General features: G+C 34.5%; 8 protein-coding genes, 2 long non-coding RNA genes, 1 other non-coding gene and 1 pseudogene across 19 annotated transcripts; 3 read left to right on the forward strand and 9 right to left on the reverse strand.

Annotated features, from left to right (window-relative positions):
* The first annotated feature begins 996 nt into the window (after nucleotides 1-996).
* LOC111473993 (pathogenesis-related genes transcriptional activator PTI6-like) lies at nucleotides 997-7,930 on the forward strand. 8 transcript variants are annotated; one of them, XM_023119265.1, is made up of 5 exons: nucleotides 1,085-1,173; nucleotides 4,097-4,147; nucleotides 4,425-4,555; nucleotides 4,753-4,879; nucleotides 6,911-7,930. In XM_023119265.1, exon 5 carries the CDS (start codon nucleotides 6,943-6,945, stop codon nucleotides 7,735-7,737), a length of 795 nt encoding a protein of 264 aa, XP_022975033.1. In that variant the 5' UTR covers nucleotides 1,085-1,173; nucleotides 4,097-4,147; nucleotides 4,425-4,555; nucleotides 4,753-4,879; nucleotides 6,911-6,942; the 3' UTR covers nucleotides 7,738-7,930. The 8 variants fall into 8 exon arrangements, with proteins under 8 accessions (XP_022975032.1, XP_022975036.1, XP_022975033.1 ...); XM_023119266.1 differs by having other exon boundaries at nucleotides 1,129-1,178; XM_023119264.1 differs by lacking the exon at nucleotides 4,097-4,147 and having other exon boundaries at nucleotides 997-1,173.
* A 5,542-nt stretch (nucleotides 7,931-13,472) lies between these two features.
* On the reverse strand, nucleotides 13,473-14,116 carry LOC111473988 (arabinogalactan peptide 16-like). The gene is made up of 2 exons (XM_023119258.1): nucleotides 13,918-14,116; nucleotides 13,473-13,769 (listed from the first exon to the last, which is right to left on the reverse strand). Exons 1-2 carry the CDS (start codon nucleotides 14,054-14,056, stop codon nucleotides 13,660-13,662), a joined length of 249 nt encoding a protein of 82 aa, XP_022975026.1. The 5' UTR covers nucleotides 14,057-14,116; the 3' UTR covers nucleotides 13,473-13,659.
* Nucleotides 14,117-15,158: 1,042 nt separating this feature from the next.
* LOC111473984 (light-sensor Protein kinase-like) lies at nucleotides 15,159-19,245 on the forward strand. The gene is made up of 2 exons (XM_023119254.1): nucleotides 15,159-17,479; nucleotides 18,570-19,245. Exons 1-2 carry the CDS (start codon nucleotides 15,568-15,570, stop codon nucleotides 18,713-18,715), a joined length of 2,058 nt encoding a protein of 685 aa, XP_022975022.1. The 5' UTR covers nucleotides 15,159-15,567; the 3' UTR covers nucleotides 18,716-19,245.
* On the reverse strand, nucleotides 17,671-38,405 carry LOC111473990. The gene is made up of 2 exons (XR_002715831.1): nucleotides 38,364-38,405; nucleotides 17,671-17,791 (listed from the first exon to the last, which is right to left on the reverse strand). It is a non-coding gene; the product is annotated as an uncharacterized LOC111473990 (long non-coding RNA).
* Nucleotides 23,863-29,022, reverse strand: LOC111473985 (mitochondrial adenine nucleotide transporter ADNT1-like). Of its 2 annotated transcripts, XM_023119256.1 has the most exons (9): nucleotides 28,736-28,893; nucleotides 28,243-28,291; nucleotides 27,928-28,091; nucleotides 27,183-27,220; nucleotides 26,925-27,037; nucleotides 26,618-26,731; nucleotides 25,880-26,224; nucleotides 24,528-24,618; nucleotides 23,863-24,099 (listed from the first exon to the last, which is right to left on the reverse strand). In XM_023119256.1, exons 1-8 carry the CDS (start codon nucleotides 28,891-28,893, stop codon nucleotides 24,535-24,537), a joined length of 1,065 nt encoding a protein of 354 aa, XP_022975024.1. In that variant the 3' UTR covers nucleotides 23,863-24,099; nucleotides 24,528-24,534. The 2 variants fall into 2 exon arrangements, with proteins under 2 accessions (XP_022975024.1, XP_022975023.1); XM_023119255.1 differs by lacking the exon at nucleotides 23,863-24,099 and having other exon boundaries at nucleotides 24,217-24,618; nucleotides 28,736-29,022.
* LOC111473987 (acidic endochitinase-like) lies at nucleotides 35,142-36,298 on the forward strand. Its single transcript, XM_023119257.1, has 2 exons — nucleotides 35,142-35,429; nucleotides 35,690-36,298. Exons 1-2 carry the CDS (start codon nucleotides 35,142-35,144, stop codon nucleotides 36,296-36,298), a joined length of 897 nt encoding a protein of 298 aa, XP_022975025.1.
* A 3,228-nt stretch (nucleotides 38,406-41,633) lies between the features above and the next one.
* Nucleotides 41,634-42,987, reverse strand: LOC111473989. The gene is made up of 2 exons (XR_002715830.1): nucleotides 42,726-42,987; nucleotides 41,634-42,426 (listed from the first exon to the last, which is right to left on the reverse strand). It is a non-coding gene; the product is annotated as an uncharacterized LOC111473989 (long non-coding RNA).
* Nucleotides 42,354-42,501, reverse strand: LOC111474001. The gene has a single exon (XR_002715834.1). It is a non-coding gene; the product is annotated as a small nucleolar RNA snoR145 (small nucleolar RNA).
* A 1,141-nt stretch (nucleotides 42,988-44,128) lies between the features above and the next one.
* Nucleotides 44,129-46,306, reverse strand: LOC111473997 (reticulon-like protein B1). The gene is made up of 5 exons (XM_023119272.1): nucleotides 45,987-46,306; nucleotides 45,213-45,393; nucleotides 44,973-45,114; nucleotides 44,662-44,731; nucleotides 44,129-44,567 (listed from the first exon to the last, which is right to left on the reverse strand). Exons 1-5 carry the CDS (start codon nucleotides 46,174-46,176, stop codon nucleotides 44,401-44,403), a joined length of 750 nt encoding a protein of 249 aa, XP_022975040.1. The 5' UTR covers nucleotides 46,177-46,306; the 3' UTR covers nucleotides 44,129-44,400.
* Nucleotides 46,307-48,727: 2,421 nt separating this feature from the next.
* On the reverse strand, nucleotides 48,728-49,725 carry LOC111473991 (annotated as a pseudogene).
* Nucleotides 49,726-51,600: 1,875 nt separating this feature from the next.
* On the reverse strand, nucleotides 51,601-52,635 carry LOC111473992 (desiccation protectant protein Lea14 homolog). Its single transcript, XM_023119260.1, has 2 exons — nucleotides 52,377-52,635; nucleotides 51,601-52,018 (listed from the first exon to the last, which is right to left on the reverse strand). Exons 1-2 carry the CDS (start codon nucleotides 52,580-52,582, stop codon nucleotides 51,766-51,768), a joined length of 459 nt encoding a protein of 152 aa, XP_022975028.1. The 5' UTR covers nucleotides 52,583-52,635; the 3' UTR covers nucleotides 51,601-51,765.
* A 3,343-nt stretch (nucleotides 52,636-55,978) lies between these two features.
* On the reverse strand, nucleotides 55,979-58,642 carry LOC111473999 (proline iminopeptidase-like). Its single transcript, XM_023119278.1, has 9 exons — nucleotides 58,442-58,642; nucleotides 58,172-58,345; nucleotides 57,653-57,886; nucleotides 57,426-57,526; nucleotides 57,235-57,307; nucleotides 57,082-57,150; nucleotides 56,879-56,986; nucleotides 56,585-56,710; nucleotides 55,979-56,242 (listed from the first exon to the last, which is right to left on the reverse strand). Exons 1-9 carry the CDS (start codon nucleotides 58,625-58,627, stop codon nucleotides 56,048-56,050), a joined length of 1,266 nt encoding a protein of 421 aa, XP_022975046.1. The 5' UTR covers nucleotides 58,628-58,642; the 3' UTR covers nucleotides 55,979-56,047.
* Between the last annotated feature and the right edge of the window lie 1,185 nt (nucleotides 58,643-59,827).

Raw genomic sequence — 59,827 nt, forward strand, 5'->3', positions numbered from 1 at the left:
AAAAATTAAAAAGGTAAAAATTTCTTTTTTTTTTTTTATTTAAAGATAATATTGCAACTTTTTGAAGTGTTTTTTAGATGAAAAACAAAATTCAAAGATATTTTTTTTATTAATTTAAGGTATTTTTAAAGTTTTATTATTATTATTATTTGATGAGACATGAAAGAAAGATGTATTTTAATCCATCATATTTATTTGATTAACAAAATAAAAAAAGGGAAGAAAACTGTAACCACGAGGACAAAATTTACTCAAGTTTGTCTAACAAACGCATTTTAAAATTGTGAAGTTGATGTCGATACGTAACGAACCAAAGTCATATTTGTAGGTGTTTGAACTGTTACAAATTGTACTAGAGCCACGAGATTGGCCAAACTTGTCTCTTAAAAGTGTAGGCCAAAATTCAATCTAGACTCGAACCTAATAAACTTAAAACACTATGAGCCAAGTCATTGGGCCAACTGTGGATTGAATCAAAATTTGGACTGAATTGAGCCAGTCAACACATACTTTGATAGCATGGGCTAACCTTAGATGATCAAATAGTTGAGTTGGAATAAATTGAATTAATTAAAATTTGAATTAACAGAGCTTGAATTGAGTCCGAATTAATTTTGATAAACTATTAGACTATAGATTCGTTAACGGGAGTGAGTTACCCTAGTCCCATTAAAAATATAATAATAATAAAACTTAGAACAACAAATTACATCACCTTATAAACAACAATGAATTACATTAATTTTATGTCGGCCTAAGACTAAAGGTCATTTTACAAAGTTTTTATTTTAAGAAAATTTAATTTTTAATTAATTTCAGAAATTCTAAAGTAACTATCATTAAGGAAATGAAAAAAAAAAAAAAAAAGAAATATTAAAGTAACAGATCCCATCAGATTCTGATGGGATTCGAATCCTACCTTCGGCATTATTGAAATAATAATAATAATATTATTATTATTCCTAAAATGCTGTTTTTTTTTTTTTAATATTTTTAAATTTTGGAAAAAGTGCGCGCGGCGTCCTTTGTTTCCCTGCATACCACATTTCGATTGTTTTCTTCCTCAGTTTTCTCGTCGGAGAGGCCTCTCTCGGCTACCGTCCATGGCGTCGAAACGGATCCTGAAGGAGCTCAATGATCTCCAGAAAGATCCTTCTACTTCCTGCAGCGGTGGTTTAGTATTCTTTCTACTCTTGTTCCTTTTTACTATCTCTATATTTTTTTTTTAACTTTCTAATATTGGTCTAGTGATTACGTTTTTCATCGGTTATTGGAGACTCCGAGCAACTTCATTGTTGTTATTTTATTTGGAAATTAAGTGGATCGAAATGTTTGTTTGTGGATTGCGTGAAAAAGTAACAACTCTGAAATTCAATTATCATATTTTGTAATTATCTAAGTAGGCGGAGGTCTACGAAAGTCGATTTTGGAGTTCTTAGCACTAACTTGCATTCTCAATTTAGGGAATGATGTTGGAGGAAAGTTTTCCATCCCCTAGGGATGATCATGGATTTTTATTGAGGAATACTATCTTCATTGATATGAAATTTTTTTGGGGAAGCACAAATCAAAGCCATGAGAGCTTATGTTCAAAGTAGAATATCATACCAGGAGAGTCGTGTTCATCTAACATGGTATCAGAGCCATACCCTAAACTTAGCTATGTCAATAGAATCTTCAAATGTCGAACAAAAGTATTGTGAGCCTTGAAGGCATTGTAAAAAATGACTAAGACTCCAAAAGAAAAAGTAGTCGAGCCTCGATTAATGGGAGGCGTACTTTGTTTGAGGGGAGGTGTTGGATGAAAGTCTCCCATATTGGCTAATTTAGGGAATGATCACGGGTTTATAATCAAGGAATACTATCTCTGTTGGTATGAGGTCTTTTGGGAAGTTCAAAGCAAAGCCATGAGAACTTATGCTCAAAGTGGAAAATATCATACCATTATGGAGAGTCGTGTTCATGTTATAATGTTATAATTAGCTGATTATGCGAATGTCTAGAAAATCGGTTTTGGAGTTCTTAGCATTGACTTGCATTCTCAATTTTGTGGTTTACGCGTAGGATATGGTTTAATTTGGCTCTTCTCTAAACAATTCATCGTATTCCGGAATGGAATTCGGTAATATGGAAACTGAATCGTGTATTAGAGTTTGATTTATTTGTATATGTTAAGCTTATTGAAGCAAGGTTCTATTGAGTCGAAAACTATAGATACCGGTGCATTTTGGCTTATGGATCTTTTTGACTTTAGTTCTCTATACTATAAAGAATTGATTCTATGAATTTTCACGTTTTAAATCATAGTTGTTTTTTAATTGAGCTAGACTCAGAACAGTATAACAGCTTAAGATTTGAGTAGTCAACACTTTCAATTCACTTGGACTTCGTAAATTTCTATAGCCCGTTACCATATGTGGTTCTTGTTTTATTAATTATTCTAATGCCTGTAATATATGTGTTTGTCACTGTTTTTATTACTTATTTGATTAATAACTCAGTAAGTCAGTGCTAGAAGTTATTTTCACACTTCCTGAGCTAAACAGTTCAGTTATGACCACCTAAAGGCCATAAAGTGTTTGACTGGGAAAATAGTATAACATTTGGTATCCAAAAATTATATTTTTTGGTAGATGTATTGACCATCTAAAGGCCACATTTTACGCATCCAAAAAAGCTCATATTTTAATACTTAAGGTATAAACCACACATCACATTGGATGTTATTGATAATTTTCTGCACATTTTTCATGTAAATTGTTTTAGATGTTATCGTTGTCAAATAGGCTTACTGCCTATTTTACCATAGTAGCACTATCTTTAACTAAATGTGAAAACTAGATTTGGGGAAAATAAGTGTAGTGACTTGATTAAGGTGAAAATTTAACTTAACCAGAGATATGTCTTCTTAGGTTCTTTGACACCCATTGGTGGATGGAGCTCCCTTGTTCTTGATTTTGGAATGCTATAGTGTAAATCTTGGGAGTTTATCTCTTAATTTCAGGAATTTTATAATATTTCAATTTCCAGGTAGCTTTCGACTGGGCAGCAAATATTTTATTCTCGTGTGGGGAGGTTATCCATTTAAAAGAACGACCGACTATCAAGGTCACTTCAGGGGTAGATGGGGTTTTTAATGCAATGTTGAGATCGTATTTCTTATGTTGTTTCTTCTAGGAATGGTTTTGATTGGGTTGTGTGCTAATTGGAGACTGTTTTTGCATCCGTCATTGGCTATCGTGGGGGATGGAGTCTTTTCTTTCTCTTCTCTTCTGTTTTCCTTCTTCCTTGATAAATTTTTTAGTTTTGTGAGATTGTATGATTATTGCTATGTATCATTTATTATGTCACGGGAGTCCTTACCTACAACTTTTTACGTTGCTTCAGTTTATCATTTGTCTAGGTTGCTTTCAGGACAAAGGTTTTTCACCCAAACATTAACAGTAACGGTAGTATTTGCTTGGACATCTTGAAGGAGCAATGGAGTCCAGCTTTGACTATATCAAGGGTTTTGACTTCTCAATGACAATTTTAACATTCAACTCCTAGATGTTTGAATTTTATATATGTGCCTCTTTTACACGATGGCTTTGGTTCAAATTCTTTGAGTTGCCTGTTGATCAACATTTACAATTTTATTGCTTAACTAGGGAATCAAGGCACTAAGATGATATGCATAAAGAGAAAAAAAAAAAAAACCCATTATGTTGATATAATTTCGTTCATGGTACTCAGTCATACTGATGTAGTAATGTGATGGCAATTATACTTTAGTGTTCAACCCTCTGAACAGTTGTCACATTTCATGTCATCTTTATTTTATGACAATATTTCTCTAATTATAGTAATAGTCATCAATCCAAATTATAGTGAAGCCATCAGGACATAAAAAATTTAAATCCAAGAACGTGTTATGTGAAAACACTGCTAAGCAAACAACTTAGACCAACTGCTGAGAAAGTATTATTGCAACCATATATGGAGCATATAAAATGCACACATGTTGCTCTTGGGTGACAGCATGATATCCTGGTTAGATTTCATTTTTATGAAATTTTTACTGTAAACTTATGAGGGTTACTTATCATTTGAGTAGTGCAATGGGTATCAAGGGGTCACTGGCCAATGTTGACACAGGGACACCATGGTGTGTTTTCTGAGAAAGTCTATTGTCCTCCGCCAAAAATCCAGCCATTTTCTAATGATATATAGTGTAATGCAACTTATTCTAGAATATTGAATCGTTGTCTGCTCTTCAGCATCTTTGGCTAACATTATTGAGAATACATAGTGATTGTCAATCATTTTCTGCATATCCATTTCACTTTTTTCCTAGCTTCGATTAATTATTCAGTTTTTAAATGGTTGGGAAGGGTTTCTGTTTCATATTCAGGTGTTACTTTCTACTTGCTCCCTTTCGACAGATGCCAACCCAGATGATCTACTAGAGCCAGAAATTTCTCATCTATACAAGACCGATAGGGCCAAGAATGAGACAACTACAAGGAGCTGGACTAAAAAAATATGCGATGGGCTCGTTTGTATTATGGGAAGGGTACGAGGGATGTCACTGTTGGTTCTCATGTATAAATGAAAAGTTTCTGTACTATATACTATTATGAGTGATCTAAATAATTCTATGTCGTTCAATTTAAAATCAACATGATGCTTTAAGTTCATATTCGACTAATACATATCAATTATATGGATTTGATTTCGTACAGCTCCATGACCTGTGGATCTTAATCCTAGATTTCAAGCCAGTGAAGAAACTATCTCGCATCATGGCTTCTTATGGATGATGGAGGATAAAGGCGGAAAATGGGCCAGAGCGCCGAGCTGCTCCAATTGTATTTCCACCCCCACTTGAATTCTGAGGGTATGTGATCTTTCCCATCGTCTAAAGTTTGTCCATTCATTGTGTCAACTGCCTTTCATTTCTTGCTTGGATCTAGACATTTTTCTTTAGAAATTGAGAAACTATTTGTACTATTTTTGCTGCAAACGAAGAGGATAATACTAGTGGGGTGGGCTGGAGAGCAGGGATCTACATAACCGAGACCTTAGTCAACAATAAAACACTAGGAAAGCTTCATAACTCTTTCCCACTGAAAAGCAGACAGTACTTGGATCTAGATTTTTATGGTAAGGAAAACCCATATGTTCTTGGATATCGGACTTCTTTTTTTGCACAGAACTTCGATCTAGATTTAAGTTGAGCTTAATATAGCTCTAGATAATAGTAGTTTTAAGCACAACTCGGTTGACTAATAAAAAATCGAATGGAGTTTCGATTGTTCCAAAATTCTTGTGATGCTTATCCTCAGCCAATTCAAATGGAAATCAAAACTGAAAGAAAACGTCTCGACATTGTGTTGTGGTAGTGGACAAATTTGGATGAAATGTCTGCTTCTTCCACCTTCCATTCCCAAGTCAATTTATTATAATCTCTCTCTTTCTATATCAATAGAAATAGATTAAGGGCTGCAATTTGGTTGACATAGAAAGTGGGACAATTCCTACATCCTATTCCCAATAAGAATGAAATTATTAAATGTTGTGTTGTCCTTTGGTATGCTCAAGTTGGTTTTGCCATCTCTTCAACTTATCTTCGAACGTAGGTGGACATGAACTTCACCTCAGATTTCCCTTTCGGACAATAATTGTCCGAAACTATTCATCTTCTTGAAAACTTAAATTCTAAGGCACATAATATCCATCACCCTGCCAATTCTGCCAACAACAGGGTTATTACGTGCTCTGTTGGTTTGGTTTAAGTTCCCTTGGACCATTACCCAACACGGGGGCTAGCATAGGTCTATTAGTAGTTAAATCACTAATCAATCAAAAAGTTTAGTAGATGGATTATTATAAATTTAATCCTATCAACATTTTAATTGTTAAGAGTATGTTATCCATCCATAGAGTATAAGGTCAAATTCTCCAACCCAAAGTACTAGAACAAAGTATAATTTGTCCCAACTTCGAGATTAAAAGAAGTCAAGAGCCTAATCATTTGATTTGATTTTCTTTTCTTTTCTTTTCTTTTTTTATAGACGGCCTAAAAAATTGTGCCAAAATGAAATTCAACATGGAAACCTTATGTCAATGTCTAAGAAATATTATTTTTATTTCATCTCTAGTTTTCTTCCCCTCTCACTTTACCTCTTCTCCCTTCATTTTAATGGGCTTTTCGACAGAGCAACAACCTCATTTAGCTATGACATTTTTGATTGCTTCGTCTAAGGTTGCCATTAAAGATGAAGATGAAAAAGAAGAGTAGAGACTTTCTATATCATATGGATCAAACTTCCAAAAATTCTCTAGTAACAAATTTGCATACGCTCTTGTCTCTCATTCTTGTTAGTCTCTCTCGTTCTTGTTGGTCTCCTCACCGTCTTTGGACCTAAGTGATATTAACAAAAGGTTATACTTTTCAATTTTAGAAATTGAGTCATAACCAAAAAAAAAAAAAAAAGAAAAAAAAATTAAATTAGTTGTGGGCAGTGCTCTGAATCTGATCAGGTGTTTGGATCTTGTCTACAGCTTCATTAAATCCAAAAAAAAATGGAAAATCACGTGAAGAAAATGAATATTTGTGATAACATCTAATGAGAATGAAAGTTCCTTTAATGTCTTGGCCTCACATTCTTGACCCAAACCAAATAATGTCTACTAATTATCTGTTTATATAGGAGAAAAAAAAAAAAAGAAAAACATATCGAAACCACTACTGTCTGATCAAATACGCGGCGACTCTTAATCTTTCAAATTTATACTTAATTAATAATCCTTATTACTTTTTAAAAATTCCTCGCAAAAAGAAAAAGGACAGACCTCTCCTATAAAACCGGCCCTCTTGCTTTCCACTACTCTGCTCAGACACTGAACCTTCTCTTCTTTTCATAAGCTTAGAGAGCCATCAAATTTGAGTCTCCATTAATGGGTCGAGTTTGTTCCGGCGGAATTAGGTTCAGAGAAATTCGAACCACCACCCACAAACCGGCGACGGAGACCAAATTGGTTCGAATTTCGTTCACCGACGGCGACGCCACCGATTCCTCGAGTGGGGAAGACGAAGAGACAATCTCCATCCGCCACGTCAAACGCCATGTGACTGAGATCAGGCTTCTCACTCGTAGTTCCAAAAAATCGCCGCTGAAATCGGGAGCTGATCCGCTGCGTAACTCGAAGTGTCATAGAAAGTTCCGGGGAGTTAGGCGACGGCCGTGGGGGAAATGGGCTGCCGAAATCAGAGACCCTTTCCGGCGGACTAGAGTTTGGCTTGGAACCTACGACACGCCGGAGGAAGCTGCCGTCGTGTACGACCAAGCCGCCGTCCGCCTTAAAGGCCCCAACGCTCTAACAAATTTCGCCGAAGCTCCCAATTCCAAAAGTACCGTTGCCACACATTTCACTCCGCCGCCGCTGGCTGTGGCGATTTCCGATAGAGAAGAATCTCGGAGTCTGTGCTCTCCGACTTCCGTTTTGAGATTAGAAGAACAAATTTGGAGACCCATTGAGCATGTAAGCGAAGAGTCAGCATTAGAAATGGAATTAAATTGGTTATATGATCGGAATTCCAACAGTTTGTTGTTCAATTCAAGAAGCCCACAGCCCATAAATTCCGACGAAATGGAAGATTTCGGCGACATTCCGATGGATTTCGAATCATGCAAATGGGACGTAGAGAATTATTTTCAAGATCCAACCTTTAGTATTTCACTCACTCACTGACAGACTGACAAATTCGCTATCTTTTTTATTTTATTTTATTTATTTTGTTATTATTAAAATTTAAAATTTGGTTCCCTTTAAATTTGTATTCTAACATATGTTTTATTTATGAGCTTTTTATTTTTTTTTGGAGTGAAGCTGTATTGTATGGAAATAGAATAGTGAAGGTTAAACTTTATGTAATCAACTTTTTCTAAATTTGATATATATTTCAATAAATGTGGCTAAGTTCATACCTCTATTTGAGTGTCTAAATACTTTATTCTCTTTCATTTTTGCCTTTTGAATTTTGACTAACAAATTTAATAGTGTATTTGAATTTTGAAACATAAAATAAAGAAATTAAGTTCAATTTGATTATCATAATTTAGTTAAACCCTATCAATCATTTATATACACGCCATTGCTATATTTTCTATTTAAATATCTAGGTTAATTTATCGTATTAATATCTGCTAGCGGTGAGTTTAGACCGTTATAAATAGTATCAAAGTTAGACATCGGGTGATGTGCCAAAGAAGAGGTTAAATCTCGAAGGAGGTAGATTGGGAGTCCCACATCGATTGGATAAGGGAACGAGTGCCAGCAAAGATGTTGGGCCACGAAAGGGATAGATTGTGAAATCCCACATTAGTTGGAGAGGGGAACGAAACATTCTTTCTAGGGGTGTGAAAACTTATCTCTAATAGACTTGTATTAAAACTGTGAGGCTGACAACGATACTTAACGGGTCAAAACAGACAATATCTACATGTGAGTTTGGGCTGTTACAGAAGTAGAAAATAGTTCAATAATGATTTGAACCGACTGGAATCGTCAAATTAGAAATTAAGATGAAATCGATAGATTTAAAACCAATTTTAATGAAGAAAATGGGACTCACCAAATTTGAGTTATGGAATCAAGCATGAAATCGTTACCCGATGCAAGTTGTAGGCAAGCTTTCGACCCTCTAAATTTCAATGCAATGCACATCTATCATGGTTAGGTTTTGAAATAAATGTTATATTGTTGGAAAATAATTTAGCCCTCTAACAGAAGACAACTTGTACGAGGTTTCTTGTGGTCCCACATTTTATTTATTATTATTTTTTTTAATTCATATTTGCACCAATTTTGAAGTCCAATTACTCACTACTATTCATTTGGTTGGTTATTTTATAAATGGTTGAATATTCTATTCAGTTTCGTTGTCTTGTTATTCGTCAGCTAGATATGCTCGTATACTCCTACCTACGAAAGGCCCAAATGTCAAATGTTAGTGTTCGAGGGCATAATTTGGAACGTCAACTAGAAAATGTGCTTGTGTACTAGTTCTCGAAGATGAAGTATCGATGAATTTCTTATATGCTTAGCACAATAAATACTCCCGTTGAATAAAACTCATGGTCTTGAATAACACCTATCTAGAGATCTTGCTTTCGAGCCTTCAGCTAAGTTTATTGAGAGACGATTGATGTTTCAAACATCTAGCTTTTTGTGACAAGCGTGGACTTAAAAAAAGAAGTTAAGATCTAATGAGTTGGATTTGACCTTTGATCGAAGTACACCGAAACTTAGGTGAGCTCGCTTAGCTTGTAGTAGTCAATGCACGTGATAACCATTCATTAAAACTTGGTAGGTTTTATTGGATTCCTCCAAGTTCAAAGAAGAGAAAAAACAACAAATCGAATAGGAATTTAATTCCTTTAGTTTTTACAATTCTGGGTAGTTTAGGTTTTTTCGAACTCAGTTTCTTTGCAATTTTATGTAATTTAGGTTGCATGGTTAAAATCATTCGAGCTTAAGATGATCGATCTTGCTTGTGGAGTGATTCAAATCTCAATCAAAAGTTCTTATCGTGTAATATTTGATCGACAAAGTCATTCAAATCCTACCTCGGCAGAAAAAACCATTCCTTGGTGGATCGACACATCGCAGCACTGATTCTTGTGCGGGGATTGTTCTGTCCTTCCCAACACCTTTTACAGCCTATCTCTCAGTCTCACTGTCCTTTAAAGCCTCTCAAATCACTCCCAATATTAACTCAACAACACCAATAAGTTGAAGGACTAATAACTAATATCAAACAACCACCACTACTTTAGTATGCATTCGTCTCTTTAGATCGAAGATTCAAATTTTCATGTCCGTCTTTGAGAGGATAATATTTAACTAATTATTAACCACCATGGATTAGTCTGATCAAGAATTAAAAGTTTAACTATTTATAATTTTAATATCCTACCATTCTGACAGTTTTTTTACAAAATTAGTCGAACTGTGAATGTTTGATTAATCTACCACTCATAAATGGTGTGAAAGTTATCTTATTTATAATCAAATGAATTACAAGGATATGGAAATAGTAATAAATGAAAATAACAATAAATGGAAAGATACCTATGATAATAAGGCAAATATTTATATTTGCCTTATAATAAAATATCAAATATAATATATATGGTAAACTATAATTTATTACTAAATATCTTTAACACGAATAATGACAGTTTTCTTATATATATAATTTTAGAATAATTTATAAAAGGTTAATAATTATTATGTTTGTTTAAATATTATTCTTTTTTATTTATTTATATTAGAGGATGAAAACAAAAAAAATAAGATAATAGTTTATTTTAAATTAATTTCGGAGGGTACCATAATATCTAACGTTAATATACCTACTTTAATTATATGCTATTTATAAAGTACAAAAAGGTGTTTGTGTAACGGGCATATTTAATTGATCTTTTTTTTTAATGGTCAAATCAGTTTATTTATTAAATGGCCAATTACTAAATTTAGAGAGCATTGTACAAAACTACCCCTAATGTCAAATATAGTATCTAGAGATAATATCAAATAATAAAACGGAATTTCTCAAGAATTAAACTAATAAATAAATAAATCTCAAGGATTAAAAAAAAAAAAAACATCTTAATGACAACTTAAAAAAGAAAAAAAATCAAAAATTAGGGCAAATCATAAGTCACACAAATACACAAATACTTTGTATTGGCACAGAGAATCTATTGAAAATATATTTATTTTTATGTATTTTTTTCTTTAGATAATTTTGGTTTTCGTTCTTTTCACACTTGATTTCATCTTTACTATCATCTTAATATAGAACAATCGTTGTGTCGTAAAAAAATATTTGAATACATCAAAATTAAGATCGTTGATGAGTGAAATCATCACACGATTAAATGAACCATAATGAAGGCAACTTGATTCATCCAATCGTTTCTAGGAACCACAAATGAAAGCATAAAATTGAAACTAATTCAACAAGTTTATAAACAATTCAATAAATCTTTAGGTAGTTTTATACCTTTGACATGAAAAGATAATAAGTAAACTAAATTAACGAACTCAAAAAGATTTAATTTTTGAATTAAAAATAGATACTAAATTTATGTGTATATGTTATCAAAATTAATAATTAAACATTTATGTACTTAAATATAAAAGATTAAGATATAATAAAATAATAGATAAATATGTTAACTTTTTATTCGAGCAAATATTACTAATATTGTAAATGAAAATTGGTTGGAGCACCACAATTTCACACAATAGTTTATATCACTGTAGAAGAGAGAGCCCAATTCGTGTGCCTCTTCGATTTCATTCTGATCTAAATGCCTCAATTTTCTTTCTCGTTCATCGAAATTCGTATACCCATCTTCCCATCAATCTCGGGCCTCCGAGAAAGATGAAGATATGGTGGGGTTGAAGCCAAATTTACGACATGCTCAATTTTGAGCATAAGCTCTTATGACTTTACTTTTGGTTTTTCCAAAATGCCTCAGAGATATATTCCTTACTTATAAAAGCCACGAGCATCCACTTAATTAGCCAATGTGAGGCTCCCTCCCAATAATCCTCCCCTCAAACAAAATATACCATAGAGTTTCCTCCCAGGCCCCTATGTAACTCTCAAACAGCTTCCTCTTAATCAAGATTTGACTCCTTTCTCTAAAATCCTCAAACAAAATACACTTTTTGTTTGACACTGAAGTCACTTTTGACTACACCTTTAAGGCTACCAACTTCTTTGTTCGACACTTGATGATTCAATTAACATGTTTAAGTTAAAGGCACGACTCTGGTACTATGTTAGAAACTACGACCTCCATAATAATATGATATTATCTACTTTGAGTATAAGCTCTCAGTGACTTTGTTTTTTTGTTGCCCAAAAAGTCATTCCCTTAGTTAGCCAATGTGAGACTCCCTCCTAAAAATCCTCAACAACTTCACCATTCTAATACTCTCCGATGCCGCCCTTTCGGAGGCTCCGCCCTTTCGGCGGCTGGAGCCTCCGTTCTTTCTGCCATCCTCGTTAATTCATCCCTTCGACATTTCGTCTTTGTGAAGTGTTTGCTTTCCCTTAACTCTCAAGCTTGAAACTCAGCCTAACATATATAATTAAAACCGTTCACATCATGTGGTTGAGGTCTGAGATGATGGCTAGGAATGTTTCTATGGCCTGACATCTCGACCCTAGTTCGTTCACTTAATTCTTAGTTTAAAAGAATCTAGAACAAATTTTCTTCCCTCATCAAAATAAAACGTTTTATTTGGTTGTTAGCTGGTGTTTCTTTTGCAGAGAACAAATGGCTAGGAATGTTCCTTTTGCAGAGAGATCTTGAAAGGGCATTTGGGATGAATACGAGAACAACTCCGGCAGAAATTTGGAGGTAAGTAGTAGCAATCTTAGTACCAGGGTTTCCATTACCATTATCATTACTAGTTATTCTTGGAGTTGAACACGAGTTTCATTATGCTTAGACACAATGTGTTTGATTTTTTATCAAAATTTCATACACTGAAACCGTTTACTTTGAGACAGGGATGGAGAATTGAAAGGGATGTCTACAGGAATTGATCCCTCCATCGGGATAGTCTTATCTTTCTACGAAGTTGTCAGACACCCACACAGAAGACTCCATGACTAATCCCTTTGTAAGCTCAACTAATCTCCTTTCCACAGCCACAGATTCTCTTGGCCGGAGATATTTGGATGCCTAGAGGACAACTTATATGGAAGAGACCTCTAATCTCTGATCTATTTTCTTTGTTCTTCGGTTAGATGAACACGACTCTTCACCAGGGTATGTTATTGTCCCCAAAAGACCTCATACCAATGGAGAGAGTATTATTTGATTATAAACTCATGATTATTTCCTAAATTAGCCGATGTGGGACTTTCATCCAACACCTCTCCTCGAACAAAGTACTGTCTCCCCTTAATCGAGGCTTAGACTCATTTTCTTTTGGAGCCCTTTTTTCGACATTAGAGGATTCTATTGACATACTAAGTTTAGGGCATGACTCTGATACTATGTTAGATGAATACGACTCTCCACAATGGTATGATATTGTCCACTTTGAGCATAAACTCTCATGGCTTTGTTTTGGGCTTCTTCAAAAGGCCTCGTACCAATGGAGAGAGTATTCGTTGATTATAAACTCATGATCATTCCCTAAATTAGCCAAGTGGGACTTTCATCCAACAAATCCAATCCCAATCTTTCCTTACATTGTTCAAGATACTCCTAAATATGAAAATGGAAAAGTGGAGGCAATATATCCTATGCTATCCAAGATCCCTAACATTAGAAGAAAATAATGGTGGCTTCCAACTCTCTACTCTTACCTCTAACATCAATCAAACAAGTTGCAGACATGGAAAGCTTTGTAAAATGGATCCAATGAATAAATTATGATAACAAAATTGAAAGTAATGGATTAAACAATCAATAAATAAAAGAATGGATCAAAATCTGGCAAACTCAACATGAAAATTCCTCTTCAACCCTACATTTATCACAACGAGAGCAAGAAAGTTGGCCTTACTTCATGATTTATCCACTAACCGCATCTTCAAAAATCCGAAAAACAGCGCCAACATTGCTACAATCCTAGAACTCAATTCAGAAAAAATTGGTAGGAAGATGCATCGAGAGGATGGATGAGATATGTGAGAACCAACGCCATCAGCATCAACACGTACGCAATCCCCTGGTCTATGGAGGTCCCTGATTTTACACAAAATTGTCAACAAATCACTTCCAAATAAAAAATTTGAAAAGACCTACATTCATCATCATCATCATCATCAATCAACAAAAAGGACAAAGCAGACACAAAAGCTGATGGAGTTTAGAAATCAGATGCGTAGATTACCGTCGCTAGCGGGAGCGGGAGCGGGAGCAGAAGCCGAAGAGTGCGCGTGAACGAGTGGCAATAGAATGAAGAAGATGAGAGCGAAGCATGTGAAGAAGCCAGAGAAGGCCGTAGGAGTAGAATCGGAGGACGACGCCATTGTTGCTGTCCCTCTCCAAAGAAACAAATCTGTGGAAGAAATGATGAAGAAGAGAGAGAAAGAGAGAGATCGGAGGATAATGTGGGGATTTTGTTTTATAGAAACAAAGAACAGAGAAGAAACCGGCCATGGCTACTCTGCGTGGGCTCCACATTTTTTATATTTTATTTTTAAAATTTTTAACTATATAATTTATTTTTTGTTTTAAAAAAAAATTACAATTTAGCAAATTTTGAGCGATATAATAAACTAAAGATTATTAATTACAATTTAAAATAGATAAAATTCTAATTACATTACTAATACTTATTACCATTTAAATTAGGTTGAGGTTGCATTATAATTTGTTATTGTTAGACCTTAAAATTTAAAAATGATTTTAAATTCAAAATTAAATTTTATAAAAAAATATTAAATAATTTGTTTTCGTTAATTTTGAATGGGTTCTTAAATTCTTATATGACAATGACACTCTAATAAAGAAGTACATGAATGAATTGAAGTCACATTCGAATGAGAGTGATTCTATAAATAGGATCGCTAAGAAATGGCTAAAAAAATTTGAAATATAATCTATACCAACAATGTAGAAAGGTCAAGAATATTATTTAAACCAAAAAATTGTAGGCTAAATTAATAAAAATATCTCTAAATTTGTTTTATTATTTCAAAAATATTCTTAAATTAAAAAATACTATTTAACTTATAATATTTTATTTAAAAAAATATCATTCCTTAATTAAAATTTAAAATATTTCATAATTCCTTTTCTATCTATATTTTATAAATAATTTCCAAACTTTTTAAAGTTTTTGAAGTTTAAGAGTATTTGTGTTTACTTTTTAAAGTTAATTGGTATTTTTTAATACGTTATTTTATATTTTTTAATTTTAAAAAATGTTTAAAAGATATTAAAAAAAACTTTTACAAGTTGAAATAAATAAGTGTATTATTGAAATTTAAGAGTTAAAAATGTTTTTTTCTTTTACAAAATTTAAATTTCACATTTATTTAGTGTTTATATATATATATACATAATTAAAAGAGTTTAAAAAAAACAGTTAAAAAGAATACACTAATTATAAGAGCCGCTGCACTCGAAGCTATGGCCATCGAAATTCGCGGCAAAAAAACTCCACCGTTCTTCAACCTCTTGCCAATTCTGGACAACATTCTTCTCTTTTTCCCTCTTAATTCTCTATTCTTTCTTCATTTTTATCCGTTCCAATTCCATTTCCATTCTCAATACCTCATTTCTGATCCTTTCGATCTCAAGAACACACCCCCCGCCCCCCACTTTCCAATGGATTCCCTCAAATCTCGCCGGGTTTCCACTTTCTAGTGGAAAAATCTTTCCCCTCCCTCACTCAACTTCCTCTCGCACTTTTGATTCTCCTCGGTTTCCTTTCACCTGAATCCTGGTTTTCAATCGGTTTCTTTTTCAACGGATTTCTAGGTTTGGTTTTGATCGAGCCGATTGATTTCCCCTAAAACAACAATAATCTTAACCTATGTTGCTGTTGGGTTCTTCAATGGAGCAATTCCGGCAGCTCGGAGAGGCCTTGGGAAGTGTAAAGGCCATCATGCTATTCAAAGATAGCATTCAAATAAATCAGCGGCAGTGCTGTTTTTTGCTCGATGTTTTGAGTTTTGCGTACGATTCAATAGCGGAGGAGATGAACCAGAATCTTCGATTCGAAGAACGGCACACTAGATGGAAGGTTTTGGACCAGCCATTACGAGACCTAAACAGAGTATTCAAAGAAGCCGAAGGGTTCATTAGACAGTGTTTGGAAGCGAAAGATTGGTGGGTAAAAGCCCTAGTGCAATATCAAAACAACGATTGCATCGAATTTCATGTTCATAATTTGTTATACAGCATTACTGTTGTCGTTGAAGCCATTGAAACAGCCGGCGAGAATTCCGGTTTCGATCATGATGATATGATGAAGAAGCGGCTAATCAACTCCTTCAAATACAGGAAAGAACACAAGGATTCAAAGATTTTCAGATGGAAATTTGGGAAACAATATTTGATTACTCAGGAATTCTGCAATCGAATCGATACGGTTTGGAATGAAGATCGATGGTTTCTACTCAATAGGATCCGGGAGAAGAAACTCACTGCTTCTTCCAGGTATGAACAACGATTAACTGATCATCTTCTTAAAAACTTAGATGGATCTGAGTGTTTGATAGGAAAATTGCTGCCAAGCTCTATGTTAGTAGGATCAAGGGATTACCAGGTTAGGAGAAGATTAGGGGGTGGTAGTCAATACAAAGAGATTCTATGGTTAGGGGAAAGCTTCGCTATGAGGCACTTTTTTGGGGAAATTGAAGCCTTAATTCCTGAGATATCTATACTGTTATCACTTTCTCATCCAAACATCACGAGATTTCTTTGTGGGTTTACTGATGAGGAAAAGAAGGAGTGTTTCTTGATAATGGAGCTTATGAGTAGAGATTTATCAAGCTATGTAAAGGAGATCTGTGGGTATCGTAAGAGAATTCCATTTCCTCTCCCTGTAGCTCTGGATTTGATGCTTCAAATCGCAAGAGGAATGGAATATCTCCACTCAAACAAGATCTTCCATGGGGATTTGAATCCTTACAACATTCTGGTTAAGCCAAGAGCTTGTTCTACAGATGGGTATGTGCATGCTCAGGTGTCTGGGTTTGGGCTACCTGTTGTGAAGTTCAAGAACTCTTCAAATCAGAATGAATCCCTACCGTTCATATGGTATGCTCCAGAAGTTTTGGAAGAACAGGATCAGTCAGGAAGTACACCGAGTTGTAAATATAGTGAGAAATCTGATGTTTACAGCTTTGGGATGGTTTGTTTTGAGCTTCTGACGGGGAAAGTCCCTTTTGAGGATAGCCATCTTCAAGGGGATAAAATGAGTCGAAACATTAGAGCAGGGGAGAGGCCACTTTTTCCACATAGTATGCCAAAATATGTGACAAACTTGACGAAGAGATGCTGGCATACGGACCCGAATCAAAGGCCGGGGTTCTCGTCGATATGTAGAATTCTTCGGTTTGTAAAGCGATTTGTTGCGATGCATCCTGATTATAGTAGTCAGACCGATCCGGCTACGCCGGCAGTGGATTACTGTGACATTGAGTCATGTTTGTTGAGGAAGTTGTCATGTTGGGGATCATCAGCAATAGTAGATATCCCATTTCAGATGTTTGTTTTCAGAATCGTTGAAAAAGAGAAAACTGGTAGCAGCAGCGTTGTTAAAGATACCTCAGAATCAGGAAGTGATGGCGCCTCAGCTTGTGGGGATGAAACGGCATCCTCTACGGATGAGCCTTTCCCAACGCTGGTTGAAAAAAGATTGCCAGTTTCACGTGAAAGCACCAACAGGAGGCTTTCATTGTCAAAGAACAGTTCTGATGTTAAGTTCAACAAGCTACCAGGTTCATCTCCTTATTTCTCATGCTTGCTTCAATTATTACTTGAACTGTGAACTGCACAGACCAAACAATGAAACAAAACATCCTTTTGTTGTTAGTCTATTGAGAATTGGAGAGATCCCACGTCGGTTGGGGAGGAGAACGAAACATTCTTTATAAGGATATGGAAATCTCTCCCTAACAAACGCATTTTAAAATCCTTGAGAGAAGCCCAGAAGAGAGCTCAAAAAGACAATATTTGTTAGCGGTGAGCTTTGGCTGTTACAAAGATATCAGAGTCTGACACCGGGTGATGTACCAACGAGGAGGCTGAGCCTCGAAGGGGTGGATTGTGAAATCTCACATCGGATGGGGAGGAGAACAAAACACTCTTTATAAGGTGATTGTGAGATCTCACATCAGTCGAAGAGGAGAACAAAACATTATTGTGTGGAAACCTCTCCTGCTAGCGGTGGGTTTGGGCTATTACAAATATTATCAGAGTCAGACACCGGACGATGTGCCAGCGAGGAGGCTGAGCCTCCAAGAGGGGTGGATTGTGAGATCCCACCTCGATTGGGGAGGAGAATGAAGGGGGTGGAAACTTCTCCCTAGCAGACGTGTTTTAAAAACTTTGAGGGGAAGCCCAGAAGGAAAAGCCTAAGGAGGACAATATCGGCTAACGGTGGGCCTGGGTTGTTACAAATGGTATTAGAGTTGAACACCGAATGATGTGCCAGGAGGAGGTTGAGCCCCAAAGGGGGTGGACTGTGAGATCCCACATCGGTTGAAGAGGAGAACGAAGTGTCTCTTCTAAGGGTGTGGAATCCTCTCCCTAGTATCTTCCTAGCAAACACGTTTTAAAAACCTTATAGGGGAAGTCCTTAGTTGGGGAGGAGAACGAAGCATTCTTTATACGGATGTGAAAACCTCTCCCTAGTAGACGCATTTTAAAAACCTTGAGAGAAGCCTAAATGGAAAAACTCAAAAAAAAACTTTATCCGCGGACGGTGGGCTTGGGTCATTACATATTATCTATATGATCTTCATGAATGAATGAAAAAACTGAAACTGATACTGATACTAACTGATGGTTGATGGCTCCATCCCATAGGTACACCGCAAGGACGATTTTCAAGGCCGCCACAAATCAGTCCTCGAGGGCGTAGCATGAGAATGAATTCTGAAAGCCAGCTTATAGCAATGACTCCAAAGGTTAGAAGATTATCTGGCCACGCCTCAGATTCTGAGCTACCCTAAAAGCCAAGGAACGAGTATCGACGTAGATGGTTACACTCTCATGATTTACGCATCGACATGCTCATGAACGTTCCCGGAACAATGGGCGTCACAGACAAGTTTTTCTTCTTCTTCTTCCCTAGAAGGGTGGGTGGAAAAGGCCATGGCACTGTGTTTGGAGCTGTGTTTTGAAGATGAGAATGATCCAACATATTTTGTATATAATAGGAATTATGGGTCTTAGAGAGCAATCAGAGGAAGTGGGGAATAATGGATCAAACAATATAATCTCTTTCAGAGTTTTGGTGTTCATCTTAAATTCTAAGTGCAGCTCATGTACATGTAAATGAAAGCAACAACCCAGCGTGTTGCGAGGAGGTTCCCTACCTGCCCTGCTGCACACCCCATCGGAAGAGGACGAAGGGGGAGAGGTCAAGAATTCATGTAAATGGAATCGATGCTTCAAATTTTTTACTAAAACCAGATTTCATATCAGATGTATTGCTTTGATGCTGGTTATAACATTGGGAATGAGAATTTAATTTCGTGTCCGCACTCTTTTGGAAATTGTAAAGCGGTTGTACAGCACTTATTTTCGAGTAAGTGAGCCGACTGAACCTGGATCGTCATTGACACAGACAACCTATGCTTAAGCCTATGATTCATGTCCCGGAGTTCAATATTGACTGAACCTTTCAATATTGATTGAACCTGATGACTAAACTTGTAAAAAGTAAAACCTAGCAAAACTAAGGTAACAGCCATCACTGAATTTAACTAAGGACCATCGTTAAGGTATAAAGGGTCGTAGCAAACGATTTTATTCCAATCTAATGATAGGGTATGATTGAATGTATTGAAAGTTTATGCATACATTTAAATAAAGTATTGTGAGATCCCAACATCAGTTGGAAAGTGTAATGAAACACTCTTTATAAGAGAGTGGAAAACTCTTCTTATTAGTAGATGCATTTTAAAACCGTGAGACAGACGATGATACATAACGGGCTAAAGTGGGCAATATCTGCTAGCAATGGGCTTGAACTGTTACAAATGGTATCAGAGCTAGACATTGGCAGTGTGCCAACGAGAACGCTAGCTCCTTAGGCGACGAATTGTGAGATCTCACATTGGTTGGAGGGGAAAACGAAACACTCCTAATAAGGATGTGGAAACTTCTCCCTAGTAAACATATTTTAAAACCATAAAACGTAATGTACCAAAACGGACGTAGGGACAAAACTAGTATAATGTTTATAGTTAATAGTTATTTAAAATAAAGTAGTACTGGAACATTTTCTGTAACTTAGCCTATTTTTTATAAATAAATTTGTTAGCTTTTTTTAAAAAAAATTTATATATAAATTGAAAGGGTATAATGGTGAAATCGTTCTTTTCTTTTTATTTTTTTAAATATAAAAAAATGGTTAAATTACCAACTTAATTTTTAATTTAAAGGTTAATATTTATTTAATTCTTACAATTTTTTTTTTTTAAATTTTCAAAAATTTCAATAATATTTTAAATTTCAAAAAAATTTAAAAAATATTCCCACACTATATTTTTTAATATGTATAAAAATATATCCATGTTATCTTTATAAAAAAAAAAATATTAATTTTAAATTTAAGAGTATTATTGAAACAATATTTTTATTAATTTAATTTTATTATTATGATTTTTTACACGACTTATTATCATATACTGAAATGATTTAAAAACCAATCCCTTCTAAAAAAGAAACAGAAAAAAGTAAAAATTAGTTTCATCATCATTTAATTTATTTTTATTCCTTTGAAAAAAAGTCAAAAAAAAGTCAAAGGGGATCAGGTTTTAGCACTAACTATATTTAACTCCAAATTAAAGCACAAAATTAACGTTAAACCTTAATTTGCTAACTAATTAGTCCAAAAAAGAAACCCCATTAAAGCAATCGGAAAGCTTGAAATGAAAGAATCGTGAAGGGTTGACTTTGCCGTCCCGATCTTTCCACAATTCTTCAAGCTTCCCAAATTCAAGTCAGTTTCTTTTCGTTGACTTTTGTTTCTATATAACATAACCCTTTTGTTTATAAAAACATGTTCTTTTAAACCTTCATCTTTCGTGTTCATATCCATATCCATCTCTAACATGTTTTTTTTTTCTTTCTTTCTTTCTTTTCCTAAATTTATGTTATCGCTTAAAATATTTGGTTTTGTTTGATTATCAAACTCGTAAATAACTTAAATGTAGATATGTTAATTAACCTGTAGAGCCGGGATCTAGTCGGGACCCACTCCAAACGAGAACGGAGATAAGAATTATATTCTTTGCCCCTATCTACATTCCCGAGTCTGCACAATCCCTATCTTGCCTCACTTTATATATGAATAGATGTATGCATATTATTTATTTTATATATATAAAGTATGAATGATTATATTGTAGTATTGAAATTTGAGTACGTAGACCCTATATTATATTTTTGCTTATAAAATATTATTGGATTTATTAGTATGTTTTATATATTTTTTTAATAGAAAGTATCCATTTAAAAAATATTTAAAATGAATATTTTTAAAAATGAAAATAAATGAAAATTTGCAAAGATTAAAATAGGAGGCAGACAGTCAAATTTGTCATATCTACCAAAATATTGTAAATTTAATTGAATCAATGTTATATTCTAACAAAAAAAAAAAATGTTAAATATTGTAGGTAAAAAATGATGGAAGAGACAAGATCAAATGAATCAGATATCAAAGAAGAACAAGAAATGAGAGACGGTAGTAAAGAAGAAGCTAGTCAAAACATGGGATTGGAGTCGGATTCAAGTTCGTCATATCTACCGGAGATGAACCTTGTTTTTGTGCTTCTTTCGTTGCTTTCTCGTGAACAGTCAAATGGTGAAGAGGGTGAACTCACGAAAGCAAAAGAGGTTGAAGCCATTACAACTTACAATATAGCTCGATTGAGTGTAAAAAAGAAAGACATGATCAAAGCCAAGCCAGAACGACGACGAGTAGCTCAAAGGATCCATACAACGATAAAGGATTACAGGTAATTTTATCCTCTTTTTTACCATTCCTTAGTTTCCCTTTGAAAAATAGAAAATTACCTCTTAAGTAAATTGTTGATTTTACGTTGTATGTAGGCATGGCAGAAAAATGTGAAGAGGACAGTAATATTGTGAATGTTTGATTAATCCACCACACCACCTAAATGGTGTGAAAGTTATCTTATTTATAATCAAATGAATTACAAGGATATGGAAATAGTAATAAATGGAAATAACAATAAATGGAAAGATACCTATAATAATAAGGCAAATATTTATTTGCCTTATAATAAAATATCAAATATAGTATATTTGGTAAACTATAATTTATTACTAAATATCCTTAACACCCCACCGCAAGCTAAGCGTCGGATTTAAACGAACGTGAAGCTTGAATCTGAAAAATTCAAAGAGGTTGAGAAACACTTTTCATGAAGATGCTAACAACTCGGTTCTTGGCCATCAAAAATTGCAGAGGGATCGCCGCTCAGCGGCGATGCTGCCTTGGCTTCGGCGAGAATATGTCTAACCCATGAAGAGAGATTGTCGCTTAGCGACGATGCTGCCTTGGCTCTGGTGAGAATATTTCTAACCCCAAGAAGTAGAAGGGGAAACCTAGAGCAAGGGACAAAGACAATGTTGAAGCCGGAAGAGTCGCCACATTGGGCGAAGGAGCCAATTTTGGCGAGAAGGGCAGTCGGAAGAGTCGCCACATTGGGCGAAGGAGCCAATTTTGGCAGGAAGGGCGGCGGCAACTTGGTTGGCGAATAGGCCAGTGCGGCACCTAGATTCCGAAGGTAAATCTCTGCAAAAGGTTGATAGGTTTAGGTTAGGGTTTATGTGAAGGATGAAGTGTTGATTGGGAAGAAAATGAGAGAGACTATATTGGTCAAGGGGAAAACCGATTAAGTTAGAAAAGGTGAAGTTGTATGTACAGAGTATGACGAAAGGTGATTTGGAGGTCAATAGGGTGGAGCCGAAGAGTAATCAATCGGCTCCGACTCCGGCAGCCATGAAGACTGCCCCTGCGGTGTCAAAACCAGCAGGGGTGGTGGAGAAGAAGATTAGAGGATTCAAAAGCTATTGAAAAGAAAGAATCAGGTCGTTAAACCGAAAGGGCTTTGATACCATGTGAATGTTTGATTAATCCACCACACCACCTAAATGGTGTGAAAATTATCTTATTTATAATCAAATGAATTACAAGGATATGAAAATAGTAATAAATGGAAATAACAATAAATGGAAAGATACCTATAATAATAAGGCAAATATTTATTTGCCTTATAATAAAATATCAAATATAGTATATTTGGTAAACTATAATTTATTACTAAATATCCTTAACAAATATTATATGTTTCTACTAATAATGTGTACATAACTACTTGTTTCTATTAAGTTTTGGTATTGTCACCATGTAAAGATGATGCTCAATAGCGTAGGGAGGGCTAATTTGATTGTACAAGTATGCAAAGTTCAACTAGGAATATCACTTATAAACAAATATGTTCATTCATATTCTCACTCTCTAAAACTTGGAATTTTAGTGAAGATTGTTGGTCTGATGATGATGGTGACGATGGTGCTTCTTGAAATTTTAGTAAAGATCGTTGGTTAATGATGGTGCTTGTGAGATCCCACATCGATCGGAAGAGGAGAACAAGTGCCAACAAAGACGTCGGACTTCGAAGGAGGGAGGATTGTGAGATCCACGTGGAGACGAAGTATTTTTTATAAAGGTGTGAAAATCTCTCCATTTTAAAAAATGTTGAGAGAAAGCCCGAGAGAGAAAGCAATATTTGTTAGATGTGTTTTTTCTATATTCTTCTTTACTTGTGAAGAAAAGATTTAGTTGCCCGTCATTTTCATACAAGTCTTCTTTAATTACTTTAAAGAGTATGCAAAGTAAATGAAAGTTTTAAATTAATCGAAAAGTTGAATATCTTATATAATTTGTTAATAGAATTGTCAACAAAATAAAACCTACAATGTTTTGTCGTCAATTCAAGACCAAAAAAAATGTTTAAGATTCAACATTAAGCATCTCATGGCTATTTCATGATAGATCCAATACTTGTGTTAGTAACTTACGGGCCATGATTAATTATTTTAAGGTTTGAATTCCCCCTTACGTTACAAAGTCCAATTCCCACAGTCATCGTAACTAATGAAAAAAAAAAAAAAAAAGAGAGAGAAAGCCCTTTAAACATATCAACCAAATAGCTAAACACATCATTTTTCTCATACATCAATTGAAGATGCCAGTTAGCATTATCTTCTTCGGGTAAAATTAGTTGCTCGATATCCAACCCGAATTTCAAAAGCTTGTTTCATATCTATGGATGTGAGTATGACAAAATCAACACTGCAATTCAAACACAAAGGAGGTTAAGAGGTTTGCAATTTAACCTTAATATTTGAACCTCTAATTTCATCAAAGTAAAGGAATAAAGAAGACACCATGAATATAGAACACCGGAAATATAAAAGAACATCACGGATTTGAAAACTAGATACAATAAAGCTATGCTCTCCCAAATCTCAAGGAGACCACAAATGTGCTTATTCTATCGTCAATAAGTTCACTGACATAGCATAAGAACAAAAGCTTATGCTAGCACGAGCTTGTCAGAAGATATTTAAAATCAAGGAAGCAAATTATGAACACACTCAATACTGCCTTAAACTAGGTATTGGAGAGAGGATAATTAAAACACCTAGTTTACCATCTCCCCTTGCCTACAAAAATAGCAGATCATTCAATCGTTCAACAAACGTAAGTTAAGTTAGTACCCAATAATCAGTCTGAGATCCTAATCTCAACTCCCAAAACGTCCTTCACCATCTCGTACGACACAAATGCGATTGCAATTGATGGGACAACCTGAACAAGGCAATAGGAGAGAAATCAGATAATATCTTTGATTCAGGGAAATACTATTAAAGTTAGTTCATTAATCAACTTGTAATAATTATGCTCGTCAAATTTAAGCCAGGAACGCTATGAACCACCCAAAAGAATACACAATGCCAAAAATTCAAAGGGACCACTTGGGGATGTATTTTATAATGCTTCTAATCTGAATGGGAATGAATGGGCAGCATTTACAATAAACATTGACAACAATCTTCAAAATTCTAATATAACAAAATCAATTATGATATGAATACAGATCAGCTAAGAGGAACTAAAAAAAATTAAACTATTTTTTAACATTTAAGTGGTGAAATTATGATTTATTATTATTCTTATTCGTTGGAGTACTTATAAGAGCTCCAGAGCTAGTTTCTTATCCAGGGGGTGGGACAAAATGTTAATAGCAACCGGCTAAAATCTGGGTGCCACTAACCACCCACCCAACAAGAATATTAGATTACCCTATAACAACGATGCCTCAGATTGTAAGGTGAAAAAACAATTATGTGGAATAGTCCAGATGAAGCTGGCCCTAACACCCATCTTAATCTTTTTTGAGCAGATTAGATATAATACTTGTCGTTTGTAGAGTTTTTGAAACAAACGTACATCATACTGGTAATTAAAATAACTGCGGCTGGAGAGGAGTAGCGACAAGTACGGGTAACAAGAACGTAAGTTACGGGTAACAAGAACGTAAATCTCTCAAAATGAGTTTTACGATGCATATCTTTATCTCATTTGTATACTAAGTTAGTCAAGCTGCAATTCCAACCAAGGGAAAATCTTAGAAACTCGAATTGGATCTTGCTTATTGGCCTTTCCTTGTCCAGAAAACAGTTCCAGTCTATCTTTGAAGATTGGCTTTAGAAAATCCATGCCCATCACAAGCATGCATGACTTATAACTTTCGAAAACAATAAAAATCTTGAACATCATAACAGCTCTCACTTTTTCCGTTTTCTTGGGTATTCTAAAACCATCCTATGCATGGGGCTAAACAATCTTTTAACATAAAAAAGGAGGCTATGGTATAATGCAATATGTATACACAGTTCTAAAAACCATTTGCAAAACAATGCACTGAGATCAAATTGATCCCCCAAAACATTACATACAAGATTTCTCATCTTCCATCAAATTCAGAATCAGATATCAATCAGTCAACTGCTAGATAATGCATTGTATTAGTATAAACAAGCTAAGACAGAGAAAGAGCATGCCTAACCTTAACTGAGTTGGGGACCAAACCCTTGTACAATGCTCTGAAGCCTTCATAACGAACTGTTTTTCGAAAAGCATCAACCATGCCAGTGTACTCGAGGGGTGCCTTACTTCTTCCATCACCAGTGACTACGGAAGCAGCATTATTCCAACCCACCATCTGCATTCTTCTACGAATGACATCAAGAGGATAAGCAACAGTTTGACCGACTGTTCCAGCAGCAGCTCCACATGCTAGACGTGTTGTCACACTGAGCTCTGAATCTTCAACAAGTCCAAATGGTTTACTTTTAATCAACCAGTCTTTAAGCGATTCATACACAGCAAAGTTGAGGCCCACGTAAGGAACCTGCAAAATGGAACGAGTTTAATTTAAACTTCATGCACTGTACTTTTTTGTATGCATTTTAGTTATTCTCATGCTAAAAATTTCTTGTTGTTTTTCCTTTTTCTTTCTTTTCTTTTCTTTTTCCTTTTTTTGAAAATACACACTATCTTATAGTTCATGATACTTCCATATACAAGAACTAATAAAATATAAAATACTTTGAGAGCTTAAATAAATCATCTTCTAACGATACATGTTATTGCAATGTACAATATTTTTTTAGTGCACTTTGCTGCACTCAATTGAACCTACTAATAAGCATCTGCAACCTTTAATTGAGCAAGAGCCTCGTCAACGCACCTAAAAAATTACAATGGCATCACATATTTACAACTATAAAAATAAGGAACTTACAACTCCAATGACAGAAGGAAGCCAACCCTTGTACAAAGCCCTTGGACCTTCTTCCCGAAGCACCGTTGAAAGAGCATGGAATATTCCTCTGTACTGGTAAGGAGACTTATCTGTCTGAAAAACAAAATTCATTTCAAATTTAGAGAATTTTAATTTGACTGAAAGAATATCAAAATGTCACAACATAAAATTACATCACAACATTTGTTCATATCCAAGATTTTAGATACTCAGATATGATATGAAATTGGAAACTCATCAGAAATATATTATGATACAAAGGGCAAGTAACTGAGAATGAGAGTACCTGCACAGTTAGCCTGCCTCGCACCATGTCCATAGGGTAAGTTGCTGACATGGCAATTATTCCAGCACAAGCTCCAGCACCAAGACGTAGAAGAGGAGTGAGTTGTGCATCTTCTGCAAAAAATAATGACAAAATAGGCTTCAGATTGAGATTTGTGTATGAGAGGAGGGGGCGGACAACTCTTGTGGTCTCTCATAATAGCTATAAGGTCAGATATCATATAATAAAACTGAAAAATGGCAACCAAAATGAACTTACGGTCACCAGTTTTCTCCCTGTAAAAGGCCAGTATTCCCCTGTCAATGGAAAAGAACAAAGATATTAGCCATTTAGAAAATATTAAAGAGAAAATTAAGGCGTTTAAGGAGCATATCCTGGATGTATGGGAGGTTGCTTAATTGGCACATTAGTAAGTTTACCAACAAGTATGAACTGTTTTGTAAATCATTGATCTTATTTTTGTAAACTCCTGTTCCAAATGAAGCACTACGTTGAAAGATACATATTACTCTCTCGGATCAATCTCTCTCAAAAAGTTTAACTTCAACAGATACGCAACCCCAATAATCCTATCTGTCAGAATGAAAGAGTATTTATTACAGGTGATCAATTACTAGAGTTTGTGTTTTCCTAATAAAGCAAGAATAATGGAATTCGGCCAGTAGTCATCAAAGACATGAAAACAGGGTTTAAAGGTACTTTCTATCGCAATACCACCTGGCACCAGCTAGAAATAACTTCATTCCTCAATTTCACCAAGATGGGTGATTATGATCACGATTAGACAACTGCCAACTATTCTTGCAAATGTGGTTATGTAAGTGCAACCAACAAATGAGTACGTTCCAATGTCATTCATACAAATTCAAGCAAAATAAAGCATTGCACCCTCCAACACGTGCATCAAATTTCACTTAAAACACTTGAGTCAACCCTTTCTGAAGGCAAAATTGAAGATGAATATTTTGCATCATTATGACAGACCACCGACTTCAAAACATACCGAGAAGCTTGCTCATAGCTGAAGAATTTTACTGCTGAATTTGGTACTATACGAGCACAATTTGTACCATTGCCTTTGAATAATCCTCGAAAACCCTCAGTTCTCCAAATATATTTCAAGCCTTGTATCGTCCCATTATATTTTATGCTATGAGGATTCTGGACCTGTTTGTAGAAGCAACTATGTAAGAAGTTGTAGCTATGTATATCCTACTTTGTGCATGCTCATAACCCTTGTGATTTGAGTGTATGACACCACAATGATCAAATAATACCAAAGAAAAAAAAATACTAATAATGAAAAGATTAGACATACCTGTAATAATATCTTCAAACGCTCCAAAGGGGCAACAGCAGTTCGAGACCTGAACATATACAGAAGAAAATTTCAGAAAATGATTACAATGAATCGGAAACTCAGGTTTGAAGTTCCAAAAATCAGGTAATTCGGAATACTGGAAACGACGCAGTCAAAATTTTAAAAACCTGTACGGTAAACGCAATAAACCGTTACTAAACTTCTTTTCCAGGTCAAAAGTTATGATATTCCAAATCCATCAACTTCAATTGTCAGTTTGATTTAACTATTCAAATTATTGACGGTCCGAAATTCAATTGTTAAGTTTTTCTCTCCTACATTTTTTCTCTTAAACGAACAACCATAGCAACGAGAAAAATAAATAAATACTCAACCGACGAGCTAGAATTTAAACAGGCAGCAAAATGAGAGAAAAATAAATCTATAATCATTCAACGTAGATTTAAATCGATAGAAATCACAGTTCACAGGGAAACGAAATGGAACTCACACTCCACCGGCGACTCCACCAGCAACCAGAGATTTGCAGATGCTAAGCAGAGCATAACTAGGTGCTTTGACGCCTCCTCTCGCAAGCTTCGCCTCCTCTGCCAGGTTTACGATCGTAGAAACAGCCGATTCGCTTCGTTTGACGTCCTCCGAAGCCATACAAGAAATCAACGAAACAGAAAAGAAGTCGAAAATCACCGAAAACCTAAGTTGCCGTAATTGGAAGCGTGATCTCAGCCTCCAAACAAAGATTCCGGTGATTATCAGAGAGCAAGGTTATGTTTTTCTCTCTTTCGTCAGTGTTAATCGCGGAGGGAAGAGGGTACGTTGCGGCTGCAGCTGTTGCGAAGTCATGAGCTTCTTTGAGACCTCAAAACTACTACCGTTAACTAACGCCGTTTGCTTTGATGTTGATTGACGGCGTTTATTGGTGGTTTCGGCTTGCTTTGAATTTAGATGAATTCTCAGCCACTAGAGTTAGTCTTCTGTAAATAGCAAAAAGCGCTGTACTCGCCATAATAATTGAACACGTGGCATTCCGAGAGATATTCTGCTGCATAAAGGAACACTGCAATCACCAATTCTCACCAATCAGATTCAACCGTTAACCTAAGAAAATCAGATTCTTTATTTTGATTTTCCAATTCTAAAACTGAATAATACACTATTTTCCCAACTGTTTTATGTTTTTTTTTTACGATGAAGAAATCCATATAAACTTTTTTTAATTATATTTATAAATTTAAATACTATTTTTATAACGTGAGTGTCTTTATATTTGACATTTCTAGACATGAAATTGTATGTCCTGTCTATTCATTTAGTAGAGACTTGCTTCGAATATAATGAAACATTCAATATTTATTATACTAAAAAAAGTACAAAAATCTAACATTAATGTAATGTTTTATTCAATACTAAACAGTCCCAATCGATTGAGAACGAAAACGAAACATTCTTTAAGGTATAAAAATTTCTTTCTAATAGCTGCATTTCAAAATCGTGAGCTTGGACGCTAAACAAATAATATCTGTTTTGCAGTGGTTTGAGCGGTTACAAATACTCCCTAAACTTAAGTTACTATTGTTTCAAACCAAAAAAATATAAAAAGTAAATGTGAAATTATATAATTAAAAATTGAATTTGTCCCAGTTCTGTAACATAGCGTGAGAGATCGCACAAAATCATTATTATTATTATAGATTAAATATATTTTTGTGAGTAATTTTGAAATTGTTAAAATTATTTTTATCGTTCTATATTTGATTTTACACTTTAAAATGTGATTTTTATATCTTAAAAATTAATTTTAAATAATCTGAAGTGATTTTGAATAGGATAAATATAACTTGTGGTTTAATGTCCTAATTAATTCTGGCATTAATTCTTTTGATAGGACCTATGAGATTTATTATTGAAGTTTAATTTGAGAAATTTAAGACTATATATATATATATATATATTCATAACTTTTATTATTATTATTATTATTATTATTCCTTATCCAAAAACATATTCTTGGCAAAAGAATAGGAAAAAGGAAACATATTCTTCTTTAAGCCAAAAGCACCACCACCCCACTCATCTATCCGACAAGCGACAACCAAAGGCGACACAACCGGCGCCCTGATTGCAGCAACGGACGACAGCAGATTTTGGTGAGACTATGTGTCAGAATTTAAGATAACTTATTAGTAGTTTGAATGAGTCGAGATATTTATAATTCGTTAATATTTTGATAATATATTAGTTATGAAATATATTTTACAACTTCATAATCAATTAATATTTTTTCATTTATGATTTGATTAGTAGTATATTTTATTTTGTTCTCAAAATTTAGTTAGTTTATTTTTTTTTTTTCAGGTATTAATTGGTAGCTTGTATCTTATTTAAATGTTGAATATAAAATTGAACCTTCGATCCCCATTATATTTCTCATTTTAACTCTGTTTTGTTTTGATTAATAATATTTTCAGATCTATTCACACTTTTGAGGGGTAGATATTGGTATTAGAGTCAAGTTGGTAATCAAAGATTTGATATTATTACTCAACGAGATGAATGGTGAAAGTGCTTTTATGGGTATAGCTATAGAAAAGCTTGTTGGCAATAATTATAATTATTGGAAGTTATGTATGGTGAAAGTGTTTACCTGGGCAAAATTTGTGGGATTTAATTTAAGGTGATGACACAGAAATTCCAGAAGATACTCCACAGAATGTTTAAGATATAATGATCATGTTCGTGAACTTTGATTAGCAAGGAGTATATTGATCATGTTCGTGATTTAAAGTCACCAAAGCAAGTGTGGAAAATACTTCAAAAGTNAGTCAACAGGGTGGAATTCCATTGTCAATGATAGGATCTCCTTTTGAACCTCTAGGAATTCCTCCGCCCAGACCAATGCAGCCACTTACTCCTAGCATGTCACCCGGTCTAGGCCCACCAGTTTCTCTAGGCGTTTTTGTCCCACCATTCTCCCCTCCAGTTTGGCCTGGTGCTCGTGGTATTGATATTGAGTATGTTAGTTGTTCCACCAGGACCATTAGGACCTAGATTTCCTCCAACCATAGGGACCCTACCANAAAATACTTCAAAAGTTGTTCACTAAGAAAAATACAGCTCGATTGCAATTTCTAGAGAACGAACTAGTTGTGGTAGCTCAAAGTAATTTCTCTGTTGAAGAATATTTCTTGAAAGTGAAAAATCTGTGTTCTAAAATTTTAGAATTAGATGCTGAGAAACCAGTGAGATATGCTCGATTACGGTGTTGTCTTATTCATGGATTATGAAAAGACTGTATACCCTTTGTTTCCTCAATACAAGGGTGGGCAAATCAACGTACAGTTATTGAATTGGAGAATTTGCTTTCTAATTAGGAAGCTTTGATTAAGCAAGTCACTTCAGTTGTATATCAAGATAATGTTTCTACAGATGCCCATGCCTTTATAGACTACAATGAAGAATGGATTGTTGATTCTAGTTGTTCTTATCATGCAGCTGGAAACGAAACTCTTATATCAGATGTTCGTTCACACTATCAAAAGAAGAGTAAAGGGCCACAACAAAGTGGCTGAATTGGAATCACGATTTTCTCAACTTTAGGAGGAACTAAAGAAAACAAGTGATCAACTGAGCATATTTGAATCACACAAAAAGCAAGCCCAACAGGAAGCAGAAGAAGCAAAGAAATAACTATCAGATATGTATGCAAAGTTTGAAGAATCTCAATAGTAGGTGCTTGAGCTCTCAGCTTCTAAGGAAGATCGTGTTCAAGAACTGTACAAACTTTCTCAAGATCGCGATCGAGCATGGGAGTCCAAACTCAAAGCTGTTCAGAAGCAGCACGCAATGGATGTTGCTGCATTGGCCTCCGCCATGAATGAAGTTCAGAGGGAGGCTCAAGGTCCAGCTGAACATGGTGCCTGAATCTGACCAAACCCGAAGTAACCTTGTTGAGTCTGCACAAATTGAGATGGATTATTTAAGAGAACAAAGCTCTCAGAGACACTCTCCCTTGTTGAAAAACTGAAAATGAGCTCAATTACGGTAGAGAATCTGAAGTTCAAGCCCTCAACATTGCAAGGAAAAACCAAAATCAATTTGAAACAACCAAAACAACGGTGGAAAAGCTTCCATCAGAATTGGAGCAATCAAAAGGATCAGAATTCATGGAGGGACGACTTTGATTTTCATGGAGGGAAGGGAAGAAGGCAGAAAGCAAGGAATGAAGGAATGAATGGAAATAGAGTAGGGAGAGGAGGCCGAGGAAGACCTACAGGGAGAGAGAGTCAACAGGGTGGAATTCCATTGTCAATGATAGGATCTCCTTTTGAACCTCTAGGAATTCCTCCGCTCGGACCAATGCAGCCACTTACTCCTAGCATGTCACCCGGTCTAGGCCCACCAGTTTCTCCAGGCGTTTTTGTCCCACCATTCTCCCCTCCAGTTTGGCCTGGTGCTCGTGGTATTGATATTGAGTATGTTAGTTGTTCCACCAGGACCATTAGGACCTAGATTTCCTCCAACCATAGGGACCCTACCAAGTGCTGCCATGTTTCTTCCGGTGTAGCTGGACCAAGTTTCAATAACTCTGGACCAGTGGGATAGGGTGCTCAACCTGACCTGAATAAAAATCCTAGTGATTTTTGTTTTACAGTAGGCTTTGCTGCAATTTCATGGTGTAGTAAGTGTTATCTGATATTGAATTGCAGAAAATACATACTAATGAGCAAGTTACAGACATATTTACTAAGACACTTGCCAAAGTGAAGTTTGAAGTTTTTCATAAGGCTCTCGGAGTTATTGAGAAATAAGCTTGCACTAAGGGAGACTGTCATAATTTAATGCAACTTATTGCTAGTTTGAATTAGTCAATATATTCGTAATTTAATATTATTTGATTAGCAGTTAGATTTAGTTAGTTTATATTTTGTTATTGGTAGGTATTATTTGGTAGCTTGTATTCTATTTAAACTTTATGAATATTAATGAAGATTGAACCTTCCATTCTAACTTTATTTCTCATTCTTAACTCTATTTTGTTTACTTGAGTAATAATATTTTCAGATCTTTTCACACTTTTTAGTGGTAGATATTGTGTCACTATGCGCCTTGACACCTCCAGCAAATCCATGCCCCCAACCATGTCAGCTTCTTCTTCATCAATATCGTTGCATCTTCTCCTTCCATGGACCGCTTCAACAGCTAAACTCGTTGCTCATGCTCCAGTAAAGCCCAGCAGATGGCGGTGAGACATGGACCACAACCACAGTTCTCTCATCTCTATCATCTTCGCCCGTGGCCCACGACGTTTCCTGTTGTGCATCGTAATGCCACAACCTTCAATGCTTCGATACCACTTGTTGTGTTATAATGCCACAACCTTCAATGCTCTGATACCACTTGTTGAACAAACACCACAACAACAATGTTTTGATACCACTTCTTATAACCAAATGCCACAATCAAAATGTTCAGATACCCAATTGTGGTAGCAGAAAGTAAAATTAAGATCAATCACATTTACACACCCACAAACATAAACTAAACAAAGAGATACAAAGATTTACATTGTTCAGATATAAGAAATTTCCCTACATCCAATAGTAGATAATCACTATAACCAAAAGTGTGTACAAAGTATATCTTTCACACTCTCATACTACAAAATCTCTCTTACAAAGGCAAAGACAGGGGATGGTCGGGGAAGGACAAGGACGAGGGTGGAGAATATTCATCGCTCGGTCTCCCTTTAACTTGCACGAATTTTGTCCTCAAATAATTAGGTGAAAACAAAATTAATTGTAGTTAATCTCTTCTAAATACGTCTATTTTGCAGGCCAAATTCATTAAATAATCAAATAATAAACTTTTTTAGCAAAGCTTGGAAGTTAGTTAGAGTTGTTAATCATAGTTTAAAACTTAGTTAATCCAAAAGAGATATGTAATATATAAAAGAAAATAAATTAAAATAAGAGATGAGGAATCTCAGGTTCCACATATTATGACCACGACATAATGGTGAAGACAGCAAGAATCGAGCTGTCACTTTCTTCGAGGTGAAATGTCCAAGAATTTTGTCGTTTTGTGGTTATTTCTCCCCCATAACCTTACGTTCACTTAGAAGGGCTTATCAATAACATTTTAAAAATGGATTTCGAAAAATATATCAAAATGACTAAAATATCCTCCGACTAAATTTACGACCAAAACAATCTATCTTAACACTCAAAACTACCATTAAAAATTTCAATAATATTCTTAAATTTAAAAAAACTAAAAAATACGTTTAATTTTTAAAATAAATCAAAATTATTTAGATAATCCACTAATTCTTTTTAAAAATTAATTTCAACAATATTTCAAAAATACCCTTTCTATTAATATTTTTAAATTTTTTAAAAACTTAAAAAAAAATTAAAAATATTCTTACTCCAATTTAAAATAAAATAAAAAATTAAAATTTTGATGTTATCAAAGTTTCTTCTCAGAATATTTTTTTACAAAAATTTTAAAGTTTTTTTTAACAAAAATTTATAGATATTTTTTTAAAGAAAAATGCAAATATATTATATATCATCTTTATAAAGTATAAATTCAAATAGCAACGGAAAGTGTGACAAATAAAATACACATTATATTATATAAACCCATACTCCTAAGTTAAACATCTACTAAGACAAACACATAAGGCTCTCTACAAGTCATATTCATACAAAAATTCAAAAACTTTTTTTTAAGCTAATTATATTTATATATATGTTATTAACATTTTCCCGAATATAAATTAGTTTCTATAAAGATTCAATGCCTATTATTTTTTGCCATCATTTTCCCCATTCCCTCTATAAAACCCTACTTCCATTGCCACTCCAACAAGGAAAACAACTCCACCGGAAAAAATGGAGTTCCGACGTCGAGATCTCCTCCTCTGCATCATGGTTTTGACGTTAATGGCGAAATCCAATGCTGGGATGATAGCTATTTATTGGGGTCAAAATGGAAATGAAGGCACTTTGGCAGACACCTGCGCCACCGGAAACTACCAGATTGTTATCCTTGCTTTTCTATCCGTCTTCGGCAACGGACAGACGCCGCAGATCAACCTCGCCGGCCACTGCGACCCCTTTAGTAATGGATGCATTAAATTGAGCTCCGACGTCAAGTCGTGCCAAGCTAGAGGCATCAAGGTGATTATATTTTATTATTGAATTAGGTTTATTTAATCACTTCAGACTCGGTGGTCAAACTTGACTTGAATAGATACGAGATTTCCCATTTAGACATAAACTACTTTGTTTTGGGCTTTCTCTCTTTCATTTATAAACTTACGATCTTCCAATAAATTAATCAATGTGGGATTCACTCTCAATATTGACTCAGGATCTTCCACTAAATTAACTAACGTGAGACTCACTCCCAATAATTCTCAATACTAATTTCATAATAGGTTATACTTTCCATCGGAGGCGGCGTGGGAAGCTACTTCCTCCCATCGCCCGAAGACGCCAAAAAAGTTGCAGACTACCTATGGAACAACTATTTAGGAGGACATTCCCCGTCCTCACCTCGTCCGCTCGGCAATGTCGTGCTCGATGGTGTCGACTTCGACATCGAAGGTGGGACAAACAAGCATTGGGACGAGCTTGCAAGGGCTCTTTTGGACTTCGGCAACCGAAGCGGCAAGAAGATGTTCATCACGGCAGCTCCACAGTGCCCTTTCCCCGACGCCTGGCTCGGCGACGCGCTGATGACCGGTCTTTTCGACTTCGTTTGGGTTCAATTCTACAACAACCCACCATGTCAATTTTCAGGAGACGGCACCAATCTTTTTGATGCTTGGAAAGTATGGACTTCCAAAATTCCTCATGCACAAATCTTCTTGGGCCTCCCGGCGGCTCCGGCGGCTGCCGGCTCTGGGTTCATTCCGGCCGATGCTCTCAAATCAGTGGTGCTACCAGTCGTCAAACGCTCACCTGAGTACGGCGGCGTTATGCTGTGGTCGAAGTTTTATGATGATCAAACTGGCTATAGCTCTTCCATTAAACAAGTTGTTTGAGATATGTAACATGTTGTGTCCCCTCTTATACAACATCTATGTATGTATGAGTGTATGTATATATGCATGTATATCGTATGTATCAACAACTAAAAGAAAGATCGATTCTTTGGGATCCTTCCTTTCTTCAAACGAAACAAACAGAGATAGAATCAGACCGATTCCCTAAATGCTTTTCTAGATATTCCTCAATGTCCTGGCTATTCACGGAACGTGAGAAGCAGATGAATAATCATCCGCTTCCGGAAGAAATCGAATAATTTCTCGGGAATCCTACAAGATCCATTCGTTCTTTTTTCTCTAACAGATGGTCAGAACTTCATATGGGTTCGAATTCTATTGAGAGGTTCACTAGAGATCAGAAATTGTTGAAGAAAGAATAAGATATTTCTCTTGTCTCTTCCAAGCGATCGAAAAATAAAGAAATAGTTAATATATTCAAGATAATTACGTATTTACAAAATACCTTCTCAATTCATCCTATTTCATCAGATTCGAGATGTGATATGGTTCCAAAGGATGAACTGGATATGGACAGTTCCAATAAGATACACGTTTGTTGGGTTTTTTGTAATAAAAGTGATGTAAATTTATTTATCTTTGACGACGCTTCAATTCAATAAATTTGAGTGATTGAATTATTACTCATCCATGTACGTATCAAATTAATAAGAATGGATTATTAATTTTGATATAGTTTATGAATTCGGAACATATAGTTCATGTAGGTTGATTAGAAAAAATTTATGTGTTAATTATTAAATTATGAAATAAATTCATTAATATATAAACATATCGTACAAAATTATTTAGAGAGTTAATGGAAAAAAAAAATTTAGAATAATATTCCGATGATAAATAAAATGCAATAAATAAACACAAATTTTTTAATTTTGTATCTATTAAAATTTATATTTTTTAAAATTTTCATAAATTAAAAAAAATTGAATGTTTAATGTTATATAAGACGTAAAATTTAATTTTGTGTAGTAGATTTGTTAATTTTAACAAATATTGAAAATATATTAAATAAAAAATTGAAGGTTTGAAAGTTTTATTTAAGTTACGAATTTAGTTTTTATAATTTAAAAAAGTTATAAATTGTTATAAATTAAAAACAATAACTCGATTAAATAAAAATAATAATTCTTCGAACTTCAAGTTCCCAGATCCTCTGTTCGGGAAAAGACGACGGCGTCTTAATTTTGCGGTAGAGGATGCGCCGATTACAATGCGACGAGTTAGAGCTTCGAGTTTCTGCTGTCTGGATTCGGTTTAAGGTTGTGGCAATCCTCTTTTAGAAGTATTTCGATCACACTGCACGGTATTTACTCTGTTACACTGCAACTTAACGCTTCTGATAATATATTATGCTATGATGCGCTGAAAGTTACTCGGAAAATTGAATTTGGTGTAGAATTGTTGATTCTGATGGGAGCTTTAGAATTGAAATTCGTATCTTTGAAGGATTAGTTACGATTAAGGTTAGGCGTTAGCAGTATTAGCACATGAATGATGATCGCGTATTTGGGGCTTTGTTTTCCTCTTTGAATCACGCTCTTGCTTTGTATGATGATCGCGTAGAACATTGAATAAAATCATGTATCATGATCCTTGCAGAAAACAACGTTTAAAGTTTCATTTGCTACAATGGGAAACTATCGACATTCCAAGTTTTCGATTAGTATTCTGCATTCATCTCTATAAATGGTCTAATCTACCAGGATCAGGTCATGCTAGATCCGGAACTTTTGACTTGCACAATTTTCAGCTTATTTAGATTGAAAACCCCATTCTGTGAAAGATCCACTTCTTCACCTCTTTGTAGTACTATTTAGAGAAAATAGACTGTGGTTTACTATGAGATCTCACGTCGGTTGGGGAAAACAAAACATTCTTTATAAGGATGTGAAAACCTCTCCTTAGCAGACGCTTTTTAAAAACCTTGAGAGGAAGTTCGAAAAGGAAAACACAAAGAAGACAATATCTGATAGTGGGGAGTTTGTGATGTTACAAATGGTACCAGAGCCAGACACTGGGTGATGTGCCAGCGAGGAGACTGAACTCCGAAGGGAAGTGGACACGAGGCGGTGTGCCAATAAAGACGTTGTGCTTTGAAGGGGGGTAGATTGGGGGGTCCTACATCGATTGGAGAAGGAACGAGTGCCAGCGAGGACAGTGGGCCCCAAAGGGGGTGGATTGGGGGGTCCCACATCGGTTGGAGAAGGGAACGAGTGCCAGCGAGGATGTTGGGCCTTGAAGGGGGTGGATTGTGAGATCTCATATCGGTTGGGGAGGAGAACTAAACATTCTTTATAAAGGTGTGGAAACCTCTCCCTAGTTAGACCCATTTTAAAAACCTTGAGGGGAAATCCGAAAGGGAAAGTTCAAAGAGGACAGTATGTGCTAGTTGTAGGCTTGACTTGTTACATTTACCTAATTATCTTGCAACTTCATTTTTTCCGTTAGAGATGCTGGCTTCTTCACTTAGGTTTATCAGATTTTTATCTTCTTTTTCTTGTTTACCTCCATAATACTTGAATAGTTTCAGAACCACATGTTTCTTCAATTTTAGTGAAATTTCTTAAAGAAAAAGTTATTTCAGAACCTTTTTCCTTATCCATATAAGTTAGGCCAAGATCAGTCCGGAATTCAAGTCTTTCCAAGGTGAAATTGACCTTAGATATTTGTTAAGCCTTTTAAGTTCATATGTTGTATGGTTGTGTGCTGAATGTAAAAAATAAGGTAGTTGCTTGTTTTATAAGTGAACTAGGAAAAGAAATTCACATGCTATGAGATTTCTCTGGGCAAGTTGGAGAGATAGGGAGAGGAGTTGGTTCCTGGTGTCTCCTGTTTGACCTTAAAGGAACAGACAAAAAAATGCACTTGTGACCACCATCATGTTTAGTCAACAAGCTGAGGTATTGATCATGTGGTCATGTCGTCGAAGAATATATATAATTGTTTTCTTCATCGCCTTTTACATCCATGAATTGCAAAGAACTTATGGACGACCCTCGATCTCTAGCAGTTGGAAGCTTTTCCACCAGTTGGCTGTCAAATATGATGCAGTCCTATGATGCCACATCCAAAATGATGGATTGTAAGATTGTTAAGCCTTCAAGGTTTCTGGATGAACCCCAGAGCTTCAAATTCAATACTCCAATCCATCCATCTATCCTCATAGCCCATGCTGATGAACTCTTCTTTGATGGTTCTATCAGACCTGTTTATATAAGTCACACAAGATTGGGAGCCTCTAACACATCTGATTTTGTCCCAGTTAAAGCACAATTCTTCACTTGCTTCTTTAACTTCTAGTCCATCCATAGGAAACCAATGTTGTCATTCTGGAAGATGGAGACGATCGTTTCTTTTACGGTTCGTTAAGCTCCAGTTCTTTACTTCATTGTTTCTCATTCTGTTGTTGTTTTAGGGGAATGATGTCCAGAACCAAAAGAAACGGACAATGGAAGATTTCTGGAAGGGTTGTCCTCTTTTTCTCTGGCAATATCCCTTTTCCCTTCATTTTCTATGGAGAAATTATATTCTGTTGGTCTTGTGTGGATGAAAGGCTTGGATAGGATCGTAGATTTGTTCATAAACAAAGTATCTCATGCATCCTTGAGTGTGCATATACCATAGAGGAAGAGAAACGAGTCATTATTCAAGAAAAAACAGGGTATCTGTTGTTGAGGATTGTTGGAAGGAGTCCCACATTGACTAATTCAGGGAATGATCATGGTTTTATAAGTAAGAAATATGATCATGGCTTTATAAGTAAGGAATATGAGGCCTGTTGGGAAAGTCTAAAGCAAAATCACGAGAGCTTATGCTCAAAGTGGACAATATCATACCATTGTGGAGAACTGTGATTCCTAATATCTGTTTCATATGGATAGGAATTTGAGGCATTTTCATGGGTACAAAACCAACTAAAAGTTAGCTTATTTAAGTAGTTGACTTGTTTCTTCACATATCTACATAGGTGCTTCGTCAATTATAAAATGACAATGCGATGTTCCATTGCTAGTTTCAGTCGTAGGAAATCTTCAGTTTTCTCTATCCTAATTTCAATTCATGGAATCTGGAAGGAAAGCTACCATTTCTGCGTCTAAAGAGTGAAAGAGGAAGAAAGGGTAACGTTAGGCTAGTTGAATGTGAGAGGACAGGACATGGACAAAATGTGTTAGGAAAAAAGCCACGAAGATCAACCTCACAACGTTGGTTTCACACCCTTTTGTTGTTTTCTTTCTTGATCTTTACTGGTTATGGTCTTTGCCCATGGCCAGGGGACACAAGAATAGGTTATCACCAAAATTCAGTGCACCTTAATCTTGAATTTGATATGGCTTGTTTTTGTTATATGAACAGGCGTTGTGAGTTGTGTGGAGGATGTAGAACTCTTAAATGCTTCGTTCTCCTCCTCGACTGATATGGGATCTCATAGTGTGCTTGTCTAATCACGAAAAATACTTAAAACATATAGATATGAAACCTCTGTATTGGATGCAAAACAACAAAATCTGAAGCTAATGTGTCCTACAAAGGCAAAAGAAAAGAAGATAGAAAGAAGAAGAATTCCCCACCACACAAGCATTTGGGCGGTGAGGGGGACCGAAGACACTGAAATGGGAAGCATGTCCCATTTGTCAACAATGAGTAGCTGTTGCTGCTGCCATTGATGCGGCGGCAAATGCCCAATATTAAGATCAGATCATCTTTGAGTTGCTTTGTCCACCTTCTGACTACAATTGAAATCAAATGGGTTTGCATTTTTTGTACAACAAATGATTCCATGTGTTCTGAAAATAGTTTCAAACATATATGTAGATTATCATACTCGGATCGACTAAGTAAGTGGCTTCTCTGTGAGTTGCATTAGACTCGAACCAGGATAGAGTCACTAGAGAACCTCCTTGTCTACATTAAGAAAGTGGAAGATTAAACCACCCATGCATTGTTTCGAATAGTAAAGCTTACTAAAGGTGAAACATTTCTATTTGAATTTTATAAAAATATCAAACTGAAAATAAATTACAACTATTCTTAAGTGAATGAGTTATGTCAGTGAAAGTAAGTGTTAAGTGAGTTCAAGCCTCAGAAACATATGCTAAAACTTGAAAACAAAGGAGAGAAAATTTGAAAGCAAAATTTAAAAAATTGAAATTGGTGTCTATGATAGAAGAAAAAAAGTGACTCAATTAAATCAATTTTCAATTAGATGTGTATATGATAAACTGGATTTTATAATCCCCATTTGATTTTAATCTTACTATTCTTCTATAATCACGTCCAAATTTTAAAAATTATAAATCAAAGACTAAATAATTAATTATCAAATTTGAAATTTAACTATTATTTTATTCTCTTGTGCTGGACCGAAATTAACCAACTACACAAATCATGGTGGATTTGAAATAATCTCACTAAAGAAAGCCCAAGCTCACTAAAGCTTCGCAAGTTCCAGAGAATTGTAGTATAGATTTCGAAAGCAAATGATAAGGTCCCAAATCGGTTTGTGGTGGTTCCCGATGCTGCTACCAAATCCGCCGCCGTCCTATATATCTTTCTGGTATAACCTAATTGTGCGTGTGCGTTGAAGGCTCTCGATCTCCCTTTTCTCCGGCTGGCGTGATAAGGAGGGAGGGATCCCTAAGACTTATGAGGATTAACTCCTTTCACAATGTTTGTTCATAATTTGTAGCATACTACGATGTCCACAGGGTAGGGATGGGAAAGGCCGACAATCCCATCCTATATTGGGACTATTTAATTTCCACCTGCGAGGGAAGAAATTTACAGAGATAGAATTCCAGTTTTCCACTCCACTAATGAACTTTTATGTTTCAATTTGGAAGAACTACGTTTGCATTAGGATCCTTATTGAAGAAACAAGGTTCAATGCTGCATTCTTGATATACATATAATATTAGATTTTGAGGAAATTTAAGGAAGAAAGATGCTGATAAGTAAAACAGATTCTGCCTAACCACTCCCGACGAAACAAGATCAACAAATCCACTAAATCAAAAACAGTGAAATCAGGAAGAAAAAAAATGTTGCCGAGGGTTCAAGACGATCCAAAACTAATGAAATTTGAGCGTCCTACGATTCGGCAGTCTAATCTGCGAAGGAATTAATTAAATGTTAGAGAGCACTCAATCTATGAGTTATCCTGCCCTCTGCTGGGACCTTCGCTCTAATCAACCAACTAAAAAACGGAAGTACATTACTATATGAAAAAAAGATCGAAAACCGAACCAATTATTCAGAGCTTGGCTCGGCGATCTGCTTTCACTACGATTTCCGAAGGCAAACTTGGAGCAAAAGCGCATTGATTAGAATGGCGCCCCATCCATAGGACCCTTCGGATCGGAAATAAAAAAATAAAATAAAGAAGATACGAAGCTCAGTGAATACGAACCAGATAGTTATTCATCTTACAGAGGGATTATCAAGTAACCACTCTATAATCGATGATTTTCATCTTCAATTTCGTTCTTCATCGCAATAATCTTCACTATTTTGCAGAAGATAAATTAGAAGAAGTACAACAAAACCTCATCGAGCGGTAGAGAGAGGAACCCTAATTGACAAAACCCTAGATTTCTCTGCATTGGTATGGGGTTGAAACAAGCCTGACATTTATATAGTTGAATACAAACTGTGAATTGGGCTGTTGGGCCGATTATTTGGGCATCCAAATTCAAGAGCTCAAAGCCTACTTATGAGATGGTTATCCCCATTTACTAAATAAATAAATAAATATTTTTTTTTAGTGTAAAAATTCTTTCAAATTAATATTCTTTTTAAAAATGTATATAAAAACTAAATTTTTTTCCTTGGACATCTTTACAAGGGTATACGAAAAAAAAAGAAAAAAATAGTTAAGATGAAAATTTTCTAAAAAGTTTCTATATTTGAGATGAGGTTACTTATTTATTAAGAGAGGAGATCAAATAATTCTTTTATTCTATTTATATTTCGAGTATATATATAATTAAAAATGAAGCTCTGATACTATGTTAAGAACGGATAACAAAAGTGGGATTGAAAGTACAAGAAATACAGGTAGGATCAAAAGTCTAGAAGGAAATAAAACAAAAGGTCATAATGGATTGAAAGTCCAAGAAATATAGGTGGGATCGAGGGTGGATTTGGTGGAGTCCCAAATTGATCAGAGAAAGGAACGAATGCCAACGAGGACGCTGAGTGTCTTGAAGAGGGTGGATTGTGAGATCTCACATCGATTGGGGGAAGAACAAAACTCTCTTTATAAGAGTGTGAAAACCTCTTCCTAGTAAACGCGTTTTAAAAATCTTGAGGGGAAGACCGGAACAGAAAGCCTAAAGAGGACAACATCAACTAGTGGTGTGCGTAGGCGTTACAAATTGTCCAAGTGGAATCTAAAGTCCAATTTTCATTAATCTTCACAATAAAATTTTGAAGATAAAATAAAATATATCAAATATAAAATTCTAACTAATTACCGCTATATAAAATATATTCCTATATATAAATATATACCTCGAAATATGATTTAGACAAGAAAAATGTAGCCTACAAGGTTGAAGGAAATGATAGATAGGAGAGTTTCAAATGGAACAAGTGGTTTTAGACAACAAGAGTTGCTTAAGAAGATGGAGAAGTTTTTGATTGATTCAAACTGGAAATTAAACTCTCCATTCAGCATTCTTTTAATTCACAAACAATTTCAATCCAATCAATTTCAAAATATTTTTGAGATAAAACTAACAATTTCAATTCAAAAGTTTGAATATTATTAAAATTAGTTCAATAATTCTTTCCCTCAAGGCATCACCCAAATTGGAACGAAAGAGAGAAAAAAAAGTATATAAAATTAGCTAAGCTAACCACAAACCAAAGTACTTCCCCTCATGAAAGTTCCCATACAACTAATAACATAACTTACAAATTCACCATTTGCAGAACAAACCCACTAAATTGCGAAAACCACCCTTGTGATTGAACAACAACTATACTATGATGAGTGCATTCAAAAGACAACGAGAAAGAGATCAATAAACATGTGGTTACCGCTTTTTTGTGAGGGAAGAAGACACCCAACCAAACCCAGTTTAAGCCTTCTTACCTTTCAATGGCCCTTTTGGGATCTTGCTCAAAACCTTTTCTTCAAACACGGCGTAGTGCTTTTTGAACTCAATTAGTGCCTTTTCCGCTAATGGGTCGATCTTATCTTCATACTTCTCATACAGAACAGGAACAGTGTGCAACAAAACAAAGTCTGCGTTTTCAAAGTTGTTGTCAAACGTCAGAATCAAGAAAGGATGATAACAAGATGGCTATAAATATGAAGATAGAGCTCGAGATGTCGTTACTTATGTAGAACAACGTCAAGAAATTGCACCAGCTTCCCACGATTGACAGAACCCACAAGCCAGCGATTGCCTGATATAGAGACATAACATTTCTATAATCTAGATAAAATTCAATTATTCTAACTTCGATTTCTGAGACTACAAATTAGCATATTAAGTATAATGGTCGAATCTGTAGTCCAATCAAGGTATATATATTAAGTTGCGCAACTTGTTCAGGCTCGGTTGCTACTTGAGAGTTGAGATAAACCCAACAAGTAAAATACACACAATAAAAAGACAAAAAGAGTGCATCAATAGCAGATACGTACAGTGATGAATTTCTTCAAATCTCTTCCAGTCGCAATGTCCCGCAATAATGCAAAACCACAATTGATTTCCGCCCTCAAAGTTGAAGCAAGCTCCAGGAAGGGGTCCGCAGGAAGTTGAACTTCTGGGATTCGGGGTGGACTCCTGTAACTACATTTGTTAAACAGTGGAAAGACGAGCATAATTTGAAGTCGCTAGAAACTTAATTATTGATAAAAGGAAGTTGAGATTCAGTAACTCACTTGTAGATAAATGTGTGGGCATTGGACCAAACAAACAAGAGCCCAAGAGAGAGGATCAGAGAACGAGAAACAAACGTAAGCAGATGGCACTCGAGCAGTTCAAAGAAAACCCAGATAACAGTGGCTCCAGTAAGGACACCAGCTGAGATCTTCTTATTCCTCCACAAGAATAAATCAGCAGCTGCATATGCAACAGGGGCCAGAAACGGTCATCAACATTACCAATCGCCAAACAAAAAATAAATTACCATACGACATAAGCAAGACAAGTGTCGTCATCAGAGCATATTCAAATGTGAAATCAGAAATGTGCAACGCAGAAAAAAATGAAGTAGAAGTATTGAAACCGGGACAAGGAACAAATATAACAAGTTCGGGGAAGAAAATAATAAATACTCTGTTCTGGAAGCTCAATGAATCACTCTATTATACCGTACGCTCGATCTGAACTATCAATGAAAATAATAAATACTCTGCTCTGGAAGCTCAATGAATCACTCAATTATAGCGTACGCTCGATCTGAACTATCAATGAGTCCCAGTAAGGTAAAGCAAGCAGATCTACAATTTCTAATTGTTTATATATTCTAAATCCAAGCAAAGAATAGGGAAACATGCTAGAACGAATCCAAAGAGCAAAAAGAAGCCTAAGAAACACCAATCAAGACGAAGGTCGAATAAAACGAATAGAAGCAGTGCAAAACTTAGGAAATGTAATAGAAAAAGCAAAACAATTATTCAATGAGTTCAAATCAGAGAGGTAAGATTCCGTACGTTTTCCACCGCCGAAGACATGATGAACTGGCCTCTCCCTTCCAAAAAGGCGGAAGACCTTCTCCTTCAAGGATCCCTCGGTTTCAGAGTCTGATCCCGACGAAGAAGAATCATGATCATGAATCTTCTCGACTATCTTGTCGATCAATGACTCCGATTTCGACTCAACGTTGTCAGAGTGTTCCGCCATGATTGATCGATGGCGATTGCAGTGACCAAGATCTGAAGAAGAAAAATCAAGCAACTCGATGCAGAGAGAGAGAAACTAGGGTTTTAGAAGAAGAGTTGAAGGAATTTGAAAAGTAACGAAAATGGAAGCAAGAACGACAATTAGATATTAAATTAATTGATTAATTAATTAACGGGTTGGCCAATGCGAAAGCAGATTGACGGAAACTGTCGTGGAAAAGGTACGGCGTTAATTGACGGCGTTGAAAAAAGCTGACGATTTAAAAGGAATGTTTGGGAAAGTAGCCGACACGAAGGGGAAATATGAGGACACGTGGCATCGAATCAAACTAGGTCAGCTCTGGACGGCTTGGACAGTTCTGTGGGTCGGTAATGGGGTCCACGTTTTGTGTGAAATACCATAACAGTCCTTATTTTCTCTCCTTTTAATAATAATAGTTTTAACATCCGAATAATTATAAATTATGATAAATAAAATTAAAAAAAAAATGTAATTTCAAGTTAGATTGAGTTGTGAAAATTTTCGGGTTGGGTCAACCAAAAATTGGGTAAAAAAAATCCTTCCGATGGTGAATTAAAAATTTATTAAAATTTATAATTTTTTTTTGTGTTGCTTTTTTTTTTTTAATCATTTCAAATAAGATATTTAATTAATAAGCTTAAAAAAAAGAACTATTTTGAGTAAAAACATTTGAAACCCAAGCCGGAATTTTCTTTTAAAAAATAGTTTAATATTCAAATGCTATAATTGTAATATTTAAGTTAAAGACTATGTTGAATTTTTTATTTTTATTTTTATTTTTAGAACTATGCCTATTAAATGATTTCTTTTGAAATTATATTAGTAAAATATTATTTTATATTTTTGTCTATGAACTTACATTAAACTTCTAAGAGGGTAAAAAAATAGTTGGATTGGGCTGGGCCTTTCAAGTAAAGATAGTTTAAGGGCCAGGCCTTTAATAACAATTTGGGCCGGCCCGTTAGTGTAAAGATTTTTATCGAGAGTGCATATCAATTGGGCCCAAATATATTGGGCCTATAATCTGAACTAGCCCTTGGACCTTTTGATGGTTTGAAATTGGAGAGAGTTTTGAAGTAGGAAATTTAGGTGATATATGAGTGAATTATGAGCATTAATTGCCAATTCGGTATGTTGTTGTATCCAACACTCGTTTCATTTATTGTTTCTACAAAACTTAATTTCATATCAATAATTCAACCCTAATTATTTTACATATTTTTGTATAAAAGTTTAAATTTTTTTACCAAATATAACACGACAGATACCGATTCAAATCTCTAACATTTTGATCAAAAAATAGGGTGACTGAAACTGGTATAACTTGAATGTCGTTCTTACTGTGTTTTCTCTCTATAATTTTCATAGTTTTGATTGTCGTTCTTCCTCTATAAGTCTATCTATAAGTCTACATGTATTTTGACTATAGACTTCAATCACGAAGCAAGTAACTAATCGATGATAGTATAAATCGAAAGATAAAAACGTGCAACATAGTTTTGTAGTTCTCGTGCAATATTGTTTATTTGTTGTTCTTCGAGTGAAATGCCTTAGACATTTTTTTTTTTTGTACAAATTTTCAAGATAATCAGAATTTGGTCGACGAAATGATGGGTTTTCAGACTTTCGGTTCTCTTCTACAAGTTTTTCGATAATGCTTTTAGTCAATGAACTTTCAAAGATGTGATAACATTCATCAACTTTACACTTTCATTTTTAAAACTTCAATTTTCTACTTTTAAATATAACTGGACTAATCAAACATATAAACTTAGTCAACCTCAACATAACTCGGCTAATCAAACATATAAACGAAGAACACGAGTGATTTTCACTAATTTATTTAAAAAAAAAATTAAAATAAATATAAATCTCCCAACATAAAATTGTATGGATGTCCGTTGGCAATAAAAAGGCAACAACATTCCCGTCTGAAATTTCCACAGAAAAAGTGAAATCAATGGATTCATAATTAAACTCGGGAAAGGTGACCGAAGTGCCTATCCAAATCATAACAACATCAGTCATCATCCACCGTTCAAGGGATAATAAGCAGAAACAAAAGCAAATTCCATCAAAATGTTCAGTCCTTTTGAATGTTCTTGAAATCGTACAAATTCCATCCAAAATTAACCAATGATTCCAACTTCTTCACATCCACTTCAAAGAGATAATTGGCTTATGGATTAAACTCAAAGAGTGAAACCCATGTTCTTCAGTTCTACTGCTGAATTTCAATGGATTTAGGAACAATAAGGGGAAAAACAATGGGGCAATTTTGTTGCACGCTTGCCAAACCTTTAGCAAATGATGATGGAGATGAAAATTTAGAGAGAAAATGGAGCAAACAGACAGAATACTACAGTGGAAGTAAAGAGGACCCTTGAGATGAGTCGAGCGAACTTTTTCGCACGAAAAGGGAGGAAGAGAACTAGAAAAGTTCTTCTTGTCTCATTTTTTCTTGTTTGATTTTCGGATAAACGAATCCAACACTATCAGATCTACACAAGAATATAGATTCATGACTTCTTAGCGAATTACTCAAAAAGTAAATTGAAAAATTCATGTATAGGTCGAACAGTTCCAAGAACATTCAAAAATAGGAGAAAACTCAGCACCTTAACCAAAGAATTTACAATTTCCTAGGAGAAAAAACAGGTAAAACAAACAGAGAATATGGAACTAAGAGAAAGTAGAAGTAATAGAAGAACCTATTGGAGTGTTGTCGATATCAATCAATCGATCGAGCGACCGATCATCTCCTTCTCCGATCCGCCATGTATTGTGAGAGCGGCACAACCTCCTGCAGAGGAGTGGAAAGCGGCGTCGGGAGTGGCGAATTCCGGCAAACCGGGCAAGAGCCATTAAGCTTCAACCAAGCGTCGATGCAACAGAGATGAAAGTAATGTCTACACTCGGGCATCATCCTCAGCATCTCCGCCTCCTTATACTCACATAGACAAATAGAACAAACGCAATTAGCCCCGGCCATAGATTTGTCCTTGGAGAAGGGGAATTTAGGGTAAGAGTTAATCACAGCTTGATCGAGCCCAACGACGCCGTTGTCATCGTCGCGATCTGGAGCGCCGTCGTCCTCGGCGACAAAAATGATTTGCGGGAGAATGATACCGGCATCGGAGCGCGAGGGAGGCGGCCTGGAAGAAGAGAGACGGAGGTTGCGGGAGCGGGAGGCGCGGCAGCAGACGTAGAAGGCGAGGAGGAGGGCGGANGAGTGCTATGGCAATGGCGTAGCCGAAACCAAGCTTGGCGAAGGAGTAATTGGAGGAAGAAGCGGTGGAAGAGGACATTGAAGAGGATTTGGAGATGGAGATGGTAATGGAGTTGCAGCAGTTGAAGCCATGTGGAAGAGGACATTGAAGAGGATTTGGAGATGGAGATGGTAATGGAGTTGCAGCAGTTGAAGCCATTAGTGGGGAAGAAGAAGAAAGAAGAGAAGGAAGGAAATAGGGCAGATAACTTTTTGGGGGAAGGTGGGTGGGGATTTCAGACGCTGCATTTAATACGCCCTTCGTCTTTTCCAACTCTCACTCACTCACTCACTCTAAACCATTTTCAATCTAATAAGCTCTCCCCACTCTACCCTCCGAAATCACGATAGCACACCGTTCCATGTTTTGCTCTATTACTGTTTGTAACAGCTCAAATCACTGCTAGTACTATTGTTTGCTTTGACCTGTTGAGCTCGTGAATTTTTTTCAAATAAGCATGTGAGTGAAGACAAAATATGTTTAAAAGATCCGTGTTGATTAGATTTCGTTGGCTCAAGACAAGTAAGTACATAGTCATGCCCTAGGAATGCGAAGAAATAACGAGATCATTCGTTGTCGAATTCATATTCTAAATTGTGATCAAAATTCTGGACGTGAGACGTTATAAGTGATAAAGAGTTAAACCTCTCCAATTGAATGTGGTTCGAGATCAAACTAAGATAGAGAGTAGTGGGCATGAGAAACCCGAATAAATAAGGAGTATATAAATGAATTCATTTGAATATATTATTATCAAATAAATTACGTAATGTTAATTAACAATAATTATAAAATATGTATAATAAATTAATTTCTAAAAATTAAAACTCTATTACTTACAAACATATTACCAAATATATTATAAACAACCTTCTAAATTAGCATCCAATTTTTAAATTAATTAAGAAACGTATATTCACAACTATTATGCCTACTTTTATTAACATCATTTGTATTCAAATAAATAAATTAAAAATTAAAAATATGATAATTAAATAGACACAACCTACAAACCTTTTAAATTTGTCGGGACGAAAAACGCAATTATAAATTTATTCTTTGGAATATATATATATATATATTATATTATATTTTAAAAATGGAATTTTGACTTGACTATTGACTTTTGGACTTAGTTTTGTTCTTTTCTGCACTTCGGACGCATCCTCCCTTTATATATATATTTATATTATTTTAATTTTATTAATTAACTAAAAGAAAATTAAACTTTTTTTTTAAAGAAAAACCGAAAGGCATGAAAATTCGTTGAAAAAGTTAGAAATTTTATTAATAAAATAATTATGTAAAAGAAAAGAAAAGAAAAGAAAAGAAACTATTCTAACTTCCAACGGTCGGATAAATTGGCAAATAAATTTAAAGTTTATTTGAAAAAGGAAAATCGGCGATCATTTCGATTATAAATTTGTCCTAACCCACAACGAATGTAAAGTACATTTATATTTCAAATTTAGAAAGATATTATGAATCTTATTTATTAAAAAATAAAAAAGTTTCATTTAATAATTATTTTAAAAATAAATACTCGAACTTACTAACATTACATTTTAATATACATTTATTTTCCTAATTGTTTTCTTTTCATATTTAAATTAACTTTATACTTTTAATAAGTATGTTAAAAAAAATAAGTATAAAGATGATCCAACCTTCTTACCCATTCTTACCCATTCTAAAGTAACGATAGTTTAAATATAAACATTCCAAAGGTTAGATGAACACCAACTCTCCATAATAATATGATATTGTTTTCATCATTCACACTTCTTCTTAATCGAGACCGACTCTTTTTCTTTTGGAGTCCTTTGTTCGATATTTGAGAATTTACCAATCTATTGGTAAGACTAAGTTTAGGGTATGACTATGCTACTATGTTAAATAAGATATTGTCCACTTATCTTATCCACTCTGAGTATAAAACTCTTATGACATTACTTTGGACATCTCGGAGCCTCGTGCCAATGAAGATGGTTACTGGTTACAAACCCAGGATCTCCCTAGGCTAAATTAGCTGGGTTAGGTTTGATTTAAGAGTAAAAATTAATATTGTTGTAAATAAAAAATTAAAAAAAAGAATCATCTCAAGTATTTTAGGATTGGATATATATAATATATCTATATAAAACTGGACACAAACTGCTTGGAGAATATAGATATGGTAGGGAGATGATGTTGCTCTTGCTAACAAGAAACCTTATTATCCATCACGTAAGCGTGATTTGGAACTTTTTAACATTTGATTAAACATAAATTAAACGAAGAAAGAAAGAAAGAAATATAGCTATTTGAACATGTCAGAGAAGGTAGGGAGCTTGATCTCGCCTTTTGTAGACAGAGGAATGGTGAAGTCTCCAATGACCGGAAGGTCAATGGTGAGTCTGATCAGCAACTCGTAATCAATGTCCCAATCTCGCCCGATGTCCTTCGCTAAGCTTATCATTACCGAGTGCGGCACCTTCACCCCCACTTCCACCATCGTCGAACCGCTCGCTTTCAGAGATCCTGGATCTGGCACCGTCCCTGTCACAACCGTTCTGCACATTCGATCGATCCATCAATCACAAGATCTCAACAACAGGCACCGTCCCTGTCACAACCGTTCTGCACATTCGATCGATCCATCAATCACAAGATCTCAACAACAACAACAACATCAACATCAACAACATCAACAACATTTCATTCCTTCTTTCCTATTGAACGAATCGAGATCGTCTAATCGATCGATTCAATATATACATACTAATCGATCGAGACCTAATTTACGAAATCAAAAACAGAGGAAATCGATCGATTCAATATATACATACTAATCGATCGAGACCTAATTTACGAAATCAAAAACAGAGGAAATTTGAAAATGCGAGTAAACGAGCGAACGAACGAACGAACCTGCCGTCGCTTTTGAGATTGTAAGAAATCTCACAGATAGGAATGGCGTGGCTGTAAGGATTGGAGACGGAAACATAGGCCAAATACTCGACGGAATCGCGGCTCAAACGCTTGAAATCGACGTCGGTGACGGAGGCCTCTGGCTTCGGCATGTTAGCGACCTTCGTGGAGACATAGTTCTTCGCTCTGTCGATCAAACCTGCCATTTTCGCAAGGAGATTGAAGAGAAGTGCAAGAAGATGAAGAAATACAAAGCAAAGACGGAGAAATGGATATGCAGAAGAAGACGGGAGAGACGGATCCTTATAAGAGCGACCAGACTCGAGAGAAGTACGTAAGCGTGTAATTGTTTGAACCGACAACGAGTCACACGTGTTTCTTTGCACGTGTAATTAAATGTAGTTATGTAGTACACGTGGAAAATAAATGAAAATAGAAAAATGGTTAAGAAATGAATAATAATAACAATAATTATCTTAATCCATCATTTTTTATGAAAATAGAAAAATGGTTAAGAAATGAATAATAATAACAATAATTATCTTAATCCATCATTTTTTAAAAAATTTATTACTATTATTATTATTATTTAAATTTAGAGTTTATTAGTTAGTGGTTATAAATAATACATACAAACCCATCGAATAATTATATCTTATAATTAATTATTTAAATGAAAATTTTACTATTTAATTTAAAAATAAAAAGAATATTTACAACTAGAAAATAAATAATTGTATTTATTTTAAATTTACTTTTAAATAATTATCTTTATTTTAAATTTGGCTAGAAAATAAATAATTGTATTTATTTTAAATTTACTTTTAAATAATTATCTTTATTTTAAATTTGGTATATTNAAAATGAATGGGGAAAAATTATAGTAAGATTACAAAGGGATTTAAAAAAATAATATATAAAAATTAAAAAACCACAGGCACATAGAACACAATTTTAAAAAATAAAATTAATAAGAATATTATATAAAAATTAAAAAACCACAGGCACATAGAACACAATTTTAAAAAATAAAATTAATAAGAATATTTTGAAAATATAGAAATTAAAAAAATTATATAATGACAAAGACCGAGATAGATTTTAAATAAATTTGTAATATAATTGGAATATTCACAATAAAGGAGAAAAATTGATTTTTATCTCTTTATTTGTTAAAATAATTTTATTTTATCTGTATTCACAATAAAGGAGAAAAATTGATTTTTATCTCTTTATTTGTTAAAATAATTTTATTTTATCTGGCCGTAAATCTTGATTTAGTAAAACTTAAAACAAATTTAATATAATGAACACTGCAAAACTATATAAGAAATGAACAAATAGATGCAAAATGTTTGGAAAAAAAAATAAAAAAAAATAGAAAGCATGTATACAAACGTCTTATATTTCATTCTATATTTTTACAAAAAAAAAAATCATCTATTTTTTAGATCATCGCAAATTCCTAACATAAATTTTTCAATATTTTCTTGAAATATTTATTTTAATTGACAATTTTTATTTTATAATAATCGTCTATTAAAAAATGTAAAATAAGTTTAAAAAATTCATATGAAAAATATAATATANCTCCATTTCTAAAATTTTAAATTTAAATGGTATAATGTAGCTGCAACATTTTAAAAAAATAACTTTCTTTATTTATTTTAAATAAATAATACAAGTATAACACAAAACTAACTTATTATATACATAAAAGTGAAGCGGGACAGAATCGAGGTTGGAGTTGGGAAATGTAATTCCATCACAATCTCCATTTAACTAACATGGAAAACTCATTCGGGTAGGTCTCATACCCCATTTAAATTGAATTCCCAACTCGGAATCCAACTCATTCGGGTAGGTCCCGTACAAGGCCTCGATCTTACAGAGTTATAAGGGGTTTGAATATACTTCTCTTCCTTTTCTATTATGTTTTTAAAAAAATTAAATTAATTTCCATATAATTTTAAATTTTTTTATTTAATTAGTTATTATTTAAGCTTTGATTTCTATGATTTACCATAAATCGTCTCAATGTTTAAATAATAAATAAATAAATAATAAAAATAAATTCCTTTTATCTAAATATTATAGTTTTAAAATTAATTTTANAAAATTATATAATGACAAAGACCGAGATAGATTTTAAATAAATTTGTAATATAATTGGAATATTCACAATAAAGGAGAAAAATTGATTTTTATCTCTTTATTTGTTAAAATAATTTTATTTTATCTGTCCGTAAATCTTGATTTAGTAAGAATTACTTCTACCAAGGAAGGGTCCATAACTTCTATTAAACTTAAACAAATTTAATATAATGAACACTGCAAAACTATATAAGAAATAAACAAATAAATGCAAAATGTTTGGAAAATAAAAAATAAAAAATAGAAAGCATGTATACAAACGTCTTATATTTCATTCTATATTTTACAAAAAAAAAAAAATTCATCTATTTTTTAGATCATTGCAAATTCCTAACATAAAATTTTCAATATTTTCTTGAAATATTTATTTTCTAATAATCGTCTATTAAAAAATGTAAAATAAGTTAAAAAAAATCATATGAAAAATATAATATAACTTAATTTCTAAAATTTTAAATTTAAATGGTAGAATATAGCTGCAACATTTAAAAAAAATATCTTTCTTTATTTATTTAAAATAAATAAATAAATAATATACAAGTATAACACAAAACTATCTTATGCAACATTTTTTAAAAAAATATCTTTGTTTATTTATTTTAAATAAATAAATAATATAAGTATAATACAAAACTAACTTATTATATAGATAAAATTTTTCATTTATATATAAAAGTGAAGCGGGACGGAATCGAGGTTGGAGTTGGGAAATGTATGGAAATCTCCATTTAGCTAACATGGAAAACTCATTCGGGTAGGTCTCATACCCCATTTAAATTGAATTCCCAACTCAGAATCCAACTCATTCGAGTAGATTTCGTACGAGGCCTCGATCTTACAGAGTTATAAGGAGTTTGAATATACTTCTCTTCCTTTTCTATTATGTTTTTAAAAAAATTAAATTAATTTCCATATAATTTTAAATTTTTTTATTTAATTCGTTATTATTTAAGCTTTGATTTCTATGATTTACCATAAATCATAGAAAAAATCGTCTCAATGTTTAAATAATAAATAAATAAATAATAAAAATAAAATTCCTTTGTACTCTAAAATACAGATTTAGTTCCTTTTAAATCGTCTCAATGTTTAAATAATAAATAAATAAATAATAAAAATAAAATTCCTTTTATCTAAATATTATAGTTTTAAAATTAATTTTAATATCATTCCCTAAACAATTCTTCTATCTAAATATTAGTTTTAAAAATAATTTTGATATCATTATAAGTTTCAAATCTTCATACCCATTGTACTCTAAAATACAGATTTAGTTCTAAGTTTATAATCTAAGTTTCACTCATAATATAATATACATATACACACACACACACACATATACATACACACACACACACACACACACACACACACACATATACATACACACACACACACACACACACACATATATATATATACATACATACACATTATTGAGGAGGAAATGAAAAGGTCATGGCAAAGACTGCATCCAATAATTATGAGGAAAAGCAACAAAGTTTAGAGAAAAAACATCAGAATAAAGGCTTCTTTCCATTTAAGAATCCCATCAAGTGATCCAGAACTTGAGGCCCTCCATCACGCAGACCAGAATGCATAAATTCATTAGTAACCCACAGCCTGATTCCTGCTATTTGGGAAGCTGTCTCCATGGCCAGCTTGAAGTTTACGTACATATCTTCATAGTAAACTGCTGCTGCGACCGGGACCTGTGATTGGGATTCCGAAAAGATGTTTAACTTTTTGCAACAAAAACCTCCCAACCTAATCCTAATGCTTGTCATGACAAGTTGTTATGGTAAAATTGACATCGGTGAAGACGGTGATGGTGGAGACAGAGACTATGAAGGGAGAGGATCGTTCATGCTTAAAACCGAGTGGCTAAACTAACAATGTAGTAACTATGAGCACGGTGCAGGAGATGAACCTATGGCAGACTCGCTCAGGCAAGTTAGGATGTTTTGCAGTAAAGTACCCAAAGACGAGATTTTCGGGATAGAAACATTATAAAAAACACTACTTGGAAATGTAGAAGCAGTTGGAGAGAATACCTTGTTATTTTTAAGAGCAGCAATGTCATATAGGGGAGGCCAATCCTCCTTCTCGGCCAATATATTAGCGGCGTCTTTGAACGGTTTCAAGGCATGAATCTCGTCAAACATCCACGGGAAGATCATCTGCAGAAGCATTACAATTGGAGCATAAATCTTGAATAGATATGAATGAGTAGAACTTCCAAAGATGTTTTTATTCTGGATTTATCCAAAGTCAAGCAAGATCTCATAAACTCAGATGGCTATTTACTCGATCACCATGATGACATTTTATGAGTATAATGCACCTACCTCTCCAGTGAAATACACAGGACATCCTTCTTTTACAGCCTTAGTTCCATCGAATTTGTTCTCCAGTTCATTCCTTATTCTTTGAGCAGACCAGCGAGACGAGGCGCCCTTTGGGGAACAGGAACACGAAGTGGCAAAAAGTTCACTCTATAGAGAGTTCAAACGACCAATATGTAATTCTAAAAGGTAAAAAAGGAGGTTACCTGGCAATATATTGACTCGTGCATGAGACCATAAAGAGGATTTGAATCAAGTGAGAGCCAGCCACTGATCTGCAAATATGTCTAGTTGTTAGAATCATTCAAGAATGAAGTTTTAGTGATAATCACAACCAATGGAAATTGTAGAATACTAACAGCATTGAGGAAGAAATAACTGATTCGTTTTGGTGCTCCAGGAACTATTATAGGATCCCATACTCTCTCAAACCTGACATGATTGAGGGGGAAAAAGAGAGAGTAATTAGATTACTACACACATTTCTTGAGTTGACTATTCACTTATCCAAAAGAATGAAACCAGAAAGACGAAAATTAAGACGCCTTACAAATAGTGCATGCGTTCGAAACCTGTACTAGATCCTAAAGCAGAAAGCCCAAGAGTTTGCAGCCCTTTAGGAGTCAGGATACCACCACAGGGAAGAGGAACCTATACAAAAACAAAAAAGAATTAAGTGTTTCTTTCAGAGAGTTGTAAAGGGATTTGAGAGACATTTGAGCATTTCGTTCGGGTTTTTTATAGCATTATGATGACATAATTCACAATTGTACTCACCCCGCCTCCATTCTCCTCCAAGTATTTCACAACTTCATGGACGATTTTGACATCCTGAGGATACCTCTTGTAGTATTTTTCATTTTGAATAATAATCTTTTCAAAGCATGCTCTATATACAGAATCTGCCGTGCATCCATTCCCTATTGGAGGGATTCCTCCAGTTATGAGGACTTGTTTCAATCCTTTTGGTGCAAAACTCAAATACGTAATTGCACAAAACCCACCATAGCTCTGTACAGGGAAAAAGAGATTATCTTTGTATTTGCAGTGATTTAAATTACCACACAACAGAAGGCAATAACTTATATAAAGCAAAGCCCCATTTAGAATCCCAAAGCTAACAAGTCTGCTAATTGCTTTATGTAAGTTCAACATGTTGAGCGAAGAGTACTAAACTCAATGTGTTGCTTGCAAAGACTAGAAGTCATCTAATAAAGTAAGGACGAGTAAGGAGCGCTATGCTAAACATGTTGATTGCAAAATTTGAAACTAAAAAAGAAACACTAAATTGCATACCTGACCCAAAATGGTCCAAGGGGCAGCATCAGGAACAAGACGAGTCCTAATGAATTCAGCATCATTCACTATGTTATCAGCTCGAAAATGTTTCAAGTAGTTGGCCAAGTCCTCAGCACTTTGGAATTGCGACATGGACGATGGAGACAAAGGAGTCGATAATCCTGTTCCCCGCTGCAGTGATACATATGTAAGTGGAATAAAAGATCATGACAACAGTTGTTTATATTTCAAATGCTGTTGCTCAAAGGTTGTCGACAAAAGCCATGCCTGGTCCATCAATATAACACGAAATTCTTCGCATGCTTTTTGTATCCATCCACTTGCTTCAGTAGGTCGCGGACACTCAAATCCAGGTCCACCTTGTAAGTATACAAGGTATGGCATTGGTTGCTCTTCTTTCCCCACTGCAATGCAGAATCTGTATTTGTTAAGGGTCGCAATTACTAAAATCATAATTGATTTAACAAAACATAAATGCCCAAAAACAAAAACAACCCAGGTACATATAGGAACTGACAAAATAATTCTTTCGAGAAAGGGATGGATTGCAAATCAAGTAATCATCACCAAATAGCTTTCAGTATTTGAAGGATTTGGTTATAATATCATTCAATATTTAAGAAGTCCCTGAATCAGTAGCTTCAGCAACACTCGACTTCTAGAAGATGCAAGAAAACTATTTGTATTCTGACTGAGATGTTCAGAAAATTTTTTAGAACCCATATTGCATTCTGCAACAATTTTAATCACAAGTAAAAATTTAGTCCATATGATTTGGAGGAAGATCGCTAGATTTTCGTCCTTAGAGTTAGCTAAAACCTCATAATATTCCCTATGGTTTGATAAAACACACATAAATAGTCCCGGTGGTAAGGATCATTAATGAATGTTTTATCAAACCATAGAGATGATTTCTAACATTTAAAACCATAGAGATTAAATTCTATATTTCTCAAAATTTAATTAGAAAATAAAAAAAAGATAAGATTTGAAAATTTTGCTCATTTACCAAATACCATAAGCATAACCCCATTAAGAAACCCTATAACATTTTTATGATAGTGTTCTTTTCCTTGCTTTATCTTGGTAAGAACTAAATTCTCTTCTTCTTCTCTCACAGTTTTTCTCAGACCAATTGGAGAATGTTCATGTAAGTCCAATGGTTTGAGGCTTTCTTTCTCCTTTTTTTTTAATACATTACATAGATCAATGAACTTATTTCTTGAAAAAGAATGCAACTCTCCACGAGGAGTGTCCTTCATAGAGTGACACAACTTGTTTTCCAGCTTCTTAAGTTTTTTATACAAGTATGAAGAAATAGAACCGTTGAAATTGATAGACATGACGAATAAAATTACTTAACGAATAATATCCTATTAATGTGTTAGATTCCTACATTAGAAGGAGCCTTTTAGAATAAGAATTTAACATGAGAGACAAACCTTTTTATTCTTTATACAAGAAGCAACTACCTTATTTGTGATGTTTTACATGGATAAGAAGAAATTATTGAAGGAAGCCGCCAGAAGCCTTGCACTAAGATAGAAATTGCAGAAGTACTTCATGGATATCACTGTTTTACCCTAATTCTAATTAACAACAATGACACCATAACTCCACAAAATCAATAAATGAACAGAAAAAATATATATA

Source organism: Cucurbita maxima, unplaced genomic scaffold, assembly GCF_002738345.1.
Source record: "Cucurbita maxima cultivar Rimu unplaced genomic scaffold, Cmax_1.0 Cma_Scf00211, whole genome shotgun sequence".
In the NCBI taxonomy this organism is placed as follows: domain Eukaryota; kingdom Viridiplantae; phylum Streptophyta; class Magnoliopsida; order Cucurbitales; family Cucurbitaceae; genus Cucurbita; species Cucurbita maxima.

Excerpts from the sequence above, each read along its gene's own strand:
- LOC111473993 (XM_023119264.1), top strand. The coding sequence starts at position 6,943 with ATGGGTCGAGTTTGTTCCGGCGGAATTAGGTTCAGAGAAATTCGAACC.
- LOC111473988 (XM_023119258.1), bottom strand. The coding sequence starts at position 14,056 with ATGGCGTCGTCCTCCGATTCTACTCCTACGGCCTTCTCTGGCTTCTTC. Across the intron at positions 13,770-13,917 it reads TCCCGCTCCCGCTAGCGACG|GGACCTCCATAGACCAGGGG; the intron begins GTAATCTACGCA and ends GTGTAAAATCAG.
- LOC111473984 (XM_023119254.1), top strand. The coding sequence starts at position 15,568 with ATGTTGCTGTTGGGTTCTTCAATGGAGCAATTCCGGCAGCTCGGAGAG. Across the intron at positions 17,480-18,569 it reads TAAGTTCAACAAGCTACCAG|GTACACCGCAAGGACGATTT; the intron begins GTTCATCTCCTT and ends TCCATCCCATAG.
- LOC111473985 (XM_023119256.1), bottom strand. The coding sequence starts at position 28,893 with ATGGCTTCGGAGGACGTCAAACGAAGCGAATCGGCTGTTTCTACGATC. Across the intron at positions 28,092-28,242 it reads GTTTGAAGATATTATTACAG|GTCCAGAATCCTCATAGCAT; the intron begins GTATGTCTAATC and ends TTCTACAAACAG. Across the intron at positions 26,732-26,924 it reads GAGGCAGGCTAACTGTGCAG|ACAGATAAGTCTCCTTACCA; the intron begins GTACTCTCATTC and ends TTTGTTTTTCAG.
- LOC111473987 (XM_023119257.1), top strand. The coding sequence starts at position 35,142 with ATGGAGTTCCGACGTCGAGATCTCCTCCTCTGCATCATGGTTTTGACG. Across the intron at positions 35,430-35,689 it reads GCCAAGCTAGAGGCATCAAG|GTTATACTTTCCATCGGAGG; the intron begins GTGATTATATTT and ends ATTTCATAATAG.
- LOC111473997 (XM_023119272.1), bottom strand. The coding sequence starts at position 46,176 with ATGGCGGAACACTCTGACAACGTTGAGTCGAAATCGGAGTCATTGATC. Across the intron at positions 45,394-45,986 it reads TGTCTTCGGCGGTGGAAAAC|CTGCTGATTTATTCTTGTGG; the intron begins GTACGGAATCTT and ends TTGCATATGCAG. Across the intron at positions 44,732-44,972 it reads ATTTGAAGAAATTCATCACT|GCAATCGCTGGCTTGTGGGT; the intron begins GTACGTATCTGC and ends TCTCTATATCAG.
- LOC111473992 (XM_023119260.1), bottom strand. The coding sequence starts at position 52,582 with ATGGCAGGTTTGATCGACAGAGCGAAGAACTATGTCTCCACGAAGGTC. Across the intron at positions 52,019-52,376 it reads AATCTCAAAAGCGACGGCAG|AACGGTTGTGACAGGGACGG; the intron begins GTTCGTTCGTTC and ends TCGAATGTGCAG.
- LOC111473999 (XM_023119278.1), bottom strand. The coding sequence starts at position 58,627 with ATGATTTTAGTAATTGCGACCCTTAACAAATACAGATTCTGCATTGCA. Across the intron at positions 57,151-57,234 it reads GTTATTTCTTCCTCAATGCT|ATCAGTGGCTGGCTCTCACT; the intron begins GTTAGTATTCTA and ends ACATATTTGCAG. Across the intron at positions 56,243-56,584 it reads CTGCTCTTAAAAATAACAAG|GTCCCGGTCGCAGCAGCAGT; the intron begins GTATTCTCTCCA and ends TCCCAATCACAG.